Source organism: Protopterus annectens, chromosome 16.part0 (assembly GCF_019279795.1).
Source record: "Protopterus annectens isolate FY-2018-M chromosome 16.part0, PAN1.0, whole genome shotgun sequence".
Taxonomy (NCBI): Eukaryota; Metazoa; Chordata; order Ceratodontiformes; family Protopteridae; genus Protopterus; species Protopterus annectens.
This window is the reverse complement of record NC_056750.1, coordinates 722,574,542-722,646,630: the sequence shown is the minus strand read 5'-3', so window position 1 is coordinate 722,646,630 and position 72,089 is coordinate 722,574,542.

The window sequence follows — 72,089 nt, the reverse complement described above, 5'->3', positions numbered from 1 at the left end:
TAATGTGAACTTTTTTTTTTTTCCATTTCTGAAGAAAATGCTCTACAGAACTGTAGGAGAGGTATGAGGTGCAGTTTGTAGAGATCAAAGGCTTATTCCTGAAGATATTTGGATAGTGATAGAGAGATGGTGGAATGATGAGTGAGTTGGAAATGGATCACAGAACTAGACTGTGACATGCACATGTGACTCATGTATGAAGTATGCAAAGGCACTGTGTTAAAGTTTCACATGTGTGTGTATCTGTGTCTGTATGTATGTGAATATGTAGGTAGGGACATTCTACATTATTTTGTATAGCTGAGAAGTGGCACAACATGGCTAACATAATATCTTTGTTTAGATGCCTGAAAATAATACATAAATGAGTAACTGTTTCCAAAGAGGTTTCAAAGGTTGTCATAGCCAGGAGTGGTAGTGATGATAAGGTTCTACTACCTATAAAATGCTCCCAAGGCATGAGTATCTAATAAAGTTTGATAACCCAAGACCAGCTCCCAGCCTTCAAGTGTAGCTTAATTTCTAAGCCTGGTGAAACCATTTGTACTAAATGGAGAAAGGGCAAAGGTGGGTGACTGGCACCTTAAAACCAGTTGCTTTGGGCAGCTGAGGCTCATCAGCTTGGCAAGACAGCCCAGCAAGAAGAAGGTAAACTTTGATTTAAAATCTCAGCTGCCTTGCAGCAATACCTAGTCAGGGTGAAGGCTTCAGAAGCAAACCTCATTAAAAAAAATCTGGGTATGCATCCCCTAAGGCAGTTTGAGGTTGAACTCAATCTCCCTCTGGCAGCTCCTGCAATGACACAGACACCAAATTGTACTGGCCTTGACTTTCCCATTGGATTACTTCAGTGGCATGGAGAGGGGGAACCTGATGCTGGGCATCAGCTGTTTCCTCAAAATTCATTTGCCCAGGTCTACTCCCTGGAGTGAACACTTCAGCTTCACTTTGTAAGTGGTGACACAACACAGGGAGCAGCAATTACTGGTAATAAGCCAATGCACTCAATTGCTGTAGAGTGAGACACCAGGGGCTGCTTCGGATGGTGGGAGAGATCCTTTGATCTCGTTGAGCAGCTACCACCTTGCCTTAAGTTGGGCAGCCTGCAGCCAAATAGGTGCTGCCTTGTCATGGTCCACTTGCTCCACTAGATGTGTGGGGCTTAGGGAAGCCTCAACATGTGGATTGTTAACCATACACTGGGAAAACCAAAAATCAATAAAATAAACCAGCCTTTAGGTTGGGCACATGAGACATAAGGACACTCATTCCAGGCCTTACAGAAGATCTACAGACCATCAGTGATGCTAAGAAGACAGCATTCATTAACAACAAGCTGAGCAGATTACAGATGGACATTGTAGCTCTCCAGAAAAGAAGGCTGTTATCCATTGGATATCTCAGAAGAAGGACTTTACTTTTTCTGGCATGGGAAGCTTCAAGAAGGGACTAGATAACATGGTGTTGGCTTCACAGAGAGAACCTCATTGGCTCATTCATGCCACCAAATATGGGAAATGAGAGACTGCAGAAAATTCAGCTACAAACACCAGTGGCCATAGTCGTCATATTCACTGTCTATGCTCCATTTTTAAACTCTACCTAGGAAATCAAGTGCAGGTTCTACGATGAACTTAGTGTCTGACTTTAATGCCAAAGTTGGCAGTTACCAGCACAGCTGGTCATTCTGTCTGGGACAATTTGGAACAGGAAAGGTGAACGAAAATGGACAGCGTGTTCTTGGACTTTATTCCCAATATGACCTCTGCAAACCGAACACCTTCTTCAATATCAAACCCCAGCACAAAGTTTTGGGACCTCTGTACACACACACAAAACACCACAACACACCTGTATAGCAGTTATGTAGAAATACCAAGACATTACTCAATAGTCCCAAGTGCCAGTAAGCACCACAGAGTTCCACAAGGTGACACTGAACATCCACAAGCACACACAACATTCCCCTACTTTTCAGCATACTCATCTACTACTTCATTTCAATATCACTGCATACTACTTATCAAATTTGTCATAAAAACCATGTTAACCATAATAACCAATAAAAGAAATACTCAGTGTTGTATGCTATTTAATATAAGAGTAGCAGGTAAGCAAAGCTAGTTATTTTAGTTCATTTCAAATGGTAAATATAAATATGCAGTAGAACCTTGAGTTTGTCTTGAGTGGATTTTTGTACATCAGAAATGTTGTTGTTTTGACATTGCCTAAAAAAGGCACTATGGTGGAGGCAAGTGCCTTTGCCAGTACCTGAAAGCTTATTGGAGACAAGTGAAGACCCCCTCTGGCAAAGCAGCATGGCCTGTCAAACATGTCTTCCCAGGCTGACAGGTATTGGATCCCATTAGACTCGTACTAATAGCTGATACAATTGTTAAAGTCAATCATCTTTTATTTGTATTGTGACATCATCCTTGGAGAAGGCAGAATGCTGCTTAAGACTAGGCGTATACCTGCCAGTGTGATACATAATCTGAGAGTTCAATAATGTCTTTCTTCCTGTAGTCCAATGAGATAAGTCTCAAGTCATTCACCCTCACTTGGACCAAGATGGAGTCATACCCGTACTTGTAGTTGAATGACCTGAATGTTTCAGTGACATGATGGATCCTGGCACCTGACAGCCAGCTAACCATAACCCACTCCTTATCCAGCCTGGAGAGGGGAACATCTGTGTGTCTCACAATGGAGCCACCTATGACTAATATATTAGGTTTTGTGGTGTGACACCTTATGGGCTTATTTGCTGAGACACTGGCGTGTTTCTTATGTGTTGTGGTTATTTTTTGCATTGTTATTTATGTAAGTAGTTTCCATTTGAAAGGCCTCTGATCTTTTGAGTAAGTTATTAGTGAGTACATCTGCATAGGTGAATTTGTGTGTCATGTCCTTATTTAGTGTGTGTGTGTGTGTGTGTGTGTGTGTGTGTGTGTGTGTGTGTGTGTGTGTGTGTGTGTGTGTGTGTGTGTGTGTGCTGACATCCTGTTTGGCATTCAATTTGTGCTTATGTGAGAGTCTTGCCTCCAATTTCATAGTGTAACTACATGCCTCACATAAAGTATTTTATGTTTCAGGACTAGGTGGTTGCCAGTGTACATGAGACAATTGCTATATTGCCTCAGGATGCCCATGTCAATCAGAATGGCCAGAGACCTGATGGGAAACTGCCCATCCATGATAGCAGGCTCTTACTGTATGTTCTGTTAGGGAAGGGAATGGGTTAATTTGACAGGACTGTTTTGGCAGTGCTAAGACTACAAAAGGGACATATACTTTCTGTAGGCTAAGATTAAACAAAAGGGCAATGCTGCTCAGTGGGCAACTGAGTTGCTCCAAGAGCAGCAGAGAAGTCTGGAAGGCTTTCACTGACAACTCTTTAGGGAAAAACTGAGCTTCTAGGCTTTTTGATCTATACAGGGCACAGTTATGTGCCACTCAGTGAAGAGCAGTACTGCACAAGCAAAGAAAAACAAGTTTTAAGCTAACTACCAATTTGAAAAGTACACAATAAGCCTTTCACCAGCAATCCCCAGCTTAAACATGTTAAATCAACACACATCTGCCACAAGAGTTCAGAAAAACAACTTTGTAATGTAGAATAGCTGGTTTGGAGCCCAAGTATAACAAGACCCACACAAACTACCTACAGCAACCCTACAACTAACAGATACAATGTAATACAGTGCAAAGCAATGACAGATAGTACAGTTTTTTGAAACTGCTGAAGTATAGACACAGTATATAAGAGAAGTACAAAAAATGCTTAGACCCTTTTGTGTGTTTCCCAGCTCAGACAGACCAGGTAAATACCTAATGTCACTAGATAAATAATCCCAGTCCTCCTAATGTAAAAGCACAGTGAAGGAGTGCCTGGAGTGAAATGGTACCACAAGTAAACTTTAAGATATAGATACGGCAGTGTACTTTAAACAACTCATAATAGTGTGATTATTCAATAAAAGTACTTCACTTTGTACATATGTAGCAAGACTCACTCGATTGTATACAGCTTATAAAGACACTAAAAACAAAATACGCTGATTAATAAGCCATCCAGCCAAGAAAACTACATGCAGAATTCTCAAGTGTTTCTCCAGCCTAAACAGACCAGAGGCTACCTCCCAGTGCACTATATGGAAATCCACTAACCCCAATGCAAAAACAAGTGCTTGCTAGAATGAAAAAAATACACTACTCTATCCAAAGCTTGCTAGATAATGAATTCAGATTACGTGAATCAGGAGAACAGACAATAAGAAGCAAAATCCACTTTTTTAATATAAGCTAAAGGAAAGGTAATTAAGTAAATCAAGATATCAGCAGCTGCGTAGAAAGGAAGGAGCTTATTAAGCTCAATTTACAGTAGGAGTGGGAAGCTTAAAATCACCAGGTTTAAAAAGCAGATAAATCAATGGGTGGGTGGGTGTGAAAACCTAGCAGGGAATCACCAGCAGTGCTTTATTTTATGCAGGCTTGAAGTCATTCATACATAGACAAAGGCTTAGAATTTCACTGTGTATTTAATTATCACTCAAGAGACAATTAAATCAAAGAAAAAAACATGTGAAGTGTCTATCTCTCACACAAAACAAAAACACCAGAACAATCAAATTTCTTAAAACAGAAAACAATTAACACGAGGCATTGACAGAATAAGAGAATGTGAATTAATACATATTTTCTGAACTAAAAGAAGTCGATAGCTCAAATTATCATTATTATTTATTAAGTGCAAGTCACCACCTTGTCACCAGTTTTATAAGGGATAGAAAGACTTAGAAAACGAGTCACAATCATGGGCAGTTGAGAATTATGCTGTATGCTTTTTATGCAGCAATCACGGATAAATGCAATACATATGAGGGCTTTGTATTTACTTAGGAATGTCCAGACCTCCAATATCTCTAACTTTGCTCTTTAGTTACTCTCCTGATATTTCATGCTATCATGTATACTAACTTTATTCACAAACTGTTAGAAAAGTTACAAAAATGTTCTGCAGAAAACTTAGTTCTTTATCCAGCATTTCTAAAAATGACTGCTCACCAAAAAGCTGTGTTTCATCTTTAACCTCTCATTTTATACCGCTATAGTTGATCTGTAAGCTAAGCATGGTATTATGTTTCACCTTCCTAAAAAAACAATACTTTTTGTACCGGTACTTTTCCCCCATTCTGACCTATCGTCCATTCACTAAAATATTCAAGAAGTTAGTATACTGTCATGTCCTAGATTATGTCTGTAAATACAACATGCTTAATCAATGCATAGCATGTACTTTTTAAGGGATGTAGCATGTGTTCTGCCATCTTTCATTACTTATCAAATGTATAATAACATGGATAATGACTGTCAGACAGTGGCCATCTTTTTTGATAAATGTGTTTTTAACTTTCTTGATTAATCTGTTCAGTTGGACAGGCTGATAAATTTGGGATTTGGAGAAGGTGTTGATAAGCTGGTTTTGGAACTGCTTAGGTGACTGCACATTTCAGGGAAAGGTATAGCTAGACATAAGCCATGTACCCCACAGCATACAAACTGTGTATTTTCTACATCCGAGTATATGGCAAATTGAATGTGTTTTTTATTTTATTACAACTTTTTTTTTTTTCAGAATGTGAAGCCATCTTTTTTAAGTCTTTTATTTCAGCATTATTTATTTATTTTTGAAATACTGAAAAGCATAAGGTGACTCAGGCGACATGACAAAATGTCTAAGTGTAATTTTTGACCAATCTTTTTCTGTAAGTATCACACAGCTGTCTATAAAACTGTTTACAAACTAAAGCTCTGTAGCAAAAAACAAAAACTGACTTGTACATTCCTGATGGAAGAAGGGATCTAGTGTGTGTTGTCTTTCGGGTTTTCCTGGTTAGGGGTTGCCACAGCGGAACTCCGGTTTCCTAATGATTGACAGTAGATTTCCACGAATGCCAAGGTGCCAGCTCGACGTTCAACCTTCAACGAAGGCACGACCGTTTACGCATGTTTTTCGAATGCCCACCCAACCATGGGGAGGACATGCAGACTCCACACAGAAGGCACTCCCCGCACTCCAGCCGAAAATCGAACGTGAGAACCTCTTGCTGTGAGGCAACAACACTACCGCTGCACTAGTAATGAATGTATTTATTCTCAAACTTGAGAATGCTCTTCCTAACATTTTATGTATTTATTTATTTACTTATGTTTTGATTACTGTATCCTATTTTCAGTGGAGAAGAGCTCCAGAAACAGAACTGTAAAATATAAGGTAATAACACCTGTTATACAACAGAGTAACATTATAATAACATATATGGAAGAAGAAAACATAACATAATTCAGCAAATATACATAAATAGGGCAACATAAACAGGTATGAAGATACTGCATTTGCAATGCACATAACTCATCTCAAAACTCACTTTTAGAACGCTGTAAACAAAATATGCCTGCTTATTATCCCTGCAGACTTTAGGCTGGTTCAGTGCATGCTGCCCCAGAAGGTAAACTGGCTTTTGATTAATGGTACATCTAGATTACGCACATCACTCATCATATTTAAGCTCCTTAAGATTAAATGCCAAGACTGCCAGCTAAAATACCGGTTTATAAAAAAACTGTAGCTACTCACTCTGGTCAGAAGTGCAAGGGTCCTTATCCATATTGAAGCCTTTTTTGTGCCTGTGGTGGGTGAAAAGGCATTGCCCAAGATTGGCTCAATATGCTAGAAATATGCTACTTACTGAAACTGCAAATGAGCCAAACATGTTAAATTCCAAAACAAGTTAAAGGATCATCAAAATGTAATCTAGAAATGTAAACGTTTCAGGGAGAATTGCAAAACTGTTAACAACTTCTGGTCTTTCTACTACATGCTTCCAGATTAACTTACTTAATGGACTCAGCAGACTGGCTTTTGTTACTAACCTTTTTCCTCTTTCTGCTTGCTTACTATCCATTTTATGTATCCTGTTATTTTCATCATCATCCATTCTTATAACGGTAGCTCTTCACCATTCTGACTTATGCCAGCAGTGATATGATTATTTATTATTGTTTTAGTGATTAATCTGCATTAATTTGCTGTTACATATGAGTCTGTAATATTATGCACTGTGATTTTAGCTTGTGTCTCTGTACCGCTGAGCCTGTGGCTCAGATGGATTGAAGGGTCACTTTACTTACCCAGTTAACAAACAAGATAGGCTGAGGGATATGTAGACAGATATCTAACTAGCTATCAAGCTTAATGGACACACAGGCAGACAGATATATAAGCTTATATCTGCAAATAGGCGCATGTTTCTGATAAGCATTCAGTGTTTTGGAAAATAAATAAATAGATGGATAGATAGACCAAGCGACCAAATAATACATTAAACTTAGCACAAGATACTAGCTTTTCTGTTTTTGTCTCTGATATGCTTAGTTTCATGACATGTCTTCTGAGGTTTTGTTATAAAACAGAAATAAAAAAAAAAAGAATGTACAGGTACAAGGAGAAATATGATAGTGTGGTATCAGTGGATACAGCAATGATCTCATTGCTGGCACAGTTAAAAGATGAGCAAGCAGATATGTTAAAATTTGGCTGCTTTCTTTTCATATGTGCAGAATGATTCGTCCCGGTCCCCTTCAAGAAACACATCACACCAAATTACATTTGATAATCTTTACTGAAATGTCCATAAACATAATTAACCAATATTTATTAATTTCAACCAAAACATGATACAGGTGAAAAAACGTCCATGTAACTATCATAGGACAGGACAGCATAACCCTGCTAATCCTGATCAGTAAGCAGCGTCCATACCTCCATTCACTTACTGATGAAGTAGAGTACTGGTCACTTCTGTTACCATTTATTGAATTACACCTCCAACCAAATAAGCAGCTTCCTCCGCTTGCTTATTTACTTATCAAGCAGCGCAACTGCTCACTTTCCTTTCCAACTTATTGAAATGACTATCCAAAACCAGACTGGGAACAGAAGAGGGCAAGCCTGCCCCTCTTCTCTGCCCTACCCAAACTGGAAATAACTACCTTCCCCATTAATAAAAAGGGGAGGGAGGGCAGGTAGCAGGTACACACCAAAAATGTGACTCCTACTCAGTTACACTTGCCTAACAACTTTAAGCCCCTACTCACCCCTACCTCATTTCCTCCCAAATCTCATACATTCCTATTTAACCCCATCTTCCTACTGTCCTCCTAATTCCTACTGCTCTATTTATCTAACCTCACTTGAAGATATCCCTGGACAAAGCGGTCTGTTCCAAACCTCATTTGTATTTGTAAACAGAAAGAAATGGATCCGAATGTCATATATAAAGAAAAAAAAAAAAAAAACAGGGCTTTGGCATGTAACATCAGCAAATTATGCATCTGTCAACATATATTCTTCAGCCAATACACTAAATCACATCGACCCAGAAATGTTAATAACAGACAGCCCCAGCACTCAGTATAATTTTTACCTCGCAGTTGTAGCTACTTCTTTGGTTTAGCTTCATCTTGTGACCATCCAATTGCATGTTCTTACATAAACAACACACACACTGAAGAGTGCGTAAGAATATACTAGCTACTTATGTGGAAAAGCATCTCATTTAGGTTTCTCTCAAAGTTCCAATAGCCAGAGGCAGAGCTAGGCAAACAACCATGAATGGCAATGGTGCTTACATATTCGTTTTCCTGTCCCGTCCTAGTGCCTGACAGATTCTACCCCCCCCCCACTCCAGATAAATTGTACAGAAATGCATACAGTGTATATGCCTCCCAACATCCTTGATATATATATATATATATATATATAGATATGCACACACACACACACACACACACACACACACACACATTCATAAAACTGGACTTAAATTATTACTGCCTACAAGAGTGTACTTGTCAGAAAACCAGAGTTCCTGCACATCCTGTAAGAGTATACAGAGTATACTTGTCTTTACAGGAGACTTCCTTGTACTCCTGAAATGACAATGATTTTAAAGCCTAATTTCTGAACTCCTTATACAGATGCATACATAAAACTAAGGCAGCGAGGTGGCAACTACAAGTTTACATGAATTGGTAAGCATGCATAGTAACCTGTCAGCAAAGGATAAGCAGAACTACAGTTAATAAGGTATTTTTGCAAAATGCTTGGAACAATGTGAGATATTTTCCATGTTTGAATTAATAATTCAAAAATGGAGTGTGGTACTGCCATGCTATGTGTAGTATATGCAAGCAGTGGATGTAAGTAAAAACTTAACATTAAAACAAGATGGGTTATATAAAGGCATCCTAATAGTAAAACAGTTGACTGTTAGCTATATTTTTCATAACTGCATTAATTTTGTAAAATATGTGCAACCTACAGATGAACAAATAATGCCAGCTTATAGAAATGTTAGAGCTCACAGTGCACCCACTGATACTTTCCATTTAACATGCATGTTTTTGTCGATTAATATTGTTTTCGAATTCTATGAAGCAATTTGCATAGATTTTGCGGCATCAGAAAACAGCAGTATGTTACCTTCTGTTGTTATACATCATTAGAAAGCATTCCAACAGGTGAACATTTCTCCCAGACATTGTGGATCTATCTTGCATACTTAAAGAGATATAACAATTTGTTTGATCATAACACTAGTAATTTGTGACATGTATAATATATATATATATATATATATATATATATATATATATATATATATATATATATATATATATATTTTTTATTATTATATCTGCAGTATAAAATCAACATATGCATATAGACCTTTGAAGCCAACACCAGTGTATAGTCACTGTCTTCCAAAGAGCTTTAGTGTTTTACATTTTTTGTAACTGATACCATTTATCAGCAGGTACTGCCAATCTTATGAAGATTGTCAGTAGTGGATTTTGGGGAAAAAAAAACTCTCTAGAAACAAGTCATTTCCTGACATAAAACACTTCAAGAAGCAAAGTTGTTAATTGGCCCCCCTGCTGTTTAGGAGTAAATAAGTTAATAGAGCATGAAGTTGCTGTATGCAGGCATATAATTAAAATCATTTTCTTGGGTGGTGAAAGCCAGGGTACCTTTTTGGCAAGGGATATATAGGCCCTAGGGCCAATAGCCTAGTACCTACCTATGAACCTATATGGCTGATACATGTATACGTATTTTTACATAGCTGTCTGCGCGCGCGTGCACACACACACACACATATATCATGACCCTGTTCTGTACTACCTGCATGCATGCGTCTCCTCTCATTCTTCTTCCTAGTACATCCTTCTCCATGGTGGCATTCCGATTTATTTACTTTAAATCTTTCCTTGTGATAGCTTGCTCCTCGTACATCTCTCAAGCTGTTCTCTGTCATCCAAATGTCATAGATCTAGAACTTGAGACTTGTTTCCATTTTTTCCATCATGTAATCCCCTTCCCAATTCTGCATTCCTGCAATCTCCCCATGACCTTATGGATGAGACTGCAATCCCACCATGAAGAAGCCCACACCACCATTCTTCTGTTATCCCTACATCATGCCTCCGCATTTCTTTAGCAGGTGCGCATCTCTGTTCTCCAGGAATTTCTGTTGTTCCTTTGCAAGTTATTCGTGTCTTTGTCTATAAATTCCCTAGCTATACAGACCTCTTCCCTTAAACTGCCCTTCTGATGCAATGCACTACATTAAACACAAATACATAGCTAGAAGTAGATTTCCACACCCTTATGTATCTTATAGGTTCATAGGTTGATACTAGGCTATCTGCCCTAGGGCATTTATAAGCCTAGCCAGTGTGTGTTTGGCTTTTGCCACACTTTTAGATTAGTTGACTGTGCCTCTGTATAGTAGGTCACAGAAGATAGCCCTTTTAAGGTTAATTTACTGTGCCTCTGTCAAGCAGGGACACAGAAAAGATCCCAGGGGCAAACCTACGATCTCCCATCCACTCGTCAAGATTTCTCTTGAAGAGGGTCATTGAGGGGCTCTGCCTAACATGGATTGGGATTTTGGTCCAGCGTGAGGGGAGCCTCTGGGATATGAATCTGTCCCTCCAGCATGTTCTATTTATTTCTGTGCTGAGGTTTAAGTCCCTGAAGCATGTAGCTCTAAGGGATTTGGATTTCCTGAGGCGGAGCATGTCCATTAATTCTGTGTTGGACATGGCTTTATACATCAGGCACAGATTGCCTCTGAGTAGGCGGTAAGCAACTGAGTACAGCTGGAGTTTCTTTAGCCTAACTGCGTAGGGTATCTGTTTGTGTCCCTTGATCCTCTTGGTGAGGTACTTTTGGGGTCTTTCCAGTTGTTGCAGGTGTCGGGTAAGGTACATCCCGAATGGGGCATTGTATTCAATTATGGGCCTGATGAGTAGAGGGGCACAATGACCTCTCGATCTAGATGTGAACTCTTTTGTGATAAGATGGGCTATATAGAAGGTCTTTCTAACCACTTTGGCAACGTGATTGTCAAAGGTGAGATTGCTATCTACTTGGGTCCCCAAATCCCTAATTACTTCTTCCATACTTAATGGATTACCACCTATGTGGTAATTTGTGGGCACTTTGTTTTTCCCAAAGGGGATGACTATGCACTTTTTGGCATTTAGCTTTAGGCCATGGCTCTGGCACCAATTATCCATCTCTGTGATATCCTTTTGGAGGATGCTTGTGTCAGTCGGCAAGTCGATTATGGCACCCAGTTTGCAGTCATCTGCGAACTTGGTCAGCCATAGTCCTCCTGTGTTAGCCTGTACCTCAGAGAAATATATACCGAACAAGAGAGGTCCCAGGACTGAGCCTTGTGGGACGCCACTTGTAACTGGTTTAGAGTCTGACATGGCACCTGCAATTCTGACCATGTGGGTTCTATCCCTGAGCCAGTTTGCAACCCATCTTGTGACATAGGGGTTGATATTTAAGCTGGTGAGCTTATTTATGATGCCCGAGTGGGGTATTGTGTCGAAGGCTTTTGCGAGGTCCAGGTAGGCTGTGTGGACTATCTTCTTTTCATCTATGGCCTTGGTGACTATTTCAAAGAAGTCGACCAGGTTCAAGAGGCAAGATCTGCCCTTAACAAAGCCAAATTGGGTAGGATCCAGTGTTTGGAGGTTCCCAATGTCTTTGTTTATGAGTTCCATAATGATACGCTCCACAGCTTTGCAGACCAGGCTAGTCAGGCTTATAGGGCAATAGTTTCTGGGGTCCGTTGTGGCACCACATTTGTGGAGTGGGATCACTGTTGCTGTATGCCATTCCTTGGGTACATATCCTGTAGTAAGGCTGAGATTGAACAGTGACTTTATGTGAGGGTTCAGTTCTTCTTGGAGCTCGTGTAAGATGCAGCCTGGGACACTGTCCGGTCCCACTGATGCTGTGTTTTTTTGCTTTGGAGAGGGCAGCTCTCACCTGTGCATCTGTGATGTCAGGGAGGCTACACTCTGTTGGGATAGACATTTGCTCTTTTGGGGGGAAGGGGGGGAGACGTTTGCACTGAACCTGTCTGCCAGGATGTTGGCAATGTCTGTGGGTTCAGTGTATTTTTTGTCATTTTGCACTAACTCAGAGCATATCTGGGAGTTGCCACCCAGGTTCCTGACATAACTAAAGAAGGCCTTGTGATTATCTTTAGCATCTTGTGCAATTTTTCTTTCGAAGCTGGCCTTAGATGATTTTATGAGGGATCGTAGTTTCTTGCTAGTACTGATCAGAGATGCCTTCCCTTTTTGGGATTTTGCTCTGTCATGTAGTAGCTTCCTTCTTCTGTTGTATAGCTTATTTATGGCTGGGGTCCACCAGACAGGTCTCCTGCCTTTGGAGTGAGTCTTGGTTTTATTTGGGATAGCACGATCCATGCATTCCTGTAGGTGTCCACAGAATGCATTTGTAAAGGATTCTGCGGTTTGGGCCGTATTTTCCACTGGCCCGGGGGCTTTGAAGGATTCCACCTCAGTTTTGAGAAGCGTGAAGTTTGCTTTTGAGAAGTTCTTCACCATGGTTTCCTTGGCTGGGGGTGGGGATGGGATATGGATGTCCAGTGAGATTAATTTATGGTCAGATCTTACCAATGAGGGGTATACCTCTGGTATGGAACATAGAGTCCCCATGTTGGTGATGATCAGGTCCAATATGTTTTCCCCTCTTGTGGGAGTGGTGACCAGTTGTTCCATAGCATTTGAGTTTATAAATTCTAGGAACCAGGTGTTGGGGCTTGAGTAGTGCTCCCAGTCTATGTTTGGGTAGTTGAAGTCACCCAATATAATGCTGTTTGGAGAGACCTTCATATTCTCCAGTGTTCTCAGGAAAGCCAAGTGGGTTCCTGAGTTTGGGAGGGTGGTCTGTAGCAATCTACAAACTGAAAGGCAGTTTTGCCCACTGTTAGTTGAACATGGATGGCCTCTGATGCTTCGTGGAGTGCCATTAACCTGGAGGTGTGGGTATCTTTGATGAATATGGATACTCCCTTTCCTTTTGTGGTTCGGTCCAAGTTTTGGGGCCGAAAAGCATGGTATGAGGTATAACCTGGTAGTGCTGGGGTGCTCTCGGGAGCCTTGAACCAGGTTTATGTTACTGCACAGATATCGATATTCTCCATACTGAGGAGAGCCTCGAGTGCATGCATCTTGAGGTTTAGACTTCTGGTGTTGAGCAGCATTACCCTTAGTTTCTTTTTCCTTGTGTTGTCTATGGTGGTGGGTTTGTCTTTTGAGCCTTGCCTAAAAAAGGCACTATGGGGTTGGCAAGAGCCTTAGCCAGTATTCAAAAGCCCAGGGGTGACAGGTGCAAGCCGTCCCTAGCAAATCAATGTAGCTTGTCGAGCATGTCATTCCAAGCTGAAAGACACTTGTCTCCCCTTTGAATGACACCAATACTTTAGCCAATTGTTAAAATTGATCATTTTGTCTTTATACTGTAGCATCATTCTTGGTGAGGGTAAGATGCTACTCAAGGTCAGGGTCATACCGGCCTGGGCTACATGATCAGAGAGCTCCACTTATGTCTCTTTTCATGTAGTCCAGGGAGGTACATCTCAGGTCATTCACACCAGCATGGACAATGATGGAGTCATATTTGTACTTGCTTTGGAGTGACCTGAGTGTTTGTGTTATGTGGCGGATCCTGGCACTCAACAGGCAGCTTACAGTGACATTCTCCTTGTTCATCCTGGTGAGTGGGACGTCAGTGTGTCTGACAATGGAGTCACCTATTACAAGTGTATTAGGTGTGTTGTTTAGCCTTAAGGGCTGTGACTGTGTGGCACACTAACTTTGTGAACTATGTGATACGTGGGTATTGTTGTGGGGTAGCGGTTGCTTGGATGTCTGCTTTGGAGGTCTCTGCTGCTTGGGCAGATTTTTATTTAGAGCCTCCGAGTATGTTTTTGTGTGTTTATGTGTTTGGTTTACTGTTGTGATAAGTCTATGTGATTTGTGGTGTGTGTGGTTACCTTCTCCTCCTGACTGACTGCGCCAGTATTGGGTTGAGAGAGCTCAGCCTCCAGTTTGGCTGTATAGTTGCATCTCTCACATATATTTGAGCTTGTTGGGAGGAGGAGAGGGTGGTCTGTGTACATAAGGCAGTTGTAACATTGCCTCAAGAATCCCAGATTCACCAGCGGGACTGGAGCGTAAACCCAAAACTGACTTTTGCACATGCCAGAATAGTATAAGGAACTACTTTTTGACTGATCAAAAAGGACCAATAGGGAGCCAAGTACTTAAAGGGAGTATAAGAGGGTGTAGTGCTTTAGTTTATTAGTGCTTACTTATAAGATTACTTATACGAGCAACTGCAGGGCTTTAGAATGAAAATAGAGTGCTTACTTTGAGATTTAGAACAGTTCTAAGGGAAAAAGTGAAGAGCAGACTTTGTGGAGCTGGGAATAGTTTAAACCTGTTTAAGCGACACTGCCCGATGCTGCGCTATGCGCAAAATCGCGCAAAACCGCGCAATTTCGGGTTTTAAAGCAGGGAAACTGAAAGCGATAGGAATTGACCCAAAACGGCCAATAAGCTACTAGTTTCAGGGCTGAGACCACTCCTCCATGGACAGATAGGCTGCTCAAAGCTCCCCACTCTCACTGGTGAACAGAGAAGCTTCCTCCTATCCAAGTAAGGATATAGGCAGCACAGGAAACTATACCACAGTCCGGAATTCAGCAAAACCTGAAATCTGGACTAATCTAGTTCAGCAAAGGTGGGAAAAGAGGATATTTTTTTTTGTTTTTTTCAGAAAACACTGTAAATGCTATAAACAGGCTAGCGCACTTTAGTGTGTAGCCTACAACAATACAAAAACGACTTAAACTGATATAAAACAAGTGCAAAAACTGTAAAAAGCAGAAGGCAAATGCAATTTAAACTTTTTAAAGCATAGATCAGTTAGAAATTCTCTTTTTACGCGGGAAATGGCAGTCGGAGCAAAAAAAGAGAGAAAAAAATACTTAAATCTGTAAAAGTCTCTCTTGGGTCTCTCTGTTGCATGTATCATGCTGCAGGACACCACGAGGAGCTGTGCGGAGTTGTATACAATAACAAACTTTTTAAATCACAGATTCGCTAAAAAAACTGGCGTTTTAGGCGGAATTAGTTAACACAGCAAGAAAGGCAGAAAAGTGATACTTAATCTTTCAAAAGTCACTCTTTTGTCTCTCTGCTGCTGTAGACTCTGCAGAACACCTGGAAGGCACTTGCTGAGCTGAATACAAGTGTAAAAACTGTGCAAATGAGGTTTTTATAGCAGGGAAGTGAAAGAGAGAGAAATTAGCCCAAAATGGCCAATAAACTACTAACTTCTGGGCTGAAACTACTCCTCCAGGGACAGATAGGCTGCTCAAAGCTCCCCTCTCTCACAGGTGAACAGAGAAACTTCCTTCTATCCAAGTAAGGTAATGGCAACACAGAAACTTGTAACACAGCCCTCGATTCAGCAATAACCTGAAAACTGGACTATACTAGTTCAGCAAGGCGGGAAACAAATATATATATTTTTTTCAGAAAATAGAGCAGATACAATAGAAATTAGCCCAAAATGGCCAATAAACTACTAACTTCTGGGCTGAAACCACTCCTCCAGGGACAGATAGCCTGCTCAAAGCTCCCCTCTCTCACAGATGAACAGAGAAACTTCCTTCTATCCAAGTAAGGTATGGCAACACAGAAACTTGTAATACAGCCCTGGATTCAGCAGTAACATGAAAACTGGACTATACTAGTTCAGAAAGGCGAGAAACAAGTGTGTGTGTGTGTGTGTGTGTGTGTGTGTGTGTGTATATATATATATATATATATATATATATTTTTTTTTTCGCAGAAAATAGAGCAGATACAATCAAAACAACACTTTACCCAATTAACCTTATCCTTTACTTCTGACTTCTGCCACATTAGGTCCATTTAGCCTCTCAAATATGATTTAACTAAATGTCTCTCACACCACCATCCCTTTCCTATTATTCCCAATAACACAAAAGTCAAATGGGGCAGCCAGCATTTTAGTCGTGCTTGTTCTAACCATTAAACATTTTGTTTTATCCATCCCTTTCTCTAGTTGGTTCATTTTCTTAAACGCTAAGGTCTTCATGGCACTATGGTAGAGAATACAATGTATATCTTCATGCCAAGATGCATTAAGTCCAGCTTCTCTATAGTCATGACCAAAACTCATTTCTCCATCTAATCCTAGTTTTTAGAGCAACATAATTTTTCCTGTTTCACTTCAATCTAGATACCTTACTTGAATTTTTCAAATACATGTAAAAACTTTGCAAAGGCCACTTCAACTTTTCCAGTAGTAGAATAGTCAGAGATAGTTTTTGCCTACTTTCGCTATAAACTTTTCTACTTTCATTATCACTTCTCTTGCTAGTTCCCAGGTAAACAAATGCCTCAGTGGAATCATTCTGTACATTTCCAAGTCCCCTGATCTATAAAGATCTCCAGTCTTGGCTAACTGTGTAATGCTTGCATACACCCCTGGAATTCTTACTCAGTCCTGCTTGGATTTCAAGTCCCTCTCAAGAAATAGCTGTCAGCATATGGAATTAAAAAGGTCACACACCAGGTATACCTGTGCCAGTTCTGCACCTTTCATTAATCCTCTTATTCCCCAGCAATTAACAATTATTTAACTGGCGTTCAAAAAGGATAAAAACAATCTCTCACTTCTATAAGCTGTAAAAGCAGAATCAAGACAACATACAAGTATTTTTCCATAAGCTGAATACTAGCTAGAAAATATCAGTTAAATGAGATGGCGATACCCAGGATATGTCAAATCTCCACCTTCCTTTAGAAATACCATCTACCTTCAGATGTTCGCCTGCTTTTCTATCTATCTTTTTGAACTATTCTGTCAATATTTTAATTAGCCTTGCATCAACCTGTTTGTAAAGCTCAGCTAAAATACAACTTGCCACTGGCCTACCCCAGCCTTTTGAGTATGAATAGCTTGACTGACTTCTTCCTCCCCTCATAAGTTCATACAAAGCGTATGGCCGAAGGGATGTTGAGGAATTTAGCTTTTTGGTTTGAAAATACAGAAAGTGTTACTTTGTTTAATATGTACTGGGGAGTTATTTCAAATGCCTCAATGCACTTTGTTATGAATCTGTCACTTTAGCCAGTTTAGTCAGTCTTGTAATACTGTTTGTGGTCTTTGGCACAAATGCTAGACTGCTGATTCAGTGAACAAAGAATTTGGAAAGGGGAGGGATGTCACCCATCAAGAGTCTATATGAGACAATGTGCAGGGATGGGAATATTAAGTCTTTTGGGTAGCTCAGATAATGTAGTACAGGAATCCTTTTTTGTCAAAGAGGCCAGGAAGTTTTGTGAACTACATTCCAAAAAACAGGCCATTATATTCAAGCAGTCTAATAAGGGAAGAATATAGTAGGATCAAACCTATAATGTTCCTAGAGGAGGATCTCCTCCAGATCAGGTGAGGAAGGAAAAACACAAACTGGATGTGGTGATCAAAAGAAAGATCATTGTCAATATAAATATCCTAGTGACTGATAACTGTGTCTATAAGAAAGTGGTGCAGTAGCACCTTTTTCAAGGGTAATTTTGCTGCATGTTTAAGGCAAATAGTCTCATATGAAAAGCCATGTAATGAATTACCATGTAAATGATTAACAAACCCCCAAAAGAGCAAGTATCTATCCCGGCAGAGGGCTGCCTCCCAAACATCTCAGATGCTCAGGTGAAGGCTGCCCTCTCCAAAGCAAAAAACACTGCTTCCATGGGACCAGATGGCATCCCAGGTTGCGTCCTACATGAACTACAAGAGGAACTAATCCCTCAAATAAAACAGCTATACAATCTCAGCCTCACTACAGGATATGTGCCCACAGAATGGCATACAGCAACAGTGGTCCCACTCCACAAAGGTGGAGCCTCTACGGACCCTGGAAACTATCGCCCCATAAGCCTGACTAGCTTAGTCTGCAAGGCTATGGAGAGGATGATCATGGAGCTCATAAACAAAGACATTGGGGACCTACAGACACTAGATCCTACCCAGTTCAGCTTTGTTAAGGGCAGATCCTGCTTTTTGAACCTGGTTGACTTCTTTGAAACAGTCACCAAAGCCATAGATGAAGGGAAGGTAGTCCACACAGCCTATCTGGACCTTGCAAAGGCATTTGACACAATACCCAACTCGGGCATCATAGATAAGCTATCCAGCTTAAATATAAACCCCTATGTCACAAGATGGGTCGCAAACTGGCTCAAAGACAGAACCCACAGAGTGAGAGTTGCTGGAGCCATGTCAGACTCAAAACCGGTCACAAGTGGCATCCCACAGGGTTCTGTCCTGGGACCACTCTTGTTCGGTATATACTTTTCCGAGGTACAGGCAAACATGGGAGGACTATGGCTCACCAAGTTCGCAGACGACTGCAAACTGGGTGCCATAATCAACTCTCCAGCTGACACAAACATCCTTCAAAAAGGTCTCACAGAGACAGATAACTGGTGCCAGTGCCATGGTTTAAAACTAAATGCCAAAAAATGTATAGTCATACCCTTTGGCAAAAACAATGTGCCCACAAATTACCACATAGGCAGAAACCCATTAAGTACAGAGAAAGTTATTAGGGACCTGGGGACCCAAGTTGATAGCAATCTCTCCTTTGAAAACCACATTGCCAAAGTGGTTAGAAAGACCTTCTACATAGCCCACCTCATCACAAAGGATTTCACATCTAGATCAAGAGAGGTAATCGTGCCCCTTTATTCATCCCTCATCAGGCCCATTATAGAATACAATGCCCCTTTTGGGATGTACCTTACTCGACACCTACAGCAATTAGAAAGACCCCAAAAGTATCTCACCAAGAGGATCAAGGGTCTCAAACAGATGCCATATGCTGCTCCGTTAAAAAAACTCCAGCTCTACTCAGTTGCATACCGCCTACTTCGAGGCGATCTATGCCTGACATACAAAGCTATGTCAAATCCAGAATTAATGGGCATGCTCCACCTCAGTAAATCTACATCCCTTAGAGCCACACGCTCGAGGGACTTGAACCTCAGCACAGAAATAAATAGAACTTGCTGGAGGGACAGGTTCATAACCCAGAGGCTCCCTTCGCTCTGGAATAGAATTCCAGTTCATGTGAGGCAGAGCACCTCACTGAATCTCTTCAAGAAGAATCTCGATAAGTGGATGAGGGATCATAGGTTTGTCCCAGGGATTACTCCTGTGTCACTATTAGACAGAGGCACAGTAAACTAAACCTTAAAAAGGGCACAATATACTCAAATCAAGGAGTGGCGTAAGCCATACAGAATCGGGCTAGGCTTATAATTGCCCCAGGGCAGATAGCCTAGTATGAACCTATGAACCTATGAACCTATGACATAGTAAACCTTCAGACACTGGAACCAATCCATTTTGTTTTGTGCAAGGGTGGTCATGCGTAATCAATCTGGTGAACTCCTTTGAGAAGTTCACCAAGGCAATAGATGTGGGCAAAATGGTGCATACTGCCTACTTTGAACTAGCCAAGGCATTTTGATACAATAACCCACTTAGGCATAGTAAACAAACTCAGGGAACCAGGAATAAACCTCTCAGATTTCTGAGAGATGATCTTTGCCTGGCATACAAGGCATACTTGGACCCTGTTTTGATGAATCATTTGCTCATCCACAAAATAAACAACATAATAACTAATAGATTAAAAGACCTAAATTTTGCTGGCAACATATATATAATATGTTGGAGAGAGAGAGGTTACTCAGAGAATTCCCATTCTGTGAAACAGGCTACCCATTCATGTAAAGCAGAGTTCCTCCCTGTCCCTACTTAAGCACAACTTGGATCAGTGGATGGGAAATCAGAAATTCACCCTGGTCAGTCACCTATATCTATAATGGACAGAGGCAGTCAGTAAATCAGCCCCTACAAGTCAAAAGTAAATCAAATTTGTAGGTCAAATATGGGTTGCATGGCTAGGCTTTTAAGGGCCCTAGTTGTCATAAGCCTAGTATACACCTATTAACCTATGTAACTTGGTGGATAGCCAGCTGGTTCACAGACAAGACCCACGAAGTTAGGATTGGAGATACTACTCCCATAAAGAGGTCGGTCACCATTGGAGTCCACCAGGGATCTGTGCTGGGTCTGCTCTTCTTTCGCATCTAGTTTTCAGAAGCCAAGAACAAAGTCAAGGACCTCTAGCTTACCAAGTTTGCAGATGATCACAAAGTAGGTGCAATCATAGATACCCCTCCAAGATACTAACTTCTTGCATGAAGGTCTAACACAAACAAATGATTAGTGCAAAAGCCACAGCTTAAAAATCAATGCCAATAAATGCATAATAGTATATCTTTTTAAGTAAGCCACCCAGGAGAATTAAACACCCCTAAAACTAGACACAGTAGTCCGAGATTTGGGGATGCATGCAGATATTAACCTGTCTTTTGACCAACATGTGTCTAAGGTTGTAAAAAAATATATTTTATGTCTCTCAACAGTAAGTAAAGGCATAGCATCTAGGTCCAGGGAAGTCATTGTGTCACTGTACTCAGCAATCAACAGACCCATTATTGAGTATATCACCCCTTTCTCTATGCATCTCACCAGGCACATGCAACAAGTGGAATGTCCACAGATGTTCCTCACAAAAAAATATAGGCCACAAACACGTCCTATGCAGATTTCATCAAGGCCCTATCTATATACTCTGTTTCCTACAAATGCAATTTATGCCTGCAAAATACAAGGCATCCTTGGATACTTCTCAGATGGACCTTTTGCATATCCATAAAATGAACAGTACCAGAACTGCTAGATTCTCTGAGCTACATACCTATCACTCCAACTTAAATAGGACATGTTGCAGAGATCGGTGTGTAGGTCAGAGAATTCTCCATTCTCTGGAATAGGCTTCCCATCTTTGTGAAGCACAAGCAGAGCCCTTCCTTTACCCTATCCAACACAACATGGACCAGTGGATGGGAAAATGGAAATTAATCCCCTGGTCTAGCACTTACGTCTGTGATGGACAGAGGCAGCTGTTAAATTATATCTTGACTAACATGCACCCCTTAAAATGACTTCTAAGGCACAACAACTCGTGGGATACATTTGAGTTGCATGGCTAGTCTTACAAAGACCCCATTGGTCTTTAGCCTAGTATACACCTATGAGCATATGTAAGCTTGAGCTTATGAGTAAAACACCAGGTTTTAGAGTCATCTGAGCCCTGTTAATGTATACAAATGTATTGGGAGTGGGATTTGAGAGTCATATACAGTTTTCAGTCATCAGCAAACTTATCCACAGTCCATGGACATTTAATTTTAATTCTGATAAGTAACTGCCAAAAGTCAGGGATCTATGACTGGTTCCTTTTGAATAAGTCTGGTGGCACTAATGGATTGAGGAAGTACCACATACATTAAAAGTGTAGGCTCTTTTGGTGCATCAGTTGGCTATGACATCAGCATTTGCAATGTTATCAGAAACCTTGCCAATGTCATGGTCAGTTTCTCATTTTGGCTATCAGTACAAAGAAACTGACTAGCATTGTATGCATGCCTTACTTATTTTCAAATCAGGGTATATAGCTCACCTATATCAGAGTTTCTCAGATTAAGATGCTAATAGGACTACAGCTGCTGCAGTCCGTCATGTGGCCACCTCATGTAACTGAATCAATGTGACCATTCTCCATGCTTTAGAGATGTAACTTGTGGTGGTATGGAAATTATAACAGTTTAGAGAGCTCCAGTTAAATGATTCTTGACTTGTGTTACCAAACAAAGAGGGATATTATCAGGACCCATGGGGATAGAATTTTTGGTATTAGATATGGCAGATATAAATTCTCAAAGATGATTTTGGGAGTGATGGAGGGAGACACCTAAATAAGGAGAGTGGAATTAGCACTGAATTTTCTAGCAAGAATGTCAAGAATTGTGCAAAAATCTGAGTATCTCCATTGTAAATACATTTGGTACAGTAATGGACCTACCTGTGTATTGACAGAAAGCTTTGGGGTTATGTTTCAAGTGGCTAGCAAACAGAATCCATATTGGACATTGCACTCCTAGGTAATATGCCTGAGGGCTTTACTCATACATTGGGGGAATAGGAATCCAATACCACTATCCAAAAAAGTATTTATTTTTTGAAAAGCTTGTTTATTTGTTAATACTTCCCTTATCTACTTTGCCATGTCTTCTACCACTTCCTCAGTGATGCATGAACTTTGCACACTGGCACTTCTCATACAGTTAAGTAATTCCATACTTTTTTTTATTTTTGTCAGTGGGATAAACAAAAGCTACTTCCAAAAATATCACCATCATCTTCTTTTTGCAGTTTCACCCACACTCTGTCTATTTTGTTACTAATTCTATATTGTGATATTTTGCCAAAGTGAATAATAAGAAAAATATAGCAATCAGATTTGTAAATTAAAATACAGGTTGTCAGAGATAAACGTTGGGAAAACATTTATTTTATTTTATAATATTTTTGCTCACCTAGACTTCATTTTGACCAAACTTGTTATAGTGGACATATGGGTAAAAAGTATTACATTGCATATTGCACTTAACTAAGGAATTGATTAAATATTAATTAACTAATTAGTTATTTGTTTATTTAATTTGGTCACTGAATAGTTTAAGGTGAACTCCTCATATTGAAACATTTCAGCCACAACCAGAGCAAAAATGTAGGTATGAAAAGATTTGCGTTTACAGAAAAAATAATGTACAATACAATACAAACCCATAAGAGAATACAAACTTAATATCACCATTCTGGTGATGGTAATTTACAAGGAAAATGCATTGATTTTGAATGATGTGAACATATCACTTCTACATTTTTGCTTTATCAGGTAGAATCAAATGAACACTGAAGAATGAAGTGGCTTTGAAGGCCAAAACTCAGGACTAAAATATTTGAAAGGTATTCATTAGAAATATGTCACCAACCACATAACGGTGTCCAACTCACCTCAGCAAAATGGAACTTTTTACTGTGATAATTGCAATTTGCTACAATTAAATGATTCATTTCATCCTAATGTTTCATTTGTATGGCTATTTTTGAAGTGGTATATATTTTAGACCTGGTGCCCATTTGAACTATATATCACTACAAATTCTTGCAGTATAACAGAACAATGCTTGCTGTAGAACCTTAAAATAGTCATATAATGCTAGTGTTAATCTGTACATGATCTTGATTACAGTGAAATGTGTATTAAAAAAACCCAGTGTGTTCCTCTACTTTGCTCCTTCTGATCTATGTCAAGATTATTTTCTGAGTTTCTGAAATTCAATTACCCAACATAGCAACTCTGGTCATTGAATGACAGTCTGCAGACATTTCCATAGACCAGTCAAGAAGCATCAATTAGACTATCTGTATTCACACTCATTCTGGTTTTATGGAGCTATGATTCAGGTCTGTGATTCAAAGTCCTCCTTTAGGAGGTGTCTGACATTGCCACCTTTAGGACAGTTTATAAATAATTGTGCATATATATATATATATATATATATATATATATATATATATATATATATATATATATATAATATGCCATTAAATGGCAGGAATCTTATTGAGTTGTGTTCTTGGTTGAATGTCACCACACAGCAGCTGCATATTGGATTGGGTCATTAAACTGAACAGTAAGAAAAAGATAATATATGATGTCTGAGCACAAATCAGTTAATTCTAATTAATTATTTGCTATTTTGGCAATCACATAGTGGTACCCGCAGTGGTGGTGCTGCGGTAGCGTTGTCGCCTCACAGTAAGACGCTGTCCGGTTCGATTCTCAGCTACAGCGTCTTCTACGTGGAGACATGCACGAATGGGCGTACCTTCATTGAAGGTTGTGTGTCAGGGCTGGTAACTCGGCACGTAACAATCAACTACCAATCAATAGCAGACTGGAGTTCTGCTGTGGCAACCCCTAACCGGGAAAAGCCGAAAGACACAAACAAACATAGTGGAGATAGACACATAGCTCACCTTCAAAATTATTCTGCATAAAAAAATAAACTTGTACACATACTGAGTTGCTTAAACATTAAGTAGCCTTAACTCCATCTAAATTTCCTTTCACTTTGTAATTAAATTGGATCTTGCCTTTTAACTGTAACTACTATAGAACTTAATCACTTCTAAGTTCCTCCTACTGTAAAATGCTTTTTAACCTTTCTTAACCTCAATACAGTGCATCTTCTTTTATAAACCTCATCCAACAAAAATAAATAACTAAATAAATAAGTAAAATAATGTATTTTCTTCCTGAAGATATGCTTTACTGCTATGTGATAGACTCTTTTAAATCTTTATTAATTTTAAACATATAAAAATATTTACCCAGGAAAGAATGCATCTAAATAATGTACCAACAAACAATAAGTATATTGATAAACATTTAATTCATACTACATCTTTTCTGTACATTGTTGAATGAATGCAAATGTATAACTTCTTTTTTATTTTTATAAACCATAGCGGTAAGAGCTAAGAATTCTTAAAAATAAAGTGACACCATTAGATTTCCAATTTCTTTTAAAACTTTTCCTAGTCACAGTATGTAAACACCAAAGCATTTTATAATATTTGCTGTTAACTAATGACATAGGAATGTTTACCAAAATCATTGTATTTGCAAGGACATGATTATCTGACCAAAGACAAACAAAAAAATATATAAACATCTTTCCCAAATTCTTCAACATTTTATCATTCGTATGTACACAGTTACCTTTTGTATTTATTATTACACCTCCAACATTTGAATACATTCTCATTACCAAATTTAAAAATGTTATTAGGTATAATTAAAGACCTCTGCAAATAATTCCATATGAATATATTTCTATATGAACTAGAAGTTGTGTTAAAATGTTATTTTTGAAATCTATTCATCTTCATTTATTTGTGAGTTATCTTTTGCATCAAGAAAATTCCAGTATTTTATATCTAAATTGTTATTGTATATTAAAATCAGTTTATATATCTTAAATACATATTTGTTATAGCTATTGTACCTTTAATGGCTAGAATCATAAAGTCATAAAACTAGGTATTTGTTTCAACTCATCTCCAGTCATTACAAATAGATGATCATTCAACTTGTTAGCCACTGCATGAATTAGTAAGTAATATAAGGTACAAAAATTATATTTTTTACGTATTTCTACTACTAAGATAGGTGAACTATTATCAAACAAATCTGACCAAAATAACATATTATAACTCTTAAGTAACTCCATTTTAAAAATATTCTTTTTATAAATTTAAATGAAAAAGTCAGTAGTATGAAATTTGACATTTTTTAGGTAAAGGGAATTTATATATAAAGTATCAAAATGGTTTAACACTCTGTGTATGTTGGTTCTACTTTCAAAATCAGTCATTCTTCTAAAACATTTTAGTCATCTATAAAATGCATCATCAATTATATCAAAATGTTTTGTTTTTTTATTTTTAAAAGATTGACAAATAATTTGTTCTTGAATATTTTTCTATTTACTATTTACTATTACAATTAAGATTTAACCATTAGAAAAAAAACATTGTAAATATTGCAGTTAAAGAACATGATTCTGGGTCTGGAAATTTAATACCTTCATGCTACAACTTATAAGGTAAGGGCATGACATCTAGATCCAAAAAGGTCATTATTTCACTGTACCCAACCCTTATCAGATCAATAATACAGTACAATGCTCCCTTTGGTATGTATCTAACCAGGCATATGCAGCAGCTACACTGACCCCAAAGGTTCCTTACAAAAGAATACATGGCACAACAAACCTGCCTTATGTAGAGTGCCTTAAAGCCCTTCCCCTCTACTCAGTCTCCTATAGACTGCTGAGGGGTGATCTATGCCTATCTTACAGGGCATCCAAAAACCTCACACTTAAGTATCTCCTATATATTTGTAAGTTAAAAAGTACCAGAAATACAAGGTCTAGATAATTGAATTAAACAGAACATGCTGGAGATACAGATATGTGTCTCAGTGAATGACCTTCCTATGGAACAGGCTTCTCATCCATGTGAAACTGAGTTTGTCTGTTACCTACTTTAAGCATAACCTAGACAAGTGGATAGGGAATAGGAAATTTACACTGGGCCTGGTACCCTTGTTCTTTATGGACAGAAGTAGCCTATAAATGCCTGGCTCTCAATGTCCTATTTTGATGCAGGACATCATTATTCTTTTGAGAAAACTTGGTTTAGAAAGGCCCCTTGGGTCATTATTCTAGTAACAGTCTATGAATCGAATATGATTTTTATTTGATGCTCTTTGTTTCTTAGGATATTATAAGAGAGATTAATGATTTCTCCTTTTTGTTTATTAAGTTTATGTCATATTGTAGTGCTGTTTATTACAAAATATTATATATTATTTTAGGTTAAAAATCGTCAGATTTATAAGTGCTATGCTTTCTTTGAAAGGCAAAAAAAATCCATATTTTATTAACAACTCTATATCAGAAATGAGGTTTGAGACATTAGTATGTATTATTTTTCTATTTTATGGCTGGTTTATTATGATCATTTCTGTTTTATTTTCATTACATTTCATTAGCAATAAACTTGTGAAGAAATTCATTTTTTTAATTAATCAACTGGATTATTTACATGTTCTATTGACAACAAAAATGTCAACAGCAAACAAGTGCATTTTGGCTTGATAACCCTTTCAAACAAACCCTTCAACTTCTCTATTAGAGCTAATACTACTAGCTAAAGACTCAATACCTAATGCAAAGAGAAGATGCAAATGGCAAACTTGTCTAATATAGTTATTAATTTACTATCATCATAAGCAAGTCGGTTAACAATAAACCATGTTTGGTCTTTGTCTATAACATTGCTAATTATACGTGTGTTACAGATAAGATCATAAATGTCTTGTAGTCCATACTTAATAATGAAAATGGTCTATTTAGGGATATTAAATTATTAATCTTGCCTTCTTCAAGAATAGGTGATATTAAAGAATCTTTCTAAGAAAGAGGTACAATATTAGAGCTACTGAGTGAAAATGCTTCAACTACTAAATGTATTAGCTTTTTGTATTAATTTATAAATTTCCACACATAAGATATCTAATCCAGGAGCTTTTACTGTATTATTATTTAATTACATAATTAATTTAACTTATAGGTTTATTTATATGTTGTATTGAAAAGCCATATATTTTTTTCAAATAGCTATTTAACATTTTCACAAGCTATTATGTGGCTATTTTTATTACATAAAAAAACACACAAAGTAAAAACTAAATATAAAAACAGAAAGCAAAAGCTGAGCCCAAAGGACAACAACACAGCCAAACTTAATATTCAAACCACATTCAATATGATTAGCACTTTCATTTTTAAACTTTAAAAACTTCTTCAGACATAATTTTAAACACAGAGTAGTTCTTAAGTATCAAAGAGAGGCAATTCATGTGATCACTAGCCCCAGATGAAAAATGTAAAGACATATTGTTATACTGTGTATATATATATATATATATATATATATATATATATATATATATATATATATAAATAAACAGTTTATACTTAAAAGTTGCCAGCAATAATAGATAATGTAAGGATCAGCACCACAGACTTAAGAAATTTCAGATAGCCTATATGTTCAATTCAAGCTAACTATTTATTGGTGGTTAGAACAAGAGGGAAACTGTGTTCTGAAATGCTGTGCCCTAAATAATTGTATTCGAATATTGTAATTCATCTTAGTTACTATGCGACAACTCTATAATTTTCTGACATGACTCGAATGAGGTCATCAAATTATTAGTTAGAAACTTCGAGCTGCTGTTAATGATTGTGAAAGGGGTTAATAAGTATGGCTAATCTTTGTATATAGGCGACATATTTAAGTTCACATATTTACTGTAATGATTAAATATATGTAAGCCAATTATACCAACTGAAATACTTAAAATGGAAGTTAATATAGTTTGAGATGAGCTTTATTAGTCACGGTTTTAAAAAGATATAATAATATAGAATTTGTTCAGTGACTTTAGCCTCATTTAATATGAATACTCGCTTCTTTGGAAATGTTTGAGAAGTCAGTTTTATTGTTATGAATTGAAAGTTTCAGACTTCATATGTCTTTAGATTCCAAGGATAAGAATGTAATTAATTCTATGAGCAGTATTTATTTATTTTTTACCTATTTTTTATCAATTCTATGATCACTAATGTTGAACATTATTATTATATAATATATATTTACTTATATATATGACATTTTAACATATTAGATTTAATAGTTTTAATGGAAGTATTTTCCAACGATAAGCGTTGTATATTTATCTACACAAGTTGCCGTTTACACAAGCTTTAAATCGGTCATCATTTATATTTGTTTCTTCTGATTGAAATGTTTGATGAATTTTAAAGTAAAATGTATGTTTTTAATTGTTTAGAATAATAATTCAGCAATAGTCTTTAAATGAGACACAGTAGTATAATATAACTGAAATGGTGAAGGTTTATATAATATAATTCATTTTTTACTTTTTATTTTTTATTTGATTTTTTATCTATTAACTATCTGTGAATAGACCGATGCCGACTGCTTTATACACTTTTATAAAATGCAATATTTTCCATATGTTTACGAATGAAGAGCAGTCATGCTGGTGGAACTTGATACAATCGTTTTAACAGAGGGAATGACTTCATGCTTTCTTAACAATATAACAGATAACCGGAAATGAAAGCTTTCTAAGATACTGAAAATGATTGTATATTAAGACCGAATTAAGGTTTTCGTTATATGTAATTCAAAATGAATATTCTCCAGGTTAATTTGAATGTAAGTCAGTGAAATGATGAATTATTTTACAAGATTTTGTAACGTTATTAATGAAGCATCATGTTTCTTTTATTTTATGCTAGTAATTACATTCCTAATTGAGAAAGCTTGTTTATAGGTTGATGAGCATTTTAAAAGGACTAACATTTTGTGGGATGATTGAGATCTGAAGAAGCGTGCGCATTCAGCACGTGAAAGCGCTTATCTTATTTTATTTAATAAAAGTATTTGAACTTCTCGTGGTGTGTCCAGAGGTTTATACTTCACATAGCCTATATGTTGTCTAAATACAAAAAAATACATTCCTATCAAAATACATATATTCTACTCATAAGGTAGAAAATAATAAAACACCTTCAAGTTATTTTCATCAATGATTCCTCCAGGTCCCTAGTCAGTATATTTGGAGAGACAGGAATTAATATGGCAATTGTGATTTGAAGCCTATAGACACCCAGGACTTAATGAAACAGTTAGCATAGCCCCAGTGTTAAAATTAAAAACTTTTGAGAGTTGAAAAGAACTTAAAGGTTTTTATTATTTTCCACCTTATGAATAGAAAGTATATATTTAGATAGGAATACATTTTTATAGTATTTAGATAACATACACAGGCTATCTGAAATTTCTTAGGTTTATGGTGCTGATCCTTGCATTATTTATTATTGCTTGCAACTTTTAAATATAAACTGTTTTATTTAGTGTGTGTGTATATATATATATATATATATATATATATAGTATGAGGATATGTCTTTTAATTTTTCATCTGGGGCTACTGATCACATGCCTTACCTCTTGTTGTTACTTAAATACTCTGGGTTTAAAATGATGTCTGAACAAGTTTTTAAAGGTTAAAAATGAAAGCGCTAATTGTATTAAACGTGCTTTGAATATTAAGTTCGGCTGTGTTGTTGTCCTTTGGACTTGGCTTTTGCTTTTTGTTTTAATATTTTTATTGCAGCCTTTACAGCATTTTTAAATATCAAAAACATTTCACCAATATTTCAAGTCTTCCTTTTTGTTAATTTATACTGTTACTGATTTCTGATTTTTTTACTTAAAGCTTTACTTCTGTAGGTAATCTATGCATATTTATGCTGTCACTGCATAACTATGAAGTTTAAACATTTACAATGCTGTTTTAATTTTATATACTAATATCTTCTACATTAAATCTATTATGATTTTGGCATTACTGATATTTACCTTTGTTGATCTCGCCATGATTTACGTATCTTTTCTTGAATACCGAGTAACTCTGTATTCACTTCTTAAAATTTATAAGACCATCTTCTCATTTTATCACTAATATGTGTTTTGAGAAAATCCCAAGGTATAACTTTGTTGGTATCTTTATCATCACTGAACATGAGAAATTCTTAAATTTGTTTTAGTAAATAATCTTTAAAATTTTAAATTTAGTCAGATATCTAGAAACTCTATTAATTAACTGATAATTTCAGGCGACCATACTAATATTCATAAGCAAGGTATTATAATTAGATATTGGGCATGAAGTAGTTCTAAACCTATTTTTTTTTTTCAAATAAATTCATGGAAACAAATATTATATGCATCATGCACTTAGGAATAGTATTTTAAAAAAATTGTGTCTTTGTGATTCTCACAAATTCTTTAATATGGTTAATAGATATCCAGCTACTTAATTTTTCTATTGTTCCTTTTCATTTTTTTTTTTTGCTGTTACTAACACTTGCATCTATCTGTTGTATAATATATTTAAATATTCAGCCAAAGTAACCCATCATTCCATGCTTCTTGTAAGATCTCCAAATGATTTCTATCAACATTAACACCTAGACCTGGAATACAAAATCAATTGCCAATGTATATAGCTTGTTAGTAAAACAGATATTTGCTATTGCATACATCATTTTTGTGTCACAAACTGTATCAGTAACTTTAGGCATAAAATGGATTTCTTCCAGAAACAGTACCTCTTCTTTTACTTAAGTGAATATCATATTTAATTGTGTTCATGTAGAAATATAATATTTTCTTTATTTAATGTCAAGTATGCCAATAAGGTACTTTTACTACCAGCATTTTATCCATTAAGATTAATGGAAATTAGTTTCATTTTATCAATGGTAGAATTTTAGCTGAACATAAGTAAAGATGTAGAATTGTATTCCACTTGTTGCAACTGGGATAAAATATTATGTTTTTTTTAATGGTAACATGATGTTTACATAAGATTATCATTTCTTCCTGTCTAGACTCTAGACTAAGATGAATGAAAAATAACTAAAATACAAATTTGATGTCAGCTATAATATTTACATTTATATTCCTATTAACTATGGAAACTAATGTTCTCATTCTGCCTCCAAAGGTTGACAGAAAAAAATCAAACTAGCTACCCGAACAAAATAGCTACTCTTAAAATACAATTTTCTACTATAACTACCTTTATTCTGTATACAACTTACTTTAAATATTATTTGAGACCTGTGTACTAACAATATTTCTTCATGTAAACACATCTGATTATAATACTATTTTTCTAATGAATGCTCCCCTAAGATTATTAAGCCACAAGAATTCAACTGCAATTAATTTAATAATTGATGTACAGTATATTTTGCGAGACATTGTAGTAGTATTCATGTTAAGTATATTGGTATACACAAGGAGAAAAAACTATCGAAATAGCATTCATCACCAAGACAATATGTCTTTACTACATCTTTAAATTTCCTTCCTTCCTTACATCTTTACATCCTACTCACTAACACTATGGCAGTCCAACTTCCTAGACTTTTTGACTTTCAACAAGAAAGAAATGCATTATTTTGCCTATGGTCCATTTCATATTATGGACAAAAGGAAAGGATATAATTAAATGTGCTCTTAGCATGAGAATATATACAAATAAACTTACAAATCAATAGCATTAATAGGACTAAACTTTTAATAATACTTTCTATAATTGAGCACTTGTCTTGAACAAAAAAAGGGTGAAGTTTACCAGTGTTGCCTTTTTAGTTAGAATTATTCATCATATAATTAACTTAGAAAATACAAACTTCTACTCATGCTACGCTATTACAACCACAAAGCATTCTATAGCTATGTCAAAAATCTCAATGGCAACACTCAGATCTGCTCTGAGGTACAGCACAATGGCACTAAATATACAGAACCAAATGATATTGCCAACATCCTGGCAGATAGGTTCAGTGCTAAATTTATCCCCCTCTCACCCCCTAAAGGGTCCATCTCTATACTGGAAGAAAAGCAAAGTTCCTGTAAGCATGGCTGCACAGGTAAAAAACACACTCTCCAAAGCCAAGAACACAGCATCCATGGGACCTGACAACATCCCAGGCTGCGTTCTACACAAACTGCTGAATGAACCTAAGCACCATGCTCAGTCATAGCCTCACCTCAGGCTTTGTACCCACTGAATGGTGCACAGCGATGGTTATCCCACTCCACAAAGGGGGAGCCACCACGGACCCTGGGAACTACCACCCCATTAGCTTAACGAGCCTGGTCTGCAAGGCCATGGAACAAATCATCATGGATCTTATAAACAAAGAAATTGATCATCTCCAAACTCTGGACCCCACCCATTTCAGGTTTGTAAAAGGCAGATCATGTCTTCTAAACATGATAGACTTCTTTGAAGCAGTCACCAAAGCTGTAGATGAGGGTAAGGTGGTTCACACATATCTAGATCCCGCCAAGGCTTTTGACACCATCCCCCACTCTGGAATTATAGACAAACTCACTAAACTAGGTATAAATCCCTATATCACAAGATGAGTTGCCAACTGGCTCACTGACAGAACCCACACTGTGAAAATAGCAGACTCCAAATCCAACTTCAGACCAGTGACAAGTGGAGTACCACAGGGTTCAGTCCTGGGTCCTCTCCTGTTTGGCATCTACTTTTCTGAAGTACAGGCTAACACAGAAGGTCTTTGGCTAATGAAGTTCACAGATGACTGCAAACTAGGAACCATAATCGAAACTCCTAATGATGTGGACATCCTACAAAAGTACCTCATGGAGACAGATGCTTGCTGTCAAAGCCATGGCCTCACGCTCAGTGCCAAAAAGTACATTCTTATCCCCTTTGGTAAAAACTCTGTACCCATGAGCTACCACATAGGTGGTAGTCTACTTAACACCGGAAATGTGATAAGAGACCTTGGGACACAGGTGGACAGTAGTCTCTCCTTTGATAATCACATCACCACAGTAGTCAGGAAATCCTTCTACGTGGCACACCTCAAGCAGGAAACAAAGAGGTCATTGTTCCCCTCTACTTGTCACTAATTACAGCCATTATAGAGTACAATGCCCCTTTTGCTATGTACCTCACAAGACATCTACAACAACTGGAAAGGCCACAGAATACCTCACAAGGAGGATTACCAGCCCCAAACAAATGCCCTACGCAGACCGTCTGAAAAAAATTCCAGCTTTATTCCATCATATATCGCCTACTCAGAGGCAATCTCTGCCTAACATACAAATCTATGTCAAACCCAGAACTGTTGGACATGCTCCACTTAAAGTAATGCCAATCGTTCTGAGCTACAGACTCTAGGGACCTAAACCTTGTCACCACAATAAAATGAACATGCTGGAGGGATAGAGTCCTGTCCCAGAGACTTCCCATACTCTGGAACAAAATACCTATCTGTATCAAACAAAGCTCCTCATTAGTACTCTTCAAGAAAAATCTTGATGATTGGATGGGAAATAGGAAATTCACCCTGGGGATCACCTCTGTGGCGGCTCTGCTCGACAAGGGCACAGGAAAATAATTTTCTTGGGTGGCAAAAGCCAGGGTACCTTTTTGGCTAAGGCCCTATGGCCAATAACCTAGCACCTACCTATGAACCTATGCTACCAACAATACTTTCAATTTAATGAGTTACGAACTAAAACTATTATGTCATTCTGTGATCTGCTGCAATTGAATTAATCCAGTACTTAAGTTTTGTCAGACCCACAAGCCGTAAGAATAACAGCAGCAACTTAAGAGGTATACAGACCCTGGGAACTATCACCCCATTAGCCTGACAAGTCTGATATACAAAACTATGTAACACATCATCATGGACCTATTAAACAAGGATATATGGAATCTCCAAACAATGGATCCCAAACAATTTGGTTTTGTGAAGGGTAGATCATGCCTGCTTAACCTGGTCAACTTCTTTGAGTCACTCACCAGAGCTGTGGATGAAGGCAAGGTGGTTCATACAGCCAACCTTGATCTGGCCAAGGCCTTTGATACCATTCCCCACTCAGGAATCATAGAAAAACTCACTAAGCTTGGCATCAACCCCTATATCACTAGGTGGGTTGCATACTGGATCACAGATAGAACTCACAGTGTGAAAGTAGCTGACTCCAAGTCAGACTGCCAACCAGTCACAACATTCGGTCCTGGGTCCTCTCCTATTTGGTATCTACTTCTCTTAAGTCCAGGCCAACAGGAATGGACTCTGGCTGACAAAGTTCATAGTCGATTGCAAGTTGGGAGCCATAATTAACTCCCCAAGTGATGTTGACATCCTACAGAAAGGTCTCACCAAGACCAACGAATGGTGTCAGACCCATGGCCTTAAGCTCAATGCCAAAAAATGTGTCATAATCCCCTTTGGGAAAAAACTGGTTCCCATGAATCACCACACTGATGGTAGTCCAATGAACACAGAAGGCATCATAATAGATCTGGGAACACAGGTTAACAGCAACCTCTCTTTTGACCACCACATTGCCACTGTGGTCAGAAAGTCCTTCTATGTGGCATATCTCATTACTAAGGGTTTTGCATCCAAGAAGAAAGAAGTCATTGTCTCCCTCTACTCTTCCCTCATTAGGCCAGTCTTCGAGTACAATGCCCCATTTGGCATGTACCTCACTAGACATTTGCAACAACTGGAGAGGCTGCAAAAGTACCTCACAAAGAGGATCCTATGCCTTAAACACTTTTCCTATATGGACAGACTCAAAAAACTCCAACTGTTCTCTTTCTCATATCGCCTACTTAGAGGTGATCTCTGCTTGTCTTACAAAACCATGTCTGACCCAGCTCTGTTAGAAATGCTACATCTAAAGAAATCCCAATCCCTCTGCACTACATGCTCCAGAGACCTCATCCCCATTACCACAATCAATAGAACAAGCTGGAGGGACAAGTTCATAACCCAGAAACTGCCCACGCTATGGAATAGGCTGTCCATACATGTCAAGCTGAGCGCCTCACTGGCCCTCTTCAAGAGAAATCTTGATGAGTGGATGGGAAACAGAAAATTCACCCCAGGGATCACTCCAGTGGCTCTACTCGATAAAGGCTCTGGGAACTAAGGTTGGATGGCACTATGCCAGGGTAATCCTATGGGCTAGGCTTGTAAAAGGCTCCAGGGCCATTAGCCTAGTACATACCTATGAATCTATATGATATGCTTGAAAAGTAGAAGGAGAAAATTAAATCAATAGTGATTACAGCACAGCAAGCTCAGAACAGACACAATCATAGCTCATTAGGACCATTGATACACATCTATACCCCAATAACAACATTATCGTATGAACAACAGTGAGCTACTGATCAAATTTAGGACAAAATACAAGTGATACAACCATGTGTATAGATTATGCCCATAGTACATCACATATGAATTTACAAGTTGTTTAGAAAGTCATGATGCAAATATGTATATGAATCATCATTTATATGACACAAGCTGAGACACAGAGCTGATAATTGTATTAGTATACTGACTTCTTCTTATAATTATTGTTTTGCAGATGTACTACCTTATTTTCTCTGTTAAACCTTGTACTATATGTTTTAAATAGATTGCACTAACAGTACTTACATAAATACTTTAGACATTACAAGTGTGTTATTATGACAATAATATAATGTCACGGAGTTCTGCTGTTTGCTTCCTTAGTTACAGCTGTACTTCTTACTCACTGACTTTATGATGAACAAACCCTTCTAGTTTAATTTTCCTTCACAAAAACAGCTTGTAAGTGTGGTAGTAAGGAAATCAAACAAATCTTTTCAAAAGTGCACATTTTAGAACTGTTACGCATTCTCAAACTCATTGGCAATTAAGTCATAAGTGCAGAAACATGCATAGTTTTTATAATAATAATTCTTCTAAACAAAAATGTTAAAAATTAGAACCGCAAATCAAAAACGCACAATAAAAATTAAAGAAGCTATAAGATATGAAAAGAAACATGTAGCAACAGTTATATAAATAAAATCATCCTTATTCTTGTGTGCATGCTGAAGGGACTACGTACAAAAAAACAAAAGTACAATGAAACAGGAATGCTCACTACTGACTCTAGCTCTCTTATTTGATTTTACATATACATATATATATATATATATATATATATATATATATATATATATATACACACACACACATACACACACACATATATATATATATATATATATATATATATACATATACACACACACAACTAAGTTGACACACTAGTGTAACTCGAAAGTTAACTAATTATGAGACATTTAGACAAATAAAAAATTAAGTTCTGAATTTAGAGTTTAGAATCCTATATAATGTAAAGATTTAACTTAGAACTTTTATATACACTTAAATATCAATATTTATGAATATAACTTACTTGAAAAAACATGCATTGATAAAATCCATTTGATGATATAAGAAATTATTCTAATCCATTGTTGTTAGTATTTAATTACATACAATTGTTACTTATTAAAGAAGTGTAAACACACTTAAATCAACTTATTTTATTTTTTTTCTGCTTTCTTAAGGACATGTTATCTGTTTACAAGTCCATTAAGATTTATTAATTAGCTGTTATAATATGGACAACAGAGTGACATGAATAAGATTCCCTTATTACACTCAAGAAAATAGTGGCCAGTATTTATAATGTGATAGGGGTATTTCACATGCTTACAAATGAGTGTAACAAAGGTGGAATTCATATAGCTTATTTGCAATAATGTGAAAGATTTTTAACAATAATGAGATGCAAATGAGAAATGTTGCAAAGTGTAATGTGCTAATGAGGCAGTTTTGCAATTTGTAGTCCAGCATCCGTGCCATACTCATGATACTTTGCCTCTGACATTGGAGTTGCAATCCACAAACTTGTTCCCAGCCATCCCTTCAGTAGTTTGGCTAGGTGCGCAAACATAATTCCCTGACACACAAATGAATTGTTTGTCCCAGCATCCCCTCCATTAGTCTTAGATATACATAAGCACTAAAATGGCACAAAATAAATGTTTCTGCCTAGCGATCACATCAGCAGTCTAACCATATATGCACAAGCACTTCCCTGACACACACATTAATTATTTCTCAGAGAGATCCCTTCAGGATTATGTTCAGGTATGCACAACCACAAATATCAAATATATTAGCAACCCCTTCAGTGAAATGTTCACATAGGCAATAACGCCAACAGAAAACATTTACCCAGGTGACCCCCTTCAGTAAATTGTCCAGGTATGCAGAAACACCAACCAATCTCTCCTCTCATCTCTGTATTCTGTGGAAAACTGCTGCTTACTGGGAAAAGTTCAGGGCTATTTATATGCATATTATGCAAGTGAGCTCACTGTAGATTCATGTCTATGAATCGCTCTCATACACAAATGAGTAAGGACCCTTAGCATATTAGCTGTCTCCCTATTGCTTATGCCTTAAGCATGTTACAATTTTGTGATAGGGGGCATGTTTACAACTTCTTCACATTTTTGCATTCATACTAAAATTGTGGGATTTGCATATCTACATAGTGCTATTCTTAGTGGATCCCCACTGCTAAAATGTGAAGCCTAGACCACGAATACTTGCCAGTATCATTTGTTTTTGATTATTTTTATATTTTCTGCTGGATTTCCAACTATTAATATCAGTTTTCCTTTTAAGAGATATGGCATTGCATTCCACATCCTCTGAAGGTGTAATTACTTTATTTTAAAAGAAATAATTAGAGACCTCTTCTGGAGTATCAAAAATGTTGACACTATCAGTAAGATACACATCTGGTCTTGTTGGAAAGAAAATAATCTATTCTTCTTAAGTTCCTTGACTAGAGGTTCATAGGTATATACTAGGCTAACCACCACTAGGGCCTTTATAAGCCTAGCCATGCAACCCAAATGTGACCCACAAACTTGATTTATATAGGAGTGATTTACTGAATGCCTCTGTCCACATGAAAGAATATCTTAGAAATGGGAAATAATATCAAGGAATTAAAGAAAAACAGTGGCTATGGTCAAAAGTGCCTGTCAATAGACCCTTGATACTACCACCTGCTGTATTACATCTTGTCTCAGTATATGGACTCACTCTGTCCTTGAGGATCAGTAGCTTCCTTGGCTGCCTTCAGCAACTTCTGCAAAGTAGAGCCCGAGAGCTTAGCCTATCTCAAGTTTCTTTCTGTGACATTTCCCAGCTCCCCTCCAAAGGGAATCCGGTATGTCCTGGCACAGATGCCTCAAACTCAGGGTTGCTACTTCCTAACTCTCTCTCCTTGAAGCTATCCTTTCCAAGAAAAGACTAGTACCATTCACTAGTTAAGAGCTCAGACTCAAGCTCTCTTCTACTAACTAGTCCCCTGAAGCAGTCATCTACAGTACTGGTTGGAGGTGTGGAGACTGTCTGTACCTCATCTCAGTGCCTTCCCCATGTGCTCGTCTTCAAGCTACAATGTTGGTTCCACACCAGGTACTGCATTATCAAAATCATTCCCTATTAAAAATATTCACTAATATATTACTGAACACTGCCACCTGCTTGTTCCTTTGCCCACCTATCCAACCGAATTATACTGGCTAATGGTACCTGAAAAGATGTGCCTTCCATGGCTGTAATTGTTGTTACCTGCCCAAGCAATTTTTGCTCCATTCTTAAATATTACAAGTTAAATAATACTGACGTTTGCTGCTGTAATCCTTTTGGCAAGGTTATCTTTCACCTTCACCAGGACAGTGTCTCACACTCCTGTGATATTAGTGCAACTGTCCTCAGACAACCCACCACTGTTCTGCTGCTATCCTATTTTTCTGCCTGCCTTGATTTTTTCTTCCCATCTTGTCTCAGTAGACACTACTACTTCACAAACTATGTACATCCATCCACTTTCCTTTTAGTACTTTATTGGAATTGTCTTGCCAAAAAGAATTATGTTTTCCCATATTTTTGTAGGAGGAATGAGCCATGCAGTTATCAAAATCAAGTATTTATTTACTTGCATTTTATTACCGGGAAAGTCTAACTGGGTAGAAACCCATTTTCAGCAGATGGCCAGAGGAAAAAAGCTCCAAATTATTACAAAACATTTTAAGAGCAATAATTTTAACATCTTCAAAAATAAAACAAAAACACCTGCAGTTTAAATAATTACTTATTTATATTTTACTATGCCTGACATAAATGTAACTAAAATTGAACATGAATGAGTAATTTCTTGTTTATTAGATGAGCCAAGTGATCTATGTGCTCTTTCTATAACAACAGATAAGGCTTCCTGTCAAGTTAAGAGTTTTGTGCAGCTTTGAAGAAAGAAAATTAACAATACTGTATCTTGAATATTTACCATAAATTCTTATATTGTTCCTTCTAAAACTGTTCTCTTGGTCATCTTTTTTTTTTTTTTTTTTTATCAATAAGCCAATTATTTTGTATAGGTAAAAATTCAGCTTCGAACTCGCTTTCCAAAATCCTTAATTCATGTTTTTTTTTTCAAAGCATCCTGCATGGTATAAATATGCTTACTTTGCTTTTTGATTAGACACTTCTTATTTTCTATTTGATTTTTTCATTCTTTAAAATTATCTATTTTTTAATCTAACTTATCTCGTTTTAAGATTATATCCTGCATGTTCTGAATAAAGGCTTATATTTCCTTTAAAAAAAAATAAATTGGTCTTTGTACTTTCCTTTGTAAAAAAAAAAAAACTCAACTTGAGATCTCTCACACTTATCACTTAACTTAAAAATAATATTTTCTGGTACTTCCTTAAAGGAATTTAATTTACTTTATAGTTTATGTCTCTTTGTAAAAAAAAAAAAAACTCAACTTGAGATCTCTCACACTTATCACTTAACTTAAAAATAATATTTTCTGGTACTTCCTTAAAGGAATTTAATTTACTTTATAGTTTATGTCTCAGTAATCTCTCTTGAAATTAGACAGATTAAAAATGTAAAGTTACAAAGTTTCTTTCAGTTTCTGCTCTTAATCTGCCATCTTACCCACACCCTTAATTTCAAATTACCACCCAGAATCCTTACAGTAAAAACATGAACCAAGAATTTAATACAACTGTTGCAGAAGAAACAGCAACCTCTGTTGTATCAACCAATTCCTTTAATCCATAACATTATAACAGTTTAGTACTTTTGTTCCTTTAGTATAAATGGAACTTCCATCAGAACTTTCAAAAGTGACTAAAACCTTAAATACATTAATTAAAAATCAGGTTAGATTCCAACCACTAATAAAAAGATATCAATTACACCTACATTATTCAGTCTACTTAGGCATCATAATATTTTATTTATTTTTAATTTTTTTTTTACTTTAATGTTTTAACATATCCAATTTTAAAATGAAAATATTATGATGAACAAGCAGACTGAATATTGTATTAATTATTTTAGATCAAGGTGTAATTGATACAGTTTTATTAGGGGTTGGAATCTAACATGTGATTTGTAGTGAATGCATTTAAAGTTTTAATAATTTTTGTTTATCATCCCTGCTTTCTTTGAGATACTTTTTTTTAATGCTTCCAGAATGTGAAATGCTATAATCCCATTATACCAAGTGTATATCATGTTACATACTGCTATTTCTTCTATCCCTTCAGCTATATCACTTATTAAAATGCAATATCCTTTTCATGTACATTACGTACAATTCTTATCCAAAATTGTATTATGTCTATGTGTCTTACATGCATATTTTTACCTGTGTACAATATATTTGTATGTATATTTTTTAAGATCTACATTATATAGGGTTTCTTTTTTTTTTTTTTTGGGGGGGGGATTTTCTTCCTTGGCCTCCAGTGAAAAAGGGCTTCAAACTCAGTCAGACCTTTCCATTAAACAAATACAAATAAAATAAGTTATATTTCGTATAAAATATATTTAAACTGAAGTACTTTTCATTTGATCTCTGAGAGGACACCTCAAAATCTTAATATTTATGATTCTGGTAACATGTCAGTATTTATAATTTTAAAATGAATTAGTTACTGTTATGAAATAATGTATCTGCAACCTGGCCAGAAAAGATGAAACAATGTACTCTGAGCTCAGAACTATAGTAAGTATACCAGCAAACGATGCATAATTTACATGTTTTCAAATCCAAAGTCATGTGTAGTCAAACAAAATAATGTGCAATAAAAGTAGTTGTGTCTGAATGAATATTATAAAAGCCAACAGAGGAAAACACTGACATACTCTCATACAATGTTGATTTATTTTTAAAAATAATATCCACCACAGTTTGCATTGTTCTATACACTCCATGGTCCTCCCCTAGGATTTACAGGTACCTGTTCCAATATAACAAATTTAAATACACAGTCAGAAAAGTGCTGAATATGTTAAGTGCTGAATATGTTTAAACAGCGCACTCGTCACCTTACATGTATGAATATCATAATTATGTTCATACATGTACTGTTTCAGTTTTCACTCGATTTTACCTACATAATATATTGTGTATGAACAACACTTAGCAGAAAACCACCCCTTTTGTATGGCAACAAAAACGGCCAGAAACAGAATGCATGTTTTACCAAGATTTACTTGAACACATTCTAAAATGGAGCTACACTGACTACACATACCACACTAACGGATATTATTTTTAAATGCCTCAGTTTTTCCAGGGTTAAATGATGCTGTATCTATACCTAATGTATTAAGGATGAAAGTTTATGATAGATGAAATGTTAATATGTAACCTTTTTATTAGTTACAAAGTGTTGTGTTGTATTGTTATTTTATACTTATATTTTGCATTAGCAAAGGATTGTTGCACATAAGTTTAATGGAAGTAAGTGATTTATGTGGGAATTTTTTTTTAGTTTTTAGTATTAAGTAATTGGTTTACATCAGTGAGCAATGTATTTAAATAGGGTCATATGAATTAAATTTAAATGTCTGAAGAAGGCTGGAATTTATCATTTGAAAGCTCTTATTATAAAGTATTTTAAAACTTCTGTGTGTGCTGTTCAGCTGCCTTAGTTCTAATTTTATAGTTTGGTTATATTTTTTTGTCTGTTGTGTAGTAATGGCAGAAGACAGTTCAGAAATTTAATTGCAGTCTGTTACGTGGTCAGAGTTTGAGTTGATACAAAGTTCACTGCATAATTTAACTCTGCTTATCCAGCAATTAACAAAACAGTCGCACAACACTAATTTACTGAATGGCTCCTTGGCTGTATCTGGTTCTATCAACTAACAAATTGGTACATTAACCTATGATGGTGCTCCACTGGGACAAGACCACTTCTGAACTTAGAGTGTTCAGGGAAGAAATTATACCGATACTTCTATACTCCCTAGTGAAACCAAGAACTCTTTGTTGGATCAGTGGCTAAACAGGGATGTTTCTACACCATTCATGAATGTAATCGATTCAACAGCAATTGAAAGCAAATTGGTTTCGTACCAGGACCTTTTAATCATGTATCATAAATTATACCATGAGAATATTCATTTTAGGGAATGCATTAAGTGGAGGCAGGTCCCAAAGGACCTGCGAAATTGGAAATATCCTTCTGGCCTAGCTAAATCATTCCCCTCTTTATAAAGAGCTTTTACATATGTACTACAGACATGGCTGCGAGTTGATGAAGTTATTAATTCAACATAATTCTAAAGAAATAGACCAGTTATACAGTATGATAACATTAAGAGACTGAATGGTTCTATAATTCAAGATACTTGTTTTCTCTGAATTGTATCATATCTGTAAAGTTATTTGTCACCATAAAAATCATAAATTGTAAAGGGACCAGCTAGATTATGCAAATGAGAAGGCATATCCTAGCCCTCCTAAAGGTCAGCAGATGGAAGCTTTGTATTTTGAATCGGATATTCCCATCCATTTGGAACAGGGTCCTACTGTAGATTCCTCCATTCAGAATTAACAGCCCCCTTTAGATCAGGTGTATTATGATGGTTGGAGAGAATTCAGAACAAGAGGGGGAACTTTAACAATGGGCCTGTGAATTTTAGCCCATATCAAACAAAGAGGATACCATCTTATCCCAGAGAGGTTGCGGCGTAATTGATAGGTGCAACTTGTGTTAACAATTCCTTGAAGATTATTAAGAATTCTACTGGTGATTTTAATGTATATAATTATAGCAGCTTTGAAATAACTGGTGCATATGCAGATTTATTTAGTAAAGGGTTAACCTTTGTCCCTAAAAGAAGAGCTTATTTATCCAAGCTGGTTATTGATTTAAAACTCTTCACAAGGAAATAAAATTTGGCTGCTTTGTTTAATGGTTCTACATATTCTCAAAAGTGCAGAGAATTCCCAGTACATTTAATCCGGAGTTGCATCCTACCTTGAAAAACTGTGAGGACATATGTGAACTTGAGATTAGGTATTTACTTTCTCAACCCTTACAGGAATATGCCCCATAATTTGGCCAAAGTACAAAGTCAATAATGGATGATATTAAGTTATCGGGCTGCCTTACATTTATGCAACCTGATAAGAGTGGGGGATTGACTGTAATGGATCATGCATTTCCGGCATCCCCTTATGGCAGTATAATGATGTTTGTAAGTAAATATATATATATATATATATATATATATATATATATATATATATAAATGTATGCATGTATGTATATATATATATATATATATATATATATATATGTGTGTGTGTGTGTGTGTGTGTGTGTATATATATATATATATATATATATATATATATATATATATATATATATATATATATTTATATAGTGAGAGCGATTTTGTGTAAATACATGTATTCAGTCATGCACACCCACATGCACACAATTATGACCATGTGTACATATTATGTACATATACCCATATATGTTAGGTTGTGTGTGTGTGTGTGTGTGTGTGTGTGTTTGAGTGCACGTGTGTGTGTATCTGTCTGAAACCATGCATGGAGCACAGCTCTCACCTGTTGCAACAGTAACAATGGTAATAGCAGTACATGGGTAACCAGATGCCTAATTAAAAGAAATGGAAGAATACAAGGTGTTTTCTAACTGTGTGTGTGTGTCTGTGTGTACTGAACACACAAGCATACACATCACACCTACATATATGTTACATATAGATAGCTAGACAGACAGATAGCTATATAGTCACTCATTCTCTCCCTCTCTCACACACACACACCACACACACACACACACACAGTCAATGCAACTTGCCAAGTGTGCATTTGTGTGTGTGTCTGTGTGCATGTGCGTGAGTCTGATCTCTGTTTTGGGGCCCTGTGAAGTGAAAACCTCAAGGTAGATCAGTCTGTGAAATGGAAAGGCTTAGCACAATGCATAAACGTGTTAACATTAAGAGACTGAATGGTTCTATAATTCAAGATACTTGTTTTCAACAGTTTAAGACCTGGTATGAAAACATTTTCTCTGAAGTGGATCATGTGTGTGAAGTTATTTGTCACTGGAAAAATCATAAATTGGAAATGGACCGGCTAGATTATGTAAATGGGAATGCATATCCTAGCCCTCTTAAAGGTCAGCAGAAGGAAGCTTTGTATATTGAATCTAATATTCCCATCCATATGGAATAGGGTCCTACTGTAGAGTCCTCCATTCAGAATCAATAGCCCCCTTTAGATGAGGCTGTATTATGGCGGTTGGACAGAATGCAGAACAAGAGAGGGAAATTCATCAACAGGCTTGTGAATTTATCCCATATCGATCACAGAGGATACCATCTTATCCCAACTAGAGGTCTCGGTGGAACTGGTAGGTGCAACTTGTGTTAACAATTCTTTGAAGATAATTAAGAATTCTACTGGCGATTTTAATGTATACAATTATAGCAGCTTTAAAATAACTGGTGCACATGCAGATTTATTTAAAGGGTTAACTTTGTCCCTACAAGAAGAGCTGATTTATCCAATTAAATTTGGCTGCTTTGATTAATGGTTCTACATATTCTCAAAAGTGTCCTTTGAAAATTTCCAGTACATTTAATCCAGAGTTGCATTCTACCTTGAAAACCTTTGAGGAGATATGTGAACTTGATATTAGGTTTCTACTTTCTCAACCAGTGTGGGAATATGCCCCTAATTTGACCAAAGTACAAAGTCTATAATGGCGAGAGAGAGATTTTGTGTAAATACATGTCTTCAGTCTTGCACAGTTGCGCACACACACACTCATGCTCATGTTTACATATTATGTGCATGTACCCATATATGTTAGCTTGTGTGTGTGCGTGTGTGTGCCTATGTCTGAACACATGCATGGAACACAGCTCTCACCTGTTGCTACAGTATCAATGGTAATAGCAGTATATGGGTAAACAGATGCCTAATTAGTAGAAATGGAAGAATACGTGGTATTTTCTAAGTAAGTGTCTAAGTGTGTTTGTGTGTGTGTGAGTCTATGTCTGAACACATGCATGGAGCACAGCTCTCACCTGCTGCTACAGTAACAATGGTAATAGCGGTATATGGGTAAACAGATGCCTAATTAGAAGAAATGGAAGAATACGTGGTATTTTCTAAGTGTGTGTGTGTGTGTGTGTGTGTGTGTACTCAACACACATGCATACACATCACACCTACATATATGCTACATATAAACAGCTAGACAGACAGATAGCTATATACTCACTCATTCTCACACACACACACACACACACACACACACGCACACACATACGCACAGTCAATGCTACTTGCCAAAGTGTGAGAGTCTGATCTCTGTTTTGAGGCCCTGTGAAATGAAAACTTTAAGGCAGATCCAGTCTGTGAAATGGAAAGGCTTAGCACAATGCATAATCTCACAAGATAAATCTTCCATATCATGCTAAGCCTATCTGAATATCAGAGTATTTCTTTATATCTAAAAACAGCATGCCACAGTGTGCAGAAAACCCTAAAGACAAAAACTCCTTCTCTGCTGTTGTCCTAGACATGTCCTTAGTGTCTCAATCCATCCACTTAAATTGATCGATATTGCTTCCTAACTACTCCAACAGCCATACATATCCACTACTGTTTGTCAATGTTAAATAGTACAGATATGACAAAACCAGTTACAAAATGCCCTTAACTGCCTTCTTAATTAAACTAGCAAGCATTAACTATATGTCTCCTGTGCACATTCATTACAGTTACTTTGCACCAGCTGTATATGTTGTGCATATGTCTATTCAAATCACATAGCTTTTTGTACACTGTTCTTTGTTCACAGCTTTATTGTGTTATTTTCATACAGGCATACTTGTACCTTTGGGTTACAGATCATGGCTGAAAACAGTCTGTAACCCTTTCCAGTTATCTGGTAATCAAAATGACAAAACAAAAACAAGAGCAAAGGAATTAGCTAGAGATCAGTGCTGGGTTTCTGTTGAAAATGAATCCTTGCTTCTTACTAAAAGCTCTGTAAAAAAAAAAAAAAAAAAATTTGATCCCCTTCAAAAGTTCTTAGGCAGTGACTATCAAATTTCAGAAAAAAAAATCATATTTGCTCAGTTTTCTTCAAAGAAAGTTTAGTCAGATCAGTCCTTTCATCTTCTAGACTTCATCAGATTGAAAAAGCCAAACTTCATATTTCAAACATTTGTTCTCAATGATTTGAGGCTCAATATGTTGCTTTTTCAATTAAGCAACATGCACCCATTAATATATATATGGGAACCTAACTTTCATTTGACTGCAGAAATTCTCAATACCTGATACATCGAAACTCAAACATCAAATACAGCATACACAAAGCATAGCAAAACAAATGATTTTGCAGGAGAACAATCACCCCTACTAAATATATATATATACCAACTCTGAGACCACACTACAGTGGGAAAAGGGCACATGCCTCAGTTCCCATTCTATCACAATCTTATTGTGAAAAAGTCAACAATTCAATCAGCTGATTTTTGATATTATATTATATTACATTATATTATTATTTATTTAATTTATTTAACCTTTATTTACCAGGAAAGTCCAACTTGGAATGAAGCCAATTTTCAGCAGAGGCCCGGGGGAAAACGCTTCATTATATTATATTATACCATGACCCCCCCCAAAACGTGCACGCTGATTGGCCAGCGTGCCCGTTGTAAATCGAGTTATACTAATGGAAAAAGGTCCGGTCGCCGGACTTTTTCCATTAGTATAACTGCTTTTAAAACACTGTCTCGCTATGTTAAATGGGTTTAACATAGCGAGACAGTTTTAAAATAAGCAACGGAGATTCCGCTGCTTATTTTAAAGCTGTCTCGCCATGTTAAACCCATTTAACATAGCGAGACAGTGTTTTAAAAGATTGAGAAAGCAAGATCTCCGTTGCTTTTTAGTGTCTCGCTATGTTAAATGAGTTTAACATAGCGAGACAGTTTTAAAATAAGCAACGGAGATGTCCGTTTTATTTTAACTGTCTCGCTATGTTAAACTCATTTAACATAGCGAGACATAAAAAGCAACGGAGATCTTGCTTTCTCCGCTGCTTTTGCTCACAGCTCTGATGTACTGCGCAGGCGCCGCAGTACATCAGAATTGCCGGATGCCAGACATCTGCGGAAGGGCAGTAAACAGGCATTATACTATGCCATTATTTAAGAAAAGTAATAGTTTATTTTCTTAAATAATGTCATATAATAGCAATAACCACTTCTGGGTGTGGGTAATGCTAAATTTACCCACGGTTGGCTTTGTTTGGTCCTCGGCCGCCTCGGGACCAAACCACGCCAACCGTGGGTAAATTTAGCATTACCCACACCCAGGCGTGGGTTATTGCTATAATATATTATATTATATTATATTATATTATATTATATATAACGACAATAAATTTAGTTGATTGTCACTGTTGAAAAGATATCCTGACCCTATATGTGTAAAAATGGGAAAAGGAATTTGTGGATAGTTGGATGGGTGGATAGAGAGATAGACAGACAGACAGATAGATAGATAGGGATAACTACCATTATATGAGAACATTGTATGCCTCTCTACTTACTGACGTGTAATGTCTTTGGAATGTAGTAAAGTTTACATGTCTTTTTGCATGATGGGAAACTTCACCAAGGCTGGTACATTACATCTCAAACAGAAGATGCCTGTAAGTCTCTCACATTTATCAGTAACATAATCTTTCCTGAGTTAGTATTACATGCACTCTCTGAACTCATTGCTACCGATATAAATAGACTATTATAAAAAAAAAATGCATTATTTTAGGACTTTAAGTTTTGCAACTAGCTGCATTTGCAGTAGTATAAGGTGATGTCTTATACATTCAAGTAGTACATTTGATTTGAAACACTTTCAGCCAGGGGCACACTATTTTTCTCTGCAGCTGCAAATAAAGATATTTTTACGATGGCATAATTAGGGAGGAAGAAGTTATAAATCACTGAATTGTTTATTGAATGAAGTCAATATTCATAATGCTAATTTTGAGACAGATAGATGAAGGACACATTACATTTTCTTATAAGACTCGAGGCCTGCAAGAACTAAAATCACTGCTGGTAACTTCCAGCTGTTGAGAAAAGTCATCTTTTTCTTTTCTTGTGAGTTGCTTAAACTGACAGAGCTGCTTTCTGTTTTACCTGTTCCTTTATGTTTTCTGTTTTGAGAAATCTGCTTGACGTGTTGCTTTTGTTGGTTTAGTAGACATTTTTCAACCAAGTTAAAGGTGTTTTGGGTTATTGTGGTAAGATTTGTTGGGTTGGTGGCAGAACAAATCAAGGTGGAGTCACCTGCATACTGAATGTATGATTGTGCTAAGATAATTTATAAAGATGGAGAAGAGAAGGGGACCTAGTATTGAGCCCTGGGGGACTCCTAGTCTGATGGGGAGGCAAGAGGATAGTTTACCCTGCCACAGTACATCCTGCTGCCTGCCTTGTAGGTAGGAATCAAACCACTGGAGTGTCTGATTGTCTAATGTGAAGGCCTTCAAGGTGTTCATTAACATTTTGTGATCAACCATATCAAAAGCCTTGGCGGCATCTAGGAAGAGTGCAGAGGTAAGTTTGTTATCATTACGGTTATGGTTTATAATGTTAGTAAAAGAGAGGAGGGCTGATGTAGTGCTGTGATTTAGAGAGTTGGACAGTAGTTTGTTCTGTGTGAGATATTTCATGAGTTGGATATGAACGCACTTCTCCATAATTTTAGCTAGTGGTGACAAAATAGCTATGGGCCTGTAGTTGGACAGTTTGGTGGAACTGCCCCCTTTATGAAGAGGTATGATGTGTGAGATCTTCCATATGGCGGGGATGGAGGCTTCTGATATGGATCGGTTGACTTGAACTGAGATGGGGTAGACAACTGCATCTGCAGCCTTTTGTAGGTAGTCACCTGGGAGGAGGTCAGCAGCCAGACTGTTGGGTCTTAGTTTCCTAAGTACGGCCTTAATGAGTTGAGTGGACACTGATTGGAAGCTAAAGGATATATTGGTATAGGTATTGGCAGTATTTGGATTAGAGCTGGTGGGAGTTAGCTGGCAAGCCAAAGACTGGATAGTTTCAGTGAAGAAGGTGTTAAAGGAGTTAGCAATATCCTCTAGGGATTTTTGTTTGGTGGCAGAGGAGGGTGGAGGGGTGTATGTATTCTTGCCCAGACTTTTTGTGGTTTATTTTAGTGTACTTGCTCTAGGTTATGGTAGCAATTCTTTTTATCTATAGTTATAGATTTTTCTGGCATCATTTCTTACTTTTCCAAATTTAAGTTGGTCAGGTAGGGTTTTGGTTGTGCGGTAGATGGCCCATGCTTTATTCCCGAGGGTGATTTTGGATTTTGTATCTTTAGTAAGTCAAGGTGCAACATTGACTTTGGTTCTAATAGTACATGTAGGGGCATGATAATTGAGTACAGCGAGGAATTTGGTGTTAAAGTAAGTGACAGCTTCATCTGGGGGGGGGGGGTATTTTAGGCCTGACCAGTTACATACCTTTAGTTCATTGTTAAACTTATTGAGATCAAAATGTTTGTTGCTTCTTATAGTTTTATAGGTGGGTAGGTAGCAGAAGCTAACCTTAAGTTTGAGTATATAGGTGAGGCAATAATTACTTAGATCATCAGGTAGGGTCCCTGATGTATAGAGATGTGGGGAGTTGTTGACTAGTATCAATCCAGGGTACTCTCTTTATTTTGGGATTTACTTGACCTAGTGAGTGAGGATATGGTTTGGGTAAACTCATGAAGGTTTACATGGATTGTGGGGAATTTAGAGGACCAGGCATTCCAGTCAATATTGAAATCACGGAATACAATGGTTTCTTGTGGGTAGCTGTTAGACAGACAGCTTAAGAAATCTTCAAGGTTGTCCGTGTTCTTCCCTGGGGGAATACAGACAATGTTTATGCTTTTGTGATTATTAATATGTAGTTTTGTGATGATAACTTCAGTGTTATTAAATTGGGGGAGGGGGTTGTAGGGTGTCCATGGTGACGGATAAGGTGGACTTATAAAGTACTGCTATACCTCTGCCTTTTTGTTGGAACAATCCAGTCTGTACATACTGTACCCTGGTGGCAGGATTTCATTGTCCTTGGTGGCAGGTTTTAGCCATGTTTCTGTAAGGCATAGTATATCTGGTGAGTGGACACTGGTTGGAAGCTAAAGGATGTATTGACATAGGTATTGGCAGTACTTGGATTAGAGATGGGTATGTAGGTGTTGGATTTTATTGTTTATGCTCCTGATGTTGAGCTGGCATTATTAAATTATCATACATACCTCTCAACCTCTTAAAGCAATAAATCTGTCAAAGCCATAAATATTCGGATAACAAAGGACCAAAAATAGGGACAGATCTTAAATATTGCTCTTACACATGTAGAAAGTTGATAGAATGACAAGTTTTACATTAACATGGATTAAGTGAAGGGTATGAAGTCAGAAACTCAAATGTCTATCATTATTTTCTGACTTCAATCCTCAAGGATTTGCCAGAAAAACATTTTTTGAGGAACAGACCAAAAATATAAGGCAAAAATCTGGACATTCTGCAAAAATATGTACTGCTGAGAGGTATGATGTTTGATATTGACAATATTACATTTATAAAAATGAAAAACAGACATTGACACCACTTTAGTTGCAATCATTATACATCACAGACACCATTGACACAACTGTAGTTGCAAACACTATGCATCACTTATAATCTATCCAGTCATTGTCAGTTAAGCATTATATGGCTCATTCAAATACTGCAACATTCTAAAAAAGATGAGCCAGCACGTGCAGTTCTATCGAACCCAATTTTATTTTTAAGCAGATTCCATTAAATATTAAGGAATCCTAGTAACCAAGCATACCGGTTTCGGCCATGTCATGGCCTTTGTCAATGCTATAAATTCTGTACAAATCAGGAAACCCGACCCCTAGTGAGCAACCAATATATACTCCACATTTAAAGTGATATATATTCTTATACAATAAATGAATGTATTGGAACAAAACAACATTTCTACCCCCATAATAGTATAATTCAACATAATAAACATGTAGAATACATTTATGATCATGAACATCCTAAAATTATTGTGAGAACAAGGGAATGTACCATAACCAAAATATTTGGTGGGCCTTGAATAATAATCAAAAGAATTTTTCAAAACAATTTTTTATATATAAATGACATATATTTTATATATTAATAAACCTCAAAATTTGTCATAAATATTCATTCCCACTAGTATCACAATATTGGTACAGGCTATCCAAATACTGTATGATATATACATAAATTTATGATATAAACTCAACTCAATAAAACATGGAAATAGTATATACATCCTCCATGTTCCTGTTAGTTTTCAAATATCCCTTGAACCAAAATTCATAAATGGTACATGAACCCCTTTATATAGATCATAATATGTATACATGACTTGTAAAGATCTATTCTAACATATTTAAGCCAGGTCTGAATAAACCACCCAATTGAATTATCCACCTATTTTCCATTTGATTAAGTTTTTGATGCCATCCGGCTTTAAAACTCCTATGAAGGGTTATCCTGTCTATAACAACAAACCGAAAAATTGCCGAAGCATGTTCCAAGGTGTGTTTGAATAAGGCATTGGCAACACGTTTATTCTTAATTGCACTTAAATGTTCCCCTATTCTAAATTTGACAGGTCTGGACGTTTGTCCGACATAAAATGCAGAACTACAGGTAGCCAAATACACCACCCAATCTGTGCTGCAATTGGCAAAAACCCTTATCTCAAAAATTCGGGACGTATTTTTGCTAGAAAATTCTTTGGTTTGTTGCAAATGTTGGCAAGCAGCACAATGACCACAAGGATAACACCCCCTTAGTATTTCACCACTTAAAGTTCTTTGTTGTGGTATATTTGGAATGTATCTTTTATAATGTGTGAAGTGAGAATTCATGTTTCTTCCCCGCCGGTAAGAAAACTGACAGTTTTCCGGCAACAACCTACCTAAAACCTCATGTGACAAAAGAATGCCCCAATGTTGGTTAATGACATCCCTGAAACGATTGGTATTAGTACCATAGGTAGTTACCAACCATATCGGTTGATTGTTATTTACTTTCTTACAATCCCTGTTATTTATTTTATAACATAATATATCCTGACGTGTCATTCTATTAGTTTGTCCTTCAGCTTTGGCTAATAGTTGAGATTCATAACCCCTTTGTAGAAACCTGCGCGATAAATCCAGACTGCAATCCAAATAATCTTGATCAGATGAACAAATACGTCTGATTCTCATATATTGAGATTTTGGAATATTGCGGATGGTGTGGCGTGGATGAGAACTCTTAGCATGTAATAAAGTATTGTATTTAGGGAATTTACGATATATAGTGGTCGATAAAGTATTATCTACAAGTTTGGAAACCTTAACATCCAAAAATACAATCTCTGAAAGTTCAATATTAGCGGTGAACCGAATGCCAAGAGTATTATTGTTCAAATAATCCACAAACTGTATTAAACTTTGCTTATCTCCACGCCACACCATCCAGCAATCGTCTAGATATCTACGCCAGATATCCAGATGTTGTAAAAATTTATTATGTTGGTCATCATATATATACCTAGCCTCATAATACCCCATGAACAAATCTGCATAGATGGGTGCAAAGGAAGCACCCATCGCGGTGCCCTTAATCTGCCAATAGGCCTTGCCTGCATAATAAAAGATATTCTTCCGTAGTACAAGTTCAGTGAGCTTGATCAAGAAGTTGTTAAAGGCTAAGGAATAGAGGTTGGATTTGTATAACCAAAAGGAAACAGCTAGAATTCCCTGATCATGTGGAATACTTGTATATAATGAAGCCACGTCAAGAGTACAAAGTAACCAGTGAGATTCTAGTTGGGAATCATTGATTATATTAAGGAATTCGGTGGTATCCTTAATGCGAGACCTAATAAGCGGCAGTAAAGGTTTCAAATACTGAGTCAAAAAAGCTGACAATGGTTCCGTTAAGGAACCTCTACCTGAAACTATAGGTCTCCCAGGAGGATGTAATGGATCTTTATGTATCTTCGGTAACATGTATAAATGCTGAGAACTAGGCTCTTCTACCTTAAGTTGCACACCTACCTGTGTAGTAATGATACCTTGTTGCACCGATAAATCCAAAAAATCATCAATTTCTCTCTTAAAAGATAGAGTAGGATCCACATTTAATACCATGTAAAAACTAGAATCTGCTAACTGTCGCAAAGCTTCCTGATTATATAGTGAATGATCCAAAACCACAACTGCTCCTCCTTTATCCGCCATAGTTATAACTATGTTGTGATTACTACCAAGCTCAACCAAAGCTTGCCTTTCAGCTGCTGTTAAATTATTTTCAGTAAGCCCATATAAATTGGAAAAATGTAACTCTTTCATTATACACTCTCTGAAAATAGACACATGTTTGTTCATGGGGGGAACAAAGTTAGATTTCCTAAACCTAAAATCAGATGATCTTTGAATATTTTCCTGATCTGCAAAAAAGATTTTTAGGTTAAGTATTCTACAAAATTCATCAACATCTTGTAATAACTGAGTTTCTGAAACCAATGATGAGGGTACAAAAGAAAGCCCTTTATTCAATAGTTTGGTATGTGCTGAAGAAAGTTCAAAAGAGGAAATATTATGTATATTATCAATTATGTCACCATTTGTTGTAACAGGGACTGTAAGGTTATGTTGCCGGAATCTGTTCTTATGTTTCTTACCACCCCGCCTCCTACCCCTAGCTCTAAAGGGGGGGCTGTTTCCTTTTCGCCGCTGGGGACACCTGGCGTAAAGAACCCTCCCCATCCATTACAGAGGAGGCCTCCTCCTCTGAGGTAGTATCAGACATAGATTTGTGATGCCTTAAGATGGACCTTGGTCTTTTTTTATTATTAGTGTTACTAAATCTAGATTCCTGAAATCTTACAGATTTGTGGTTTACAAAAGGTTTCCCTTTTTCATAATCCATCAAATCACGATTAAACTTATTAATTTTCCTTTTTGTAAGTTGTTTTTCCAATATTGAGAGGTCCTTAGCCAGGTCTGAAACATGTTGTGAATATAACACTTCAGATTTCAATTTTTCTACCTCCCCACACAAAATTTCAATCTCTGTAAGTTGACTCTGAATGGTCCTGTCATAGTACCTTAATAAACAGTCAACAAAATGCATGGAGGATAAATGTTGTGCCTCCGCCCATTCCTTGGAAAGCTCACTGTCTATATTGGCCACAATGGGTTGTATACGGACCCTTAGTCCCTTAGGAGTGATGTCTTTAACCTTGTAGCCTTTGAAAAGTTTCAAATGCCATACATTAGTACGTAAAGCTTTCATATGTCTATTGAGCTTAGAAAACATATTATTGCACTGTGATGGGCCATCTGATAATAAATTGGTGGAATCCGTTCCCGATAATGTATTCAAACCAAACACCTCCAAATTGTCTTGATCGGCCGAAAGACCCTTCAATAAATCACCAATATCCATAACTGAAATGTAAAACCCCCAAATATATTATAGTGTAAGGGCACAAATTGACCGAGTGACCTTGAGAACGAACACCAACTTCTATTAATCCATATGGATACTATTGTCCATGTTAAGTGTGACCCATCAACTATAATTGAAACGTATTCAGGTAAAAACTGAACTTTTTAACTATCTTACCATAAGTGGCCCAATATACAAGAACTCTTCACAAAAAAACTGACCTTCGTCTCAATAGGCAATTTAACAATATTTGATGTCAAAAGTGTAATATCTGGGAAAAATCCCAGAAAAAATACACTCAATTGGGTTAATAATCCAACTCTAAAAAATGTTGCCCATCAATAGGCCGACTTGCGTCTCTGCCAAAAAATCCAATTCTATAGTAGTATATTGCCACCGTAAGATATTATAATCACACCAACCCATGAACCATCCAGGATTCAACCTGTTATAAACTCACATATGTACCGAGTTGTGTTAGTTACAATCAAGGCCACTCAGAAAATAACAATATCACTAAAGCCCCATACACTCATACCATTCCGGACCTGAGGCCGATTTAGCCATATGCTAAATTAATACAAAAGACATCTATATTAGGGCCAATCCCTTATATATATACATTAATATTATTAAAGGCCTTGACAAACCATCACAGTGCCGCACTATGTTTATAAAGGAAACTCTCTAGCCTACAAGGCCAAACAAACTACTAAAATTCTCGCTAACTATAATCAAATGTGAGGTTACATATATCTAATCACTGATTAAATATTAAGGCCAAATGTTTTGTTGTTTATACCTAAAACCCGGAGTGAACCCAACCAACCAAAAACATTTCAAAAGCTTGACACAAGCCCCTGCAAATTAACCAGAACACTCCCCAAGCCATATAAACTAGTCATCGCTCAAAATAGCGTGGACCCCTGTCATACAATTCAAGGATGTCCCACTATTCTCAACCTATTAATACTGTTGATACTATTAATAATCATTGTACATAATTAAGCAGATAGACCACACTATTAATGAACATATATGTACACACAGATATATGAACTACAAAAATTGTGTATGTATCAAAAAAACATCTGTTATGTTGATAAACAGAAAAACATACAAATGATGAACAATATGAAAGTCCAGTTATTGTCCAAATCATAGTCCAAATCTAAAAAATAACAAAACATGCAGTCCAAAACATCCATAAGTTCAAACGCTCCGTGTTCGTGAACCTGCAATCACTCTGACTAGTTTAAATCCAAAGTTTGCAGATGTCAGAGCCCGAAATAGTATAACAATCCCACAGCATGAAACGACCCGTTTATATGATGTAAATAAGTCACATATTCACTGTTTACAACCCGAACACGAACAGTTGAAATTCAAAAGAAGTAGAAAATGCCACAATGTCCCAATCCATGAAAAAAGTACCTTAAATGCGTACCAAACAAGATGGCCGTCAATTCGCAATTAGTAAAAATAAAAAGAAACCTCTCATGCGAAAAAAGTAGACAAGTCCTATTTCCATGGACACGCACCATCAATATAAAACCAAGGTTAGGTCTCCGACTGTATCTTAAACTCCAACTTAAATTGAAAAAGAAATGGTTCGGCGAAATACTGCCTCTTAAACGTTGTTCCTTCTCTGCTTGTGTTGTTCCAACAGTTCCCATTTATTCCTATGTACTTTGCTCCTTCCCTTTTCTAAAGATCCCAGTTCCAGTTGTTTTATCTCTGTTACTATATTCACTATTTCTAGTAAAGCTGGTCTAGACTTTGATATCCATTAGACTCAGCAAGGCTTTACTGTTTATAGACAATTCCGATTCTGTAGCATAGCTCAAAAAAAATCATCTCCCAAGTCACTCCAACCCGCTGTCCCAGTATCTCTGACAGAGTGGTCCGCAGGGAATCCCTAAAGTCTGCCAGCTCCTTACACTCCCAAAAAACATGTTCCCAGATAGCTCTTTCTTGCCCATCACACTTCTAACATTTGCTATCCACCTGAGGAAAGATTCTTTGGAGTCTACTTGGGGTATAAAAATACCTATGTAAGCACTTCCAAGCAAATATCCTGAATCTTCTAGACTTTGTTGCATATTTGGGAGATATACATATATATGTCCCCATTGTCTATTGTTGAATTTTCGTATCCATCTCTCTTACAAATCCTTTCTAAACTTCTCTGATTTAGTTTTATAATTATCATGCAATATTTTATATGCTCTACTAATTGTTCCTTTTTTATGGCAACGTCTGTTCTAGATTCTGTTAATAACAGTGATGGTCTTTCATTTAGGAGCCCCCTATTTCTTTCTCTTTGCCTGTACTCTGATATCAATCCTTGATAGGGACGGCAATCTCTAACCTGCAGTCCAAATAAATTCTTGGTCTCTTTCCATTCTATTACCTTTCCCTTTTTAGTTATTTGCTCCCAATACCTTGGTTGCTTTGCCAATTTTCTCCAAAAAGTTCCAGTCTCCTCCTGCCTATTATCTGTATCCATAACCACAGTCATCCCTATTGGCAGCACACTCACATTCCTTGATCTGCCTTTTAAACATGGCAGTTTTTAAGCTGTGCACACTTACTATAACTTGAGATTCACAAGCTCCTCCCTTTCTACACTTCTGCTGACATTCTGAATTATTTATTCCTTTTCCTTGTGCTTCTGGAAAAAAAAAAGTGCACTTTGCCTCTCATTTTCTTTTCTATTGATTTACTGGCTCTGAATACATTATCTAGTAAGCTGTTTGATAAGGTAGTGTATTATTCCTTAAACCACTTTTGGAGTTTGGCTTTATTGGCTTAAATTTGTCCATAACTGACTTAAAAAGAAAAAAAATCATGGGCATTCAGAACTGCCATATAACTGAAACACCTGATCTCCTTAAGGGATCATTTGCATATATCCCATGTGCCTCTAATACAAGAGGTTTAAGGAATCACACAGTGGAGCCTCTAGCTTGGCTAGATTTTTCTTTTAGTTTTTACTGACTGATTTGTCTGTGTGACTTTTTACTCATTGTATAAGGCAGTGTATTCTTACACTGTAGCAATCTCTTTTCTGTCAAGAGGACGGAGGATTTTCCACCTAGAGATGTAATTGTGTTATTGGTCAGAGGGCCCTTAAATAGCTTACCTTGTTTTTAGTGCCCTTATGAATTCTGCACAGTTGAGTGGCTTTTGGCTCATTATTATAGAATAATTACAGTTGCATACACTGATTAAAGTACACTGCTGTTATGCTGGATTGCTCATTGCCTTACTGTAAGCTTAAATTTGCTTGGGGTAGCATTTCACTCTGGAGATTCTTTTACTGTACTTTTACATTAGAAGGACTGGGATTATCTGGTGATCATAGATTTTTGCCTGGTCTATCTGAGTTGTGAAGCACACAAAAGGGCTCTAAGTGTAATCATTTTATTGGCCAGAGGACTCAGTAGTCAGTTTCCTGTATTTCCACTGCTAGTATACATTTGGCACATTTACACAGTGCTGCTCATACTGCTTGTGTGTTGTACAGATACAAACATCTAGAAACATTGCTTATTTTCATTATACTGTGAAAGTTTAATTGACTATTTATTTAATTTTTTTTGCGCATCTTTAAAGTTTAAAGTTGCATTTTCAGACTGCTGTAAAGGCTGCTGTTCTGAACTGAAATGCATTGTATCTATGATGTTCATCGTGTTGCACTGCTGCAGTCATTACACTTGGGTTATCCTGCCATCAGGTGGTTCCCCAGTCGGCCTGAGTACCAAAGTCTTGGTCCGGCATCGGTTGCTGTCGCCTCCTCCCTGATGTCAGTGAACAGGGGTATATAAGATGCAGCCAAAGCCATTTTCTTCAGTCTTTCTTGCCGCGCAGTGCCCGAAGCAAAAGCAGTTCGCAAGTGCCAGTTGGCCGACTCCTGAGATTTTCATTTCGAATCCAGAACAGACGTCTTCTACAAAGCTAAGTACCCCATTGGGGAAATGTTTTCTTGCTTCAGACCGGTGTCAGTAAAAGTTAATAACTGTATTTCTTGTGGGAAGCAAATACCTCATAAGGATTTCCATTCCTATTGTATCCCATGTCTAGGCCCAGACCACGACGTCACTGGTTGTCGGTTTTGTGCTAGGTTTAACAAGCACACTATTAAACGATGGTTTGATTTTGCCCGACATTATTTTGGCAGAAAATTCAATTACACCATGCCGTCGGAACTTCCTACAACTGGAATACATAAAAAGCACAAAGACAAGGACAGGCATCCGAGGCACAAAACTGACGATGAGGCCTCTTCTAGGCTGGTTGCTGGTTCTCCGGTTTTCAGTGAGTCACCTTCGCAGCCCCTGACGACCGCTTCTGCAGAACCACAGGCCGCCTCCAACTCCCAAGTGGAGCTGGCTGGGCCTTCGGATGCACAAGTTTTTCAGACTACCGAAATTAACCCTTCAGAGGGAACCAAAGTAGCTGAGCAATCCACTGCTTCAGAGGGTGTTTTCAGACCTACTCAGTTAAGGATTAAACCCTCTGCTAAGTCTAAGTCTCCCTTAAAAACAAAGAAACAAATTCAGCATTCTCCAGGACAGGCCTCCATGCCCAAGAAACAAATGCTCAAAATGGCCGTAGACCTAATCACCCTGATCAGGGGTATCTACCCCCCACCTGATAAAAGGCCCAGACAGGATGCAGACTATGAATCATCCGACCATGTGTCCATTTCTTCAGATTCATCCTCAGACCTAGGATATTCTCTATCCCCTTATGAGGATTCTGATGCTGAGGAATCTATTCCATCAGCCTCTCTGCCTGAGGGCTACTTCTATGGGGAAACCTTACATACCATGAGGGAGCATTTCCATTGGGAAGGCCAGGATTATTCAGAATCCAAGAAAAGGATCAGAGACTTCCTTTTATTACCTCAACACAGACCCCTTGCTATTCCGCCAGTGTTAGATATTGTGGATGATGTGTATACTGAATCCAGCTTAAATCCTGACTCCTTACCTCCAGCCCCAGTTAAACCTGATAGATATTACAGAGTCCCTGACTCACACAAATTTCTGTATAAAAGCCCTGTTGCTGACCCTGAAACTATTTCTCAGGGACCCAAAGGGATTAAGGCCTCATCAGCAAAAAACCCAGTTCCCTCTGACAGAGATTCTAGAGCATTAGACAGATGGAGAAAGAAAGTATATACGTCTGCAACTTTAGCAATGAGAGCCTTAAATTGCCAGTTTCACATGCTAAAATATCAGCAATTTTTGATGTCTCAGTTGAAACAAAAAATGCTTCCAGATTCAGATCCTCCTAATTTTAAAGAAATGCAGGATTTATTGCATGCAGCTGAACAAGTGGGAAAACATACTTTGCAATGTGGTTTTGATTCTTTTGAGGCCTCCTGTAGAACAGCAGTTACAGGCTCAGTCATTAGAAGACATACTTGGTTATAAGAACATATGTTACCAGATCATGTTAAAGCAAAATTATTGGATGCACCTTTGCAGCGGGATGTGTTATTTGGAGTTAAGGCAGAAGAGGTATTAAAGAAGATGGAGGGTAAGGCAAAAGCTATGCAAACAGTGAAGGATTTCTTACAGGTCCAGCCTCCTCGATTTAGCAGAAATTGGCCAACAAAGAATTGGTCCTTTCCAGTTACAGACAGACCTCAAAGGAGCAGATACAGACGTCCAAGAGGTAGAGGTCAACCACAAGGTCCTTACAGGCCTCGACAATGGGGTGAACCAGGCCAGAAAGAAGGGGAAGACAGGCCCCAACCATATAAAAAGCAGTCTCAATGACTTCCCACTACAGCTGCCAAACAGCTCTCTCTTGGCAGCCCCCTTACGAGGAAAACTGGCACTTTTCTATCACAATTGGCATTGGATCACCAAAGACAAATGGGTTCTCAACATTGTATCTCAAGGTTACAGGTTCCACTTTCCTACTCTGCCAAGGTTAAAAGAAATGCCAAATCTGCCACCAAATCAATGGGCAGAGGCTCAAAAACAAATTACAGCACTCATTCACATGAGAGCTATTCAAGAGGTACCACCACAGGAGCAAGGACAAGGATTTTACTCAAGACTCTTTCTGGTTCCCAGAAAGGACAAAGCCTGGAGTCCCATTCTGGATCTTTCTTCTCTAAACACTTACCTGGATGTTATGAAATTCAAAATGTTGACACTACAGCAGCTTCTTCCCATGCTGGGCAAGAAAGCTTGCCTCGTGACCTTGGACCTGAAGGAGGCATACCTGCATGTCCCTATCAGACAAAACTGCAGACAATACCTCAGATTCATAGCTGGTTCAATGCACTATCAATTCTCTGCACTGCCCTTTGGCTTATCTACTGCACCCAGGGTCTTCACAAAGTGCCTGGCACCAGTAATTGCATTTTGCAGACAGAAAGGAATTCAAATTTATCCGTACCTGGATGACTGCCTGATTCCAGCAGAGAGCAAGGACATTCTTCTAAAGCATCTGGCGTTCATAAAAAAGTTATTAAGTTGCCTGGGGTACACAGTAAATGAAAAGAAATCAAAACGAGTTCCCACACAAGAGATAATATTCCTGGGTGCCAACTTGAACACAATGGCCCAGATGGCTTATCTCACGCCAGACAAGCAAGGACAACTGACTCAATATTTTCAATTGATGGCAACAAAGACCCAACTCCCTGCAAGAATAATTCTGCAGGCCTTGGGTTACATGGCATCTTGCATAATACTAATTCCATATGCCAGACTGCATATGAGGAAACTACAATGGTACCTAAAGAGTGTATGGTCTCAACACTGTCAAAGTTTGGGAACAGTTATACCACTAATTCCTTGCCTTCAACAGGAGTTTCGATGGTGGGCTCAAGCTTGTCACCTCAACAAGGGACAGCCTTTTACTCAACCCACAGCCAGGCAAACACTGACAACAGATGCATCGGATTATGCCTGGGGAGCACACATGGCAGGAAAATGTATTCTGGGTGAGTGGCCCGCAGAACAAAGGCATCTTCACATCAATCAAAAAGAGATGCTAGCTGTACAAAATGCCCTTATAGCTTTCAAGGACCTGCTGCATCCAGGACAACTACTACTAAAGACAGACAACACCACAGTTATGTGGTACATAAACAAGCAAGGGGGCACGCACTCCTACCCCCTCTGCAGACAAGCTATGACCTTGTGGAACACAGCTCTAAACTACCAAGTTCATCTGCAAGCACAATTCCTGCCAGGAGAGAAAAACACACTGGCAGACAACTTAAGCAGAAACATCATGGATCCCCATGAATGGGAATTGAATCCACAAATATTCAGAATGATAACACAGAAATGGTGGAGCCCGGACATAGATCTGTTTGCATCCCCAATGAACTGCCAGCTACAGAAATTCTACACAAGGAGTTACCACCCACAAGCATGGAAAGTGGATGCCCTCTCATTCAGCTGGAAAAACCTGCAAGTATACACTTTCCCACCTCTACCTCTCCTTCCAAAGGTACTCATAAAAGCCAGGCAAGAAGAGCCAAAGATGATCCTGATTGCACCAGACTGGCCACGCCAGCACTTGTACTCAATCTTAAAGAACTTAGCACAAGAACCACCCTGGATTTTGCCTCAAATCCCTCATTTGCTGACTCAGCACAACATTCAGATACTTCACAGCCAGCTAAAGACCTTAAGCCTAGCTGCATGGAAAATTCCTTATTCAAGCAAGCAATGCCTCTCTCCAAAGCTGTTATAGGTTCATAGGTTCATACTAGGCTATCTGCCCTAGGGCATTTATAAGCCTAGCCAGAGTGTGTGTGGCTTTCACCACCCCTTAGGATGAGAATACTATACCCATTAGTTTGCTGTGCCTCTGTCCAGCAGTGATACAGAGATGATTCCCGGGGTAAACCTACGATCTCCCATCCACTCGTCAAGATTTCTCTTGGACAGAGTCAGTGAGGGGCTCTGCCTCACATGGACTGGGATTCTGTTCCATAGTGTAGGGAGTCTCTGGGTGATGAATCTGTCCCTCCAGCACATCCTATTTATATCCGTGTTGAGGTTTAAGTCTCTTGCTCTCGTGGCTCTGGTGGATTTGGATTTTTTGAGGTGGAGCATGTCCATTAATTCCGGGTTGGACATGGCCTTGTATGTCAGGCACAGATCACCTCTGAGCAGATGGTATGCGACTGAATAGAGCTGGAGTTTCTTCAGTCGGGCATCATATGACATATGTTTGAGCCCCTTTATCCTTTTGCTGAGGAACTTTTGGGGTCTTTCCAACTGCTGCAGGTGTCAGGTAAGGTACATTCCGAATGGGGCGTTGTACTCAATCATTGGTCTGATAAGTGAAGAGTACAGGGGTACAATGACCTCTCCTGATCTGGATGGTGTTACCTTCATGATCAGGTGGGCAATGTAGAAGGTCTTCCTAACCACTTTGGCAATGTGAGTGTCAAAAGAGAGGTTACTGTCAACTTGGGTCCCCAGGTCCCTGATAACTTCTTCCGTGTTTAATGGATTACCACCTATGTGGTAATTAGGAGTTACCTTGTTTTTCCCAAAGGGTATGACTATACATTTTTTGGCATTTAGCTTAAGGCCATGGCTCTGGCACCAGTTATCCATTTCTATGAGACCTTTCTGGAGGATGTCTGTGTCTGATGGAGTGTCAATTATGGTGCCCAGTTTGCAGTCATCTGCAAATTTTGTCAGCCACAATCCCCTATGTTTGCCTGCACTTCAGAAAAATAAATGCCAAACAAGAGGGGCCCAGGACTGAGCCCTGTGGGACACCGCTCGTGACCGGCTTAGAGTCTGACATGGCACCAGCAACTCTAACCCTGTGTGTTCTGTCCTTGAGCCAGTTTGCAACCCATCTTGTGACATATGGGTTTACATCTAAGCTGGTGAGCTTTTCTATGATGCCCGAGTGGGGTATTGTGTCGAATGCTTTTGCTAGGTCAAGGTAGGCTGTGTGAACTGCCTTACCCTCATCAATGGCCTTAGTGACTGTTTTGAAAAAGTCGACCAAGTTCAAGAGGCAGGATCTGCCCTTGACAAAGCCAAATTGGGTAGGATCCAGTGTCTGTAGGTCCCCAATGTCTTTATTTATGAGTTCCATTATGATCCTCTCCATAGCTTTGCAGACAAGGCTCATCAAGCTTATGGGGCGGTAATTTCCAGGGTCTGTAGAAGCACCGCCTTTGTGGAGTGGGACCACAGTTGCCGTACGCCATTCTTTGGGTACGCATCCTGTAGTAAGGCTAAGATTGAACAGCAGCCTTATGTGTGGGTTTAGTTCCTCATTGAGTTCGTGTAGCACACAGCCGGGGACACCGTCCGGTCCCATTGATGCTGTGTTTTTTGCTTTAGAGAGAGCAGCTCTCACCTGGGCATCTGAGATGTTTGGGAGGCTAGACTCTGGTGGGATAGATATTTCTCCTTTTAGGGGGTAGGGAAGAAATTTGCACTGAACCTGTCTGCCAGTATGTTGGCAATGTCTGTGGGTTCAGTGATTTTTTTTTATCATTTTGGACTAATTCTGAGCATATCTGGGAGTTTCCACCCAGGTTTCTAACATAGCTAAAGAAGGCTTTATGATTGTCTTTTGTGTCATTAGCGATTTTTCTCTCAAAATTGGCCTTGGATGATTTTATGAGTGATCGTAGTTTTTTGCTAGTATTGATCAGAGATGCCTTCCCATTTAGGGATTTTGCTCTGTCATGTAGTAGCTTTCTCCTCTTGTTGTAGAGTTTGTTTATGGCTGGAGTCCACCAGACCGGGCGCCCGCCTTTGGTGGAAAAGGTCTTGATTTTATTAGGGATTGCTTGATCCATACATTCTTGGAGGTGCTCGTAGAAGGCATTTGTAAGGGTTTCAGCAGCGTGGGTTGTGGTTTCCACTGGCTCAGGGGCCTTGAAGGATACCACTCCAGTCTTAAGAAGTGTGAAGTTTGCTTTTGAGAAGTTCTTCACTGTGGTCTTTTTTGCTGGGGGTGGGGGCGGGATGTGGATCTCCAGTGAGATTAATTTATGGTCTGATCTCACCAATGAGGGATATACTTCCGGTGTGGAGCATTTTGTCCCCATGTTTGTGATGATCAGGTCTAGTATATTTTCTCCTCTTGTGGGAATGGTGACTAGTTGTTCCATAGCATTTGAGTTTATGAACTCAAGGAACCTTCGGGCTAGGGTGTTGGGGCTTGAGTAATGTTCCCAGTCTATGTTTGGGTAGTTGAAGTCACCCAATATGATGGTGTTTGGAGAGACATTTATACTCTCCAGTGTCTTCAGGAAGGCTGTGTGGGTTTCCTGAGTTTGAGAAGGTGGTCTGTAGCATGCTACAAACTGTAGGGCAGTTTTACCTATGGTTAATTGCACCTGGATGGTCTCCGATGCTTCGTGCGTTGCCACTAACCTGGAGGTGTGGGTATCCTTTATGAATATGGATACTCCCCCTCCTTTTGTAGTTCGGTCCGGATTTTGGGGCCAGAACGCATGATATGAGGTATAACCTGATAGTGCTGGGGTGCTCTCAGGAGCCTTGAACCAGGTTTCAGTCACAGCACAAACATCGATGTTCTCCATACTGAGGAGGGCTTCGAGGGCGTGCATCTTGAGGTTTAGACTTCTGGCATTGAGCAGTATTACCCTTAGTTTTTCTCCATTTTTGTTTTCTAGGGCGGTAGGTTTATCATTTGAGCCTTGCCTAAAAAAGGCACTATGGGGGTGGCAAGAGCCTTTGCCAATATCCGGAAAGAATTTCTGTAGCTGGCAGTTCATTGGGGATGCAAACAGATCTATGTCCGGGATTTATGGATGTCATTCTGGAGGCCAGAAGGCCTAGTACCAGGAAAGCCTATTCGGATAAATGGAAGAGTTTCTGTGCCTGGAACCAGGCTCACAGCCTTGACCCTCTTGTCCCAAACTTTCCTCAGATTCTACAATATTTAACTGAGATGCTGGACAAGGGCCTCTCCTTTTCATCCATCAAGATCCACGCCTCTGCCATTTCTGCTCATTACAACATGGATCCACCAATTTTCTCTAATCCTTTGCTCAAACAGCTTGGGGCCTCAACTTTGTTTTGGAAAAATTAACTTTACCTCCTTTTGAGCCAGCTAACACAGCAGAATTAAAATATATCTCTTGGAAAACTGCTCTGCTACTGGCAATAACATCAGCACGAAGAGTTTCAGAAATACAGGCAGTAATGGCAGTGGAACCTTTACTCATTTTCCACCAGGACAGGGTGTCTTTAAGAACTAACCCTACATTTATGCCAAAGGTGGTATCATGTGTGGCTCTAAACCAAACAATTCACTTGCCAACTTTTTATCCAAAACCACAGAATAAAGGGGAGAGACTACTGCATTCTTTGGGCATTCACAGGCAGTTATGCTTCTACCTGGACAAAACCAAAGCTTTCAGAAAATCTGAGCAATTACTGGTAGCATATGCTGCAGGAGCACAGGGAAAAGCCATTTCAAAACAGACTATTTCAAAATGGATAGGACATTGTATACATTTCTGCTACACACACCATGGGAAACCTGTATCTAGCAGCATTAGATCTCACTCCACCAGGGCAACAGCCACTTCAACTGCCTACCTCAGAGGAGTACCTACCAAGGATATTTTGGAAGCAGCAACATGGAGTTCTGTGCATACCTTCACCAAGCATTACCATTTGCCTTTATACTCCAAATCCAGAGCTGGCTTCACCACTGCTGTGCTGCAGGGCCTTATAGCCACCCCTAATGCCTAATAAAACCAGCCACCCTACCTCAGCTTTGGGATTCCACCCAAGTGTAATGACTGCAGCAGTATAACACGATGAACATAGCGCAGTTTTGTACCTACCATAAATTTAGATGTTCGAGTGTAAACACTGCTGCAGTCCTGGTTACCCTCCCTCCTTCCCTCTTACTTGCTGGTACGTACCCATGTCTTCTACCCTTTACTACCTATGGGGAGTATTTGCTGGTAACTGAACATTTTTGTTTGCCTTTCTTATGTATACTTTACTAGCAATTTGAATTGCCTACCTATTTCGGGGCACCTGACATCTGGGGCAAGAAAAACTGAAGAAAATGGTGTCGGCTGCATCTTATATACCCCTGTCGCACTGACATCAGGGAGGAGGTGACAGCAACTGACGCCGGACCAAGACTCTGGAACTCAGGCCGACTGAGGAACCACCTGATGGCAGGATAACCCAAGTGTAATGACTGCAGCAGTGTTTATACTTGAACATCAACATTTATGGTAGGTACAAAACTGTACTTTTCTTAGTATTAGACATCTTTTTGTGACCCCTTTACAGTTGGGCTCCAAACCAGTCATTTTACATTAAGAGTGTCAAAGTCTGAACTCTTGTGGCAAGAGAGAAAGATTTCACCTGAGTTGGGAACTGCTCATGGAAAACTCACTGTGAACTTATCTAGTTGGCCTTAGGGCACAGTTAGAGTAAAATCGGCTTTCCTCTGATCATATATAAATATTGCATTTGTGCGAAGCTGCTCTTTCTGTAGCAACAGTTACTTGTATTTTGTATACATGCAATCAACTGAAGCAGAAATTTCCCTATTAAAAACACCTTGGAACTTTACTTCAGTCCTGCGTTATTTATTTATAGGTTCATAGGTAGGTACTAGGCTATCGGCCCTGGGGCCTATACAAGCTCAGCCAAAAAGGTACCCTGGCTTTTGCCACCCAAGAAAATTATTTTCCTGTGCCACTGTCGAGCAGAGCCACAGAGGTGATCCCCGGGGTGAATTTCCTATTTCCCATCCAATCATCAAGATTTTTCTTGAAGAGTGCTAATGAGGAGCTTTGTTTGATATAGATAGGTAGTTTATTCCAGAGTATGGGAAGTCTCTGGGACAGGAATCTATACCTCTGGCATGTTCTGTTTATTGTGGTGATAAGGTTTAGGTCCCTAGAGCATGTAGCTTGGAAGGATTGAGATTTCTTTAAGTGGAGCATGTCCAGCAGCTCTGGGTTTGACATAGATTTGTATGTTAGGCAGAGATCACGTCTGAGTAGGCGATATGCGACGGAGTAAAGCTGGAGTTTTTTGAAACGGTCTACGTAGGGCATCTGTTTGAGGCTGGTAATCCTCTTTGTGAGGTATTTCTGCGGCCTTTCCAGTTGTAGATGTCTTGTGAGGTACATACCAAAAGGGGTGTTGTACTCTATAATGGGTCTAATGAGTGATGAGTAGAGGGGAACAATGACCTCTTTTTTTCTGAATGAGAAACCTTTTGTGATGAGGTGTGCCACATAGAAGGATTTCCTGACTACTGTGGCAATGTGATTATCAAAGGAGAGACTAGTGTCCACCTGTGTCCCAAGATCTCTTATCACACTTTCGGTGTTAAGTATAATACCGCCTATGCTGTCGTTCATGGGTACAGAGTTTTTACCAAAGGGGATGACAATGCACTTTTTGGCATTGAGCTTGAGGCCATGGCTTTGACACCAGACATCTATCTCAGTGAGGCCCTTTTGTAGGATGTCCACATTGTTACGAGTTTTGATTATGGCTCCTAGTATGCAGTCATCTGCGAACTTCGTTAGCCAAAGACCTTTTGTGTTAGCCTGTACTTCAGAGAAGTAGATACCAAACAGGAGAGGACCCAGGACTGAACCCTGTGGTACTCCACTTGTCACTGGTCTGAAGTCAGATTTGGAGTCTGCTATTTTCACTGTGTGGGTTCTGTCAGTGAGCCAGTTGGCAACCCATCTTGTGACATAGGGATTTATACCTAGTTTAGTGAGATCATCTATAATTCTAGAGTGGGGGATGGTGTCAAAAGCCTTGGCAAGACCTAGATAGGCTGTGTGAACCACCTTACCCTTGTCTAGGGCTTTGTTGACTGCTTCAAAGAAGTCGAGCAGGTTTAGGAGACATGATCTGCCTTTTACAAACCTGAACTGGGTGGGGTCCAGAGTTTGGAGATTACCAATGTCTTTGTTAAGTTCCATGATGATACTTTTCATGAACTTGCAGACCAGGCTCTTCAAGCCAATGGGGGTGGTAGTTCCCGGGGTCAATGGTGGCTCCCCCCTTGTGGAGTGGGATAACCGTCGCTGTGCGCCATTCAGCAGGCACAAAGCCTGAGGTGAGGCTATGATTGAAAATGGTACTTGGGTGGGGTGCCAGTTCATTCTGTAGTTCATGTAGAATGCAGCCTGGGATGTTGTCTGGTCCCATGGATGCTGTGTTCTTGGCTTTGGAGAGAGTGTTTTTTTACATGTGCAGCCATGATTACAGGAACTTTGCATTCTTCCAGTATAGAGATGGGCTCTTTAGGTGATGAGAGGGGGGGTAAAGTTAGCACTGAACCTATCTGCCAGGATGTTGGCAATATCAGTTAGGTCTGTATATTTAGTGCCATTGTGCTGTAACTCAGAGCAGATCTGAGTGTTGCCATTGATATTCTTGACATAGCTATAGAATGCTTTGTGGTTGTCTTTAGAATCAGTGGCGGTTTTATTTTCATAACTAGCTTTGGAGGATTTTATTAGGGATCACAGCTTCTTACTGAGGCTGACCAGGGAGCTCCTCCACTCATGGGATTTTACTATCTTTTGCAGCAGTTTCTTCCTTCTGATGTACAGTTTATTTATGGCAGGGGACCACCAGATTGGCTTCCTTTTATTTTGAGGATAGCGTCTTGGTTCTGTTTGGGATAGCATGATCCATGCACTCATGTAAGTGCTTATAAAGTGCAAGTGTGTAAGATTCAGTAGTCATAACTGCATTGTCCATCTGCATGGGCATCATGAAGTTCACCACTTCTGTCTTAAAAAGCATGAAGTTGGCTCTGGAAAAATCTTTTACCATGGTTTCCATAATGGGGGGTGGTAGCAGGATGTGGATATCTAGGGTAATTAGCTTATGGTCAGATCGGACCAATGAGACGTTGACTTCAGGTGTGGAACACTGGTCACTCATGTTGGTAATGACTAGATCTAGGATATTGTTGCCTCTGGTGGGGGTGTGGATAAGTTGATCCAGAGCATTGGAGTTTATGAATTCCAGTAAGCGTTGAGCGAAGGAGTTGGTACATGAGTAGTTTTCCCAGTTAATGGTGGGGTAGTTGAAATCGCCCATTATTAGGGTGTTTGGTTGAACCCTAATATTGTCCAGTACATCAAGAAAAGAGGAGTGGGAATCCTGGAGCATGGTGGGTGATATGTAGCAAGCTACAATTTGGATTGCAGTTTTGCACAGAATTAGTTGCACTTGGATAAGCTTGGCTGCATTATGCTGAGCAACTAGTCTGGAGGTGTGGATATCCTTAATGAATATGGACACACCTCCGCCTTTGGTGTTACGGTCCGGGTTACATGGCCGAAAAGTGTGGTATGAGTTATAGCCTGGTAGTGCAGGGGTGCTCTCTGCAGCCTTGAACCAGGTCTCAGTCACTGCACAGATATCGATGTTATCCATTTTAAGGAGTGCTTCCAGTCAGTGCATTTTGAGATTTAGACTTCTAGCATTGAGTAACATCACCCTCATTTTATTGTTTATTTATTTAGTTTACATTTGTTGACTGGGTTTGTCCCGACTGAGCTGGTAGCCATTTTTCAGTGGAGGCCTGGGGAGAAAAGCTCCAACAATTATGTATACAGTGTGGTAGTTTAGATTACAATTCAACAATTCAGAGAAAAGCTACAGAAACAGTTGTAAAGAACATTAATAATGTCTGAAATAGAGTTTATATTGTGCACACACACACATATTAAGATGAGTTTTACAATAAAAAGAGTTTAAAATAGAGACAGGTTAACTACAGACAAAACAGTACAGGTTTATACTTGGGTTTACCCACAGCAAATTGATTATAAACCTTGATTTAGAGAAGAGGATAGTGGAGGCAATGCAGCATAGTTGGGGAGTGCTGGGTACAGGAGTTTCGGCAATAAGAAGTAGATAGGGGTGACTTGAGAGTAGAAGTAAGTTTAAGTTGAGAAGGAGAAGTGTGATTATGTAGGTTGGGGAGAAGATTAGTAGAGGTTTTAGTGTACTGCAACAGGTAATGGGAAGGAGAATAAGTTAGGGAGGCTGAGCACTTGAGAATAAGTTAGGGAGGCTGAGTACTTGAGAATAAGTTAGGGAGGCTGAGCACTTGAGAATAAGTTAGGGAGGCTGAGTACTTGAGAATAAGTTAGGGAGGCTGAGCACTTGAGAATAAGTTAGGGAGGCTGAGCACTTGAGAATAAGTTAAGGAGGCTGAGTACAATGGCAGGATAATTGACTGTTCAGGTATTCTTTCAAGGCCGATTTGAATTTGTTTAGCACTGTTGAGAGTCCTGATTTCTCGTGCGAGTTTGTTCCAAGATTTAGCAGGGTTGTAGCTGTAAAGGTTGCAGCCAGATTTATTCTTTGGTTGATGCATTTGTAGTAGGTCTTGGTCAGAGCTTCGAAGAGTTCTAGTAAGAGATAAGGGAGGACAGGTTGGGACAGAATGAAGGTTGATATAAAATGGAAT